General features: G+C 43.2%; 1 protein-coding gene across 2 annotated transcripts; it reads left to right on the forward strand.

Moving 5' to 3' along the window:
- The first annotated feature begins 14,835 nt into the window (after positions 1 to 14,835).
- On the forward strand, positions 14,836 to 47,138 carry LOC147459795 (ATP-dependent helicase/nuclease subunit). 2 transcript variants are annotated; one of them, XR_015187733.1, is made up of 3 exons: positions 14,836 to 15,030; positions 15,100 to 15,275; positions 46,727 to 47,138. XR_015187733.1 is itself a non-coding variant. In XM_086509903.1 (2 exons), exons 1-2 carry the CDS (start codon positions 14,932 to 14,934, stop codon positions 15,193 to 15,195), a joined length of 195 nt encoding a protein of 64 aa, XP_086366029.1. In that variant the 5' UTR covers positions 14,841 to 14,931; the 3' UTR covers positions 15,196 to 15,418. The 2 variants fall into 2 exon arrangements, 1 of the variants encoding a protein (XP_086366029.1); XM_086509903.1 differs by lacking the exon at positions 46,727 to 47,138 and having other exon boundaries at positions 14,841 to 15,030; positions 15,100 to 15,418.
- Positions 47,139 to 72,089: the final 24,951 nt, after the last annotated feature.

Below are 72,089 nucleotides of genomic sequence, written 5' to 3' on the forward strand. Positions count from 1 at the left end.
GACATGGCAAGCCAAGTGTAAGGACAAACTTTTGACTGTGGTGATATGGAAGGTAACATGGGGTGATGACATGGACTTCTGGTTGTTGGGGTATAAAGCCCAATGTGGTCACCCAGGTAAGTGGGCGGGCCGCCAGATATGTACACATATTCTTTTGTTAAAACCTAATAAGAACTCACTATGCTCTACACATTACAGTAGAGCGAGTTCACCATATCGTCGTGCTCTTCCTCTCGCACTCTCTCTCTCGCGTCGCACTTTCGCTCGTACTCCTTCAACTGGTATCAGAGCTCAGATCGAGGCTCGGGGCAGCACTGTAGGAGGCTAGAGTCACCAGCTCAGATTGGAGTGAAATTCGACAGGCGAAGACACGGCCCCAAATCTCGTGGGTGAGCCCGAAGGGCTCGGTGTTGTCAGAATTTCATTTTGAGGTCATCTCGGCCACCGTTCGACTTCGACAAAGTTCTGCACATGCCATTTTCGACTACGTGATCTCAGCGGGTGCAGATCCGACTCTACAAATTTGGGGTTTTCAGCCTACGACTGCAGGTGCTGAGGATATCGACACTCCCAGAGTGTTGATTTGTGGTTGTCTACACATCGAAGGACGGCTCACAGTTCTTGGAGGCGTGTCACATACGACACGGGCGCATCTACACACAGACTATAGGCGACATCCACTAGTTCATCAGGTAGCTTGTGTTTGCTGCTTGATATTCCAGATTTCATCCTGACATTGCAGGTACTTCCACATGGGAAGTATTGTCAGAGATGATGTATGTTTGTTGAGGGTTTGCTGGCTGTGAGTCACGCAGCAAACAACCGCCGCAGCGGTTACAGCATACAGTGGGAAATTTGTGGATGTATGACTTTGTGGGAAGTCTATGTACTGTCAAATTTACTGCAGCCTTTGTTGAGGGTCGAGTGAGGTTTTATTGAGCTGGGGGATTCTCGAATGTTGAGATCCTTTCGGTGATACAGGTCTTGGAGCGATCCCTCGAGCACCCTTAGATAGGCAGCTAGGATGTATTGACTGTGAGTTAGACAATTGGGATTGCATCTTTGCTTTACTGCGGTTGAGGCATTGTTGCAGTCTATGCTTACAGGACAGTGACAGGACAGTCAGAGACAGTACAGGTGCAGGACAGGTTTACCCGCAGCTTAGAGTGTCAGAGAGACAGTGTTTTTGAGCTGTTTTTGAGTACACCAGAGCCATTTTACAAAGGAGACTCTGCCAAAATTTCTGCAGAATCTGAAGCTTTCTTGGTTCATTTGACAGGTTGATATTGGTTCAGAGGTCAGTTTACAGGGGAAACTGTGGCGAATTTTTCCCAGGAAAGTAAACTACTGTGAAGCGTAGCTATGGCTGGATCACAGGACACTGCTCTTTACAATATCAAGAAGCTGGATGGAACCAATTTCCCATTGTGGAAGAAGCAGATTTGGCACGTGTTGGTACAAAAGAAGCAGATAAAACCTATAAAGCTCAAGGGGATAAAACCAGAAGATATGGACGAAGATGAATGGAGCGAAATGGATGAATTGGCAGTTTCTACCATTATGCTGACTTTGGCAGAAAGCGTTTACTTCAATGTAGCAGACGAGATGTCGGCTTATCAAGCATGGTTAAAGCTGAGTGATCTTTATGAGAAGCAGAGTGCATCTTCACAGGTATACTGGCTTAAGAAGCTTGTTGACTTGAAGATGAAAGAAGGGACACCTATGTCCAATCATCTGAATGAATTCAACACAATCTACAGTCACTTGTCAGCTCAAGGTGTCAAGTTTGATGAACCTGTTAGAGCTATGTTCCTGTTGATCACATTGCCGGAAAGGTGGGACACTTTTCGCACAGCTTTGAGTAATTATGCACCTCCAGATGGTTTGAACATAGCAGGTGTAGAAGGAAGTCTGCTTACTGAAGAAACCAATAGAAAGACAATGGACAAAGGCAAAGGAACAGCCTTAGTTGTTAGGGGAAGGACCAAAGAAAAGTACAAAGGTGGAAAGAGGAATCAGTCTCGTAGCAAGTCCCGCAGTGCTAAAGGCAAGAGTGACATAGAATGCTACCATTGTGGCAAGAAGGGTCACATGAAAAGAGACTGCAGAGAATGGAAAGCAGAAAAAGGCAAAGAGAAAGCTGAAGACCATGGTGAGAAGAACAAGTCCTCAGTGAAGATTCAAGAAATAAATGTGACAAACACTGTTGCAGAGGATGACAGTCTAGTGTCAGGAGACATCTACTTCTTGAAGAATGCAATGGACTCAGCTCTTCTTACAGCATCTGATGGAAATGCACTGAGTGACTGGATTATAGACTCAGGGGCATCACTTCATGTGTCTCCAAACAAGGAGTGGTTTACCTCTTATGTGACCACTAAAGATCATGTTCGGCTAGGCAATGGGAAGACATGTGAGATCTTAGGTGTTGGAGATGTACAATTGAAGTTTCAGAATGGCTCTTCTTTCACGTTGAATAATGCGAGACATGTTCCCGCAATTACAAAGAGCTTGATCAGCACAGGTTTACTTGATGATGCTGGCTACGTCACCACTTTTGGACAGAACATGTGGAAGATATCCAAGGGTTCTATGACAGTAGCACATGGAGTAAAGTCTGGAGGACTTTACATGATTTATGTATCAAATGTCTCTAAAAATGTAATCAATGTAACCGAGCAGCCGAACGTTTCTTTGTGGCATAGCCGGTTAGGACATATGTCCAAGAAGGGAATGGAAATCTTGTCTCGTTCTGGTTATTTGCTTGGCTTTTCATTTAATGATTTTGAATTCTGTGAACATTGTCTGTATGGTAAGCAAACACAACAGCCACATAAGCATAGAAGCAATAGAAGAGATACACAGTTGGCACTTGTTCATAGTGATTTGTGTGGACCTATGCCTAACCTATCTCTAGGGGGAGCTTCTTACTTTATGACATTTATAGATGATTACTCGAGGAAAGTATGGGTTTACTTTCTCAATCACAAGGATGAAGCGTTTAGTGTTTTCAAAACGTTTGTGACACTTGTGGAGAATCAGAGTGGCAAGAAGCTTAAATGCTTACGCACTGACAATGGTGGAGAGTATGTTTCAAAGGCCTTTCAGAACTTTTGTGAGTCAAAAGGTATAAAACGTGAACTTACTGCTCCTTACAATCCTCCTCAAAATGGTGTTGCTAAGAGGATGAATAGGACCATACAAGAGAAGGTCAGAAGTATGTTGTCTAATGTACAGCTTCCAAATGGGTTTTGGGCTGAAGCTGTATCAACAGATGTTCATCTTGTAAATAGATCTCCTAGCAAGGTTTTGTAGAAGGATTCAGTGCCAGAGATGGTATGGTCAGGCAAAATGCCCTCATACAAGCATCTCAGAGTCTTTGGCTGTGAGGCATATACTCACGTTCCAAAGGAATTTAGGAACAAACTTGAGCCAAAGAGTAGAAAGTGCATCTTTCTAGGCTATGGTAATTCTGGTGAGATGGGGTACATACTTTGGGATCCCGAATCCAGAAAGGTTGTCCGCAGCAATGATGTTCACTTTAATGAATCCAAATATCATTCTAAACCAGAGAGGGTTGAGGAGATTAGAAGAGTTGTCTTCCAAGAAGATGGACCTGCGCGTGCAAGACAAAATGTCAGGGCTCAAGAGGAGCAAGGACAAGATAGAGTGGAACCACAGGTTGTGGTTGAGCCTGAGCCACCTATTGTGCGTAGATTTGGACGTGTCACGCGACCTCCTGATAGGTTTGTTCCATGAACAAGAGCGAATTGATCTCTGGAATTCTACTTAGAGCGTCTGCCACTACATTGTATCGGCCTTTGCGATACCTTAGCTTGGCATCATATTCTTGAAGGATCTCGGCCACCTGGCTTTTCGACCCTTTAAATCTGTTTGTTGTGTAAACCATTTGATGCTTTCATGGTCAAACACAATCTCAAATTGAGCACCATATAGATAATGCCGCCATGTTTTTAAGGCCGACACAATTGCATAGAGTTTGCGTTCGTAAGTAGAATAGTTCTGCTGAGCTGCATCAAGCTTCTTACTTTCAAATGCAATCGGCCGTCCATCTTGTAATAGGAATGCTCCAATAGCACGATCACTGGCATCCGTTTCCAAAACGAATGGTTTCAAAGGATCTACAATAGCCAGTATAGGAGCTGTAGCTAATGCATCCTTGAGTGTATCAAAACTGTGCTGTTAAGCGAATCCCCACTGAAAAGCTTTCCCTTTGCCTTTAAGTTGATCCATCATAGGAACAACAAGCTGAGCATAGTTTTTAACGAACCTTTGGTAAAAACCTGCAAATCCTAAAAATATCTGTAATTCTTTTAGATTTTTAGGAGGAGGCCATTTTCTGATGGTATCCACTTTGGATTGATCCATGTATAGGCCGTGAAATGAAATAACATGCCCTAAATAATGAATTTCATCTTTTAGAATATCGCATTTAGATTCGTTGGCATATAACTTATTTGTACGTAACAACTCAAACACCTGCTTGAGATGTTGTAAGTGCTCTTCTTCAGAAGCACTATAGACTAGGATGTCATCGAGAAAAACAATGAAAAATTTGCCCAAATATGGCTTCAAGACACTATCCATAAGTGTCATGAATGTTGCGGGTGCATTGGTTAACCCAAAGGACATCATCAAAAACTCATAGTGTCCAAACCGTGTTCGGAATGCAGTCTTAGGTATATCGGCAAGCCGAATACGGACTTGGTGATATCCTGACTGCAAGTCGATTTTCGTAAAAATGCGAGCATGAGTTAGCTTATCAAATAACTCATCTACTCTTGGCAATGGGTATTTGTTCTTAACTGTAAGTGCATTAAAGCCTCGGTAGTCTACGCACATGCGCATACTGCCGTCATTTTTCTTCACTAAAAGGATAGGCGAAGCCCATGGTGAAGAACTAGGTTGTATAAACCCTCTGCTAAGGTAGTCAGCAAGCTGATGTTCCACCTCAGCAGCCTCTGAGCAACTCATACGGTAAGGTGGTTTACTAACAGGTTTACAGCCTGCAGCCACGTCAATGCTATGTTGTATTGATTGTGTCGGCGGTAATCCTGATGGAAAATCATTAGGAAATACATCTTGAAATTCCTTTAATAATTTTTGTAATTGACTAGCAACGTTTGCTTGTTTAGAATTAGCAATTGGTGGAACAGAGGAGAGAGAAGCATGCGGCGTTGAGGAATGTTCAACAGAATCAATGTTAGAAAGAAAATGAGACAGTGAGTAAGACAAGAAAAACTGATCTATTTCATTATCAGAAACGAGCTGCATAAACTCAGCGGTACAAATTAGTAATGATGAAGGTATATCCTTTTCTCCTAACAATAACACATGTGTGCCATGGGATTCAAACATCAAGCTGTTGTGCTCATAGCTACGCTTCAGTGATGGTCCTAGGCTATGCAACCACTCCCTACCAAGAACCACATCAGCCCTTTCCATTTAAAAATGTGAATTGCCCTGAGTAACTTGATTCATAGTCCCTTTGGAAGGCTTCTTCAATGATTCAAAGCTCTTCCGCTATTTGGCGGAAGAAGCTGCGGTTTCCAGAGAAGGAGTCACATTTTAGTGGGAAACCCTTGTAAAATTCTTTTGTAAGAGAGCATCTCTAAGCCGAGAACTTGTAAAAGAATTTATGATTATTTTTCTGGGAGCAATTGTTTAGTGGAGATCCAGTTAGAAGTTTAGGACTTTTTGGCCGAACAAGCCATTTGTAAAGACCTAAACTATAAAGGTCAAGTTTTGTAAGTTTGAACATTATCTTCTTTTATCAAAAACTGAGAAGACAACGTATGTTTGAGAGCTCTATCTTGCTCCAATTTGTAATCTTCGCTACTGTAGCTACGGTAATCCAAATTCAGATTCGTTTATTGCATTGTGTTTGAAGGACTCCAGGAATTGGCAATTGGCCATGCAGTCAGAGATGCCAGCTCTGCATAAAAACAAGACATGGAAGCTAGTTAAATTACCACAGGGCAAAACGGCTCTACCTTGTAAATGGGTTTACAGGTATAAGATCACCGCTCGTGATAGTCAGCCAAAGTACAAATCAAGGCTTGTTGCCAAGGGCTTTAAGCAAGAACAAGGCATTGACTTTGATGAAGTCTTCTCTCCGGTGGTCAAGATGACTACATTGAGATGCTTTCTTGCATTGGTTGCCATATAGATTTGGTGTTGCACCAAATGGATGTCAAGACAGCGTTCTTGCATGGTGATTTAGATGTGGAAATTTACATGCAGCAGCCATAAAGGGTTTGTTGAGAAAGGCAAGGAAGATTGGGTATGCCAGTTGTTAAAGAGTCTTTATGGCTTAAAACAATCACCGAGGGCATGGTACCATAAATTCCACAAGTTTATGCTTTCTCAAGGCTACAAACGTAGTGAGTTCGATCACTGTCTATATACAAAGAAGGCTAAGGATGGTAGTTGGCTGATCCTTATTTTGTATGTGGATGACATGTTGATTGCTAGCAAGCACTTGGAAGAAATTTCAGCTTTGAAGTCAAAGATGGCAAAATCGTTTGACATGAAAGACATGGGTGAGGCAAGTCATATCCTTGGTATGCGCATTGAGAGAGACACATCAAAGAAGTTGATTTGGTTATCTCAAACAGATTATATTGACAAGGTTTTGCAACGTTTCAATATGGAGAAGGGAAAGGCATTGAGTGTTCCATTGCCACCATATGTGAAACTTAGCAAACAAGATTGTCCTATGTCTGAGGAAGAACAAGCTGAAATGGATAAGATTCCATATGCGTCTGCAGTGGGTAGTTTGATGTATGCAATGATTGCTACTCGCCGAGACATTGCATTTGCAGTGGGAGTAGTAAGTCGATACATGTCAAACCCAGGCAAGAAACATTGGGAGGTAGTGAAAGGAATATTGAGATACATGAAAGCTACAAAGAGTATGCGTATATGCTATGGGAGTCAGGAGCTAAGTGTAAAGGGTTTTACAGACTCAGATTATGCAGGTGACTTAGACAACCGAAGGTCTACGTCAGGGTATGTCTTTACATTAGCTGGTGGAGCAGTATCATGGCGTTCTAGATTACAAGATTGTGTTACTCAGTCTACTACAGAGGCTGAATATGTTGCAGCATCAGAGGCATGCAAAGAATCAATTTGGCTTAATCGACTAGTAACACATTTGGGAATCAAAGAAGAGATGCCTGTGTTATATTGTGATAGTCAAAGTGCTATACAATTGGCTCGCAATCCAGTTTATCACTCAAAGACAAAGCATGTGGATGTGAAGTATCATTTCATCAGGGAAATGCTCGAGGATAAGCAACTTCAGCTTGTCAAAGTTCGCACCACAGAAAATCCTGTTGATCTACTTACAAAAGGACTTCCCTCAGAGAGCTTTGCGCATTTTCGCAAGCAGTTAGGTGTAGGGTAGTACATCACTTCTCTACATCTTTTGTATATTAGCTTGTATAGTAGCTTCTCTCACACTTAAAGTACCACATTGGACTTTAAGTGGGAGGTTGTTGGGGTATAAAGCCCAATGTGGTCGCCCAGGTAAGTGGGCGGGCCGCCAGGTATGTACACATATTCTTTTGTTAAAACCTAATAAGAACTCACTATGCTCTACACATTACAGTAGAGCGAGTTCACCATATCGTCGTGCTCTTCTTCTCGCACTCTCTCTCGCGTCGCACTTCGGCTCGTACTCCTTCACTGGTGATGTGCCAACCTCCTTGTATGAGGTGGAATAGACAAGTAGGATTGGGAGAGAGAGACCAAACCATAGTATATGGACAAATGTCAAAATTTATAGACTTGACACTTTACCAAGTGAATTATGCAAGTGAAAAAAATTAAAACGGTGGAAAAGTGCCTTTCCCTAACTCAAATTGAATCAATTTTCCCCCCATGAGGACCTTATGGTAAAAGTCATAAGATACATAAAAATCAAATTGAGTGACAATGTACATTATTTATTAGAATTATTAAAAAAACTCTCTCAAGATCCTCTAAGTAGTCTTTGTTAATTTTTGAGCTAGATTTAAAAAAAAACATTAAAGATTCCACTCGGTCATAATCTATCAAATGAATGTTGGATCTTGCAAAATAATCTATACATCATAAGATATCTGGTGTAAAAAATTAAGGCTTTTCTAAACAACGATTCTAACAAAGAAAAAGAAATAATAAATACATAGAGACCAAAACAATCGTTAAAAAATCAAGTTAAATTGCTTATCAAGTGAATAATTGTTATGCAAAAGGACAAGTTAAGCAAAAAAAAGTCCATATAAAGATATAGACAATTGTTCATCAAGGTCACAATGTTGTGACAGGGCATGACAAGTTGAACCAGAGTAGTCCTTACACACTAAGATTTACATTTTGGTTTGGAAACTCAAAGATCGGAACTTTCTAAAGTGTTTAACACCATGTGCTTTGTATGGCCACCAAATTTTGCCTCTTCAAAGTATTTGCAAGCAAGTCAAATATACAAAGTACTGTCAAAAAACAGACTGTTTTTTCGTAATTCTGTTGGGGGAGACTACTGAAACTGGGTATACCTTATCATGCATACACCCAATGGATTTCCTCCTTTTCTTGTTTAGCTTCAGCTTTTAATTCATTTGCAAAAATTATAAAGGTCTCACACCTCTGTCTAAGTTACCTTATCAACCTTATGGCCGAAATCAAAATATACTTGAAATCCCTTTCTTCCCCATAAATAATGTGGTTATCCCCATCAAAAGATTTAAAAGACATTTTACTTTCTTCTCAATCAATCAAAACGTGATTTTTAATCATCCAATCCATGCCAATAATTACATTATGCACACCCATGTCTGTGACATAAAACTTACCTTTATGGTTCTAACCATTCAAAGAAAAAAATAGATTTTCAATTAGCCCTTTTATAAAACTTTTATTTTGTAACATTTAATGGCCTAAAACTTGCGTGTAGCAGAAATTAGCATGAACATAGTGGGTATTTCATTTGTATAGTTTCCCAATGAGAATTACAAGAGTGCTTGGGTGGAGAGAGCAACAAAAAGCATAACACCTAGTTAGATAGCATGAACAATACTTTCAAAAGAGAGAGAAATTAAGCTATTGACAACAGTTGAGGACCGGATTTACATGGAGCCGGTCCCCCCTCCAAAAGGCTTTGTATTATGATTTCTCCCATCAAGAGAGACATTGTACAATACAATTCTTTGTGTTCCTTCAAGACTAGCTAGTGCAATGAAGATGAAAGCTTCATGCCAAGCAAAACACTTATCAACCACAACATCAATTGTCTCTGGTCTCAGACCCAAGACCTCACACACCTTTGAAGATGGTGAGAGCTAGCCGGGTATGAGAGTAGATTGAGAGGAAGAAGGAGTATTCTTACAAGAAAGATGTACATCTCCTCACATAATCACTCATATTAGCATAGCTTAGCTTAGTAATTAGCATGGTAGAGGAGATGAGCATGCATTGAAGCTTGGCTCTTGGTTGGATTTGCATCACAAAGCCAAGAGTTGTTGGTGTAGGCCTCCCTTCTCACAAGCTTGGAGTAGGTTGTAAGCTTTCCATTAAAGCTTGAGAAGGAGAGAGAGTCTTCTTTTCTTCACACATGATATTGTGTGTGTGTGATAATGCCTTGCAAAAATCAGCCCCCTCTCTCTCTTGGTCGACCCCTCTTGCTATTTGCTCATGCTATCCTCTCATTGGACCTCCCTAGGGCTAGCCAATGACAATTAAGCAGCATAAGTGATAGCCTTCGGACATGTGTCCCCCTTTCCCCTTTTGTGAGAGCTTTAGGTAATTTAATAATTCAACTAAACTCTAATTGGACCCCTTTGCCTCCTGGCCAATAGGAATCAGGCAAGCCATTGGGCTGCTGAATGCTCATTGGACCCCTTGGGAGACTGTTCAATAGTCTTCTAGAGGGCTTAATTCTCATTGGTTCTTTTATTAAGTGTTTTTAAATTAATTAAACTAGATTTACTCTAGCCTAATTCTCATTGGTCCACTTCCAAGGCCATCCAATAGGAATTGGGTACACCTTGTGGGCATCTGGGCTAGGGAGCTGACATGTGTCCCTCATTCCCTTTGTGTAAAGGGAGCTTGTGTGTGTGTGTGTGTGTGTGTGTGTGTGTGTGTGACTTTCTCTCTCATCCCCTATCCCAAGGCTCGCCCCCTCCTATGTAGGGATTGTAAAGACTTTTAGGACACACACAAAACATCCAATTCCCCCCATGGTTGACCTTTGGACACAACCTTTGAATTTTGGAACCTTAGCATTTTGGAAGTCTTAATGGGCTGAACCTTAGGGTCTTTTTAGCCCATTGTTGCACATGGCTCTTTTGCAGATCACCCCCCCTTTGGATCCCTATTTTCCCTCCTTTGGATCCCTACTGTGGCCGATCTGCTAGCTTAACCAATATTCTAGCTTTTTCTCCCCTGGCACTTCCCCATATTAAATGATCAGTTTAACATGAGAAATCATTTAGGAGAATTAGATATTGATTATTATGACATATTTCCACTGACTAATATCTTGGGTTAAATTCAAGTCTAATTTCTCTACCAATTTAGAGGCCAAGAAGCAATGTGTACTGCCCAAATTGATTAAGAAATTTAGTTTTAGATTTTTTATTTTACCCATGGATTTAATCATAGACGCTATTAAATGATGCACCAAAGATGTAAAGCACTACAAAGGAGGTTCAAATGACTTACCTTTATCATCTACATTGCCAATAGTCTCCACTTCAACCATCTTGGCCCATACTACCTTATCGATCAGTTTGTTTGGGCATTCAAAAGTTTGGTGTCCTTGCTCTCCACATCAAAAGAATATTCTGAGTCTCTAAGCTCTTTCAAGAATCTCTAAGTTTTCCTGCCAATGCACTAGAGGTTGCTTCTTCTGGTTTTTGTTTCCAAGTCCCCTATTAGGGAACGCTCATCACCACTGTGCATTATTACCTTGTCGATTAGGAAAAGACTGATTTGGTAGGTTCCAAGGATTTGTTGCAAAGTTATTCAAACAATGGCATGTTGACATCATCCTCCTAGTCTAGTTAAATTTGTCCCACTTCTTGTAGGTTTTGGCCTTTGCCACTCTATCTAGGAAATCAACACAACGTGCACCCTTCACTTGAAACTTCAACATGTCTCATAGGCCCTCAATAAACTTTATCTTTAATGCATCGCCTGCCACCTCTCTGGAACATATTTATGTAAATGCAAAAACTTTCCTTTGTACTGAACTGGTTTGTTAGCTTCATGCTGCTTGACACAATGAAATTCCATCTTCTTCTCCATATTATAGTAAGGATAACAATACCTTTTTTCAGCTTATGCTACACTTTCATCAGTACAAGTCTGCTGTATGATTTTCACCATAGTGTTGCAACGCTACAAAGTTGCAGGATAGTAATCGTCAGCTTCGCTTCTTTGAAAAACTCTCATAAGGCAAAGAAGCCTTCAAGTTATTTAATTCTTGATTCCAAATATTTTCCCACCTTTCCTATGCCATCGAATTCATGAAGCTTAGTTTTCTTAAAGACTTGTACGATTGCTGCTTCTCATGCATTGTCATTGTCATTATTCCTCTTCTGCTCATTTGATCGTTCCTTCTCTAGCATCATCATCATCATCATCATTCCTCTTCCGCTTCTTCTTCTTTGACCCTTTGCCTTGTGGAGGTGGTGATAGTCTTTTTTCACCACTTAGCAACTCCACCCAAATCCCATCTCCACTTTCTCCTCCACTTCCACCTTCTGCATCAGGTATTCCATTTCCTCTGTCAGCTTTCTCATGCATGTTAAGATCTTTACTGAGCCGCTAGATAAACTTAGCTTTCTCCTTCAATCTCTGCTCGTATGCTTCGTTCTGCAAAATCAAATCTACCTTCATACCACAAGGATCAATAGCTATAATTGCCTAATTGCGCTGCAGGTGCCAATGAAAATCTCATGCTCAATAAGTTGACACACATAACCATCTCTTTCATGTTAGACATAGCCAGTGGCGATGTTGGGAAGGCACAAGTCATGATATTGCAACTAACATCTATTGCAGCAAGGCTGCTGTAAATCTCTAAGAGTGCCACCCAAACAAATCATTCATTGTTTGCCAATAACAATCTGTAGAGTTAAGGACCAGGGATCTTTCCATGAATACTTCCTATGAAGGCATTTGCAATAAGGTAAAGTACCTTTAACTTAATTGCTAGGAATACTTTGTGTGAAGGCATTTGCATTAAGGTAAAGTACCTTTAACCTACTTGCTAGGAATACTTCTTGTGAAGGCATTTGAACTAAGGTAAATTACCTTTAACATACTTGCCAAGAATACTTCTTGTGAAGGCATTTGCACTAAGGTAAAGTAACTTGAGTTGGGGAGGGATGTAGGAAGAGGCCCCTTGAACTTGTTGAAGCTCAATACAAGCTTATGCAGACCTGACAATTTGGATAATCTTGTTTCTTCTTATAGTGAAAAGGTCCAGTTCTGTAAGATGGTGTAGAGAATCCCCAAAATTGGGTGGTATTGCACCTATGAGATTGTTTTTGGAGACAAAAAGCACCTCTAAACTCACTAGATGGTTGAGGATGGTGGTAGTATTTCCAATGAAGGAGTTCACTGAGGTGTTGTGCACGCTTTGGTAGGAATTGAGGGAAGTGCGAATCGGGTCTGTTATAAAATCTAACTACTAGATATGGAAGTTTTGAAGTTCAAGGTAGTTAATTAGAAGGCTTCAAAAGGTATTTTGCTAGAAATAAGATTAAAGGAAATGTTAATATGTTTCATTAGCCGATACCCATCGAGAAGAGGGCATTGCAATGGAGGAAGGCATTGGAGGAGAGAGCACCATAGTAGTTGTTGTGCGAAAGGTCAAGCACAGTGAGGGAGCCAATGGCATCGAGTGGGAGTGATGCAAAGGAATTTCAATAAAGGTTAAGGTGGGTGAGGATCTTGCAATTTTGAAAGGAAATAAAGCTAGGAAAGCTACCAAAAAAGTCACTGGAGGAGAGGTCAAGGGTGGAGAGTGGGGTGTATAGGCAAAAGCATTGATATTTAGCTCAACAGTACCAAAAAGGCATTGCCAACAAGGTGCAAATCGTGTAGCTGGTCCAAAGCAGCAAGCTTTGCGAGGGGGAAGTGGTGCTAGCCAACCGAGATGGAACGTAGAGTTATTCCCAAAGATGTGGTGGAAAGACTTAGGTTCAAGTGCTGCCACTAAATAAAAATAATGTTCACTAACTACGATAGGGCTTGATGATCTACAAAGAATGTGAAATTATTGGCTAGTAAAAGTGTCAAAACTTCTTTACTACATTGATCATTCCTAACCCTTCTCTCTCGATGGTTGTATCGTTATTTTCACCACCATTCACTTGTCTACTAGCATAACAAAGCCAATATGCGTCCTATAGCACACACCGAAGCATCAATGTGGACATGAATTGTCTTTGTCCAATATGTAGATTTCAAGATTGAAGCAAACATGGGGTAGTTTTGTAGCCTTTGAAGATTTGCTTCACACTCTTCAGTACATTCAATCTCATGCATTTCACCTAGCAAATGTGATCCGAAAGAGTGCCTCACGTTTTGGCCTTGCTTTTCACCGTACATTAGATTTTACATTTTTCACAAGAATTGGATTCACTTTGCTCCTTTTGTATCTCGAGAAAACACTCCCTACTAGAAAACCTCTCCAACCCGTAAGACCCTTGTTGTGTTTTTTGCACATTCCATCACAAAGAAAATCCCTTCTACAAAGGGTTGCACATTTTAGCAAGATATATATATATATATATATATATATATATATATATATATATATATATATATATATATAGAGAGAGAGAGAGAGAGAGAGAGAGAGAGAGAGAGAGAGAGAGAGCAAGCTTTTAAGATTTTCATGGAAGCTCACAGGTTCTGAAGTGGGAAGCTCCAAATGCATTTCAAAATTAGAAAGGGTCATACTGGATTTGAGAACTCATGTGGCACCAATCTGCAATTCCGATCGTCACACTGAAAAAACTCATGGCAAGTCCCCCCCCCCCCCCCCCCCCCCCCCCCCCAGTCGAGAGAATGCCCGCGTTTGCTTTGTTTATAAACTTAGGCAATGCCGCATGGGCAACACACGCATCACACCCCACTTTCCCACTTTATGTAATGGGACCTAGTTAGTATGGAGGCAAGCATACATTAACACTCTTTTCTATGGGGTGTGTTTGATTTAGTTCAAACTCTCTAAACCAAACAGTGTAAGCGAGTTTCAACGAAAGGGGAGTCACTTTTGTGACTTGTACCCTTCCATCTACTACGCTCTTCTTGGTGGGCTAGCTACCACTCTCATTCTTTTTCTTCACAAGAATTGTGAATGGAACTGAGTACTTTTTGGGGTGTTTGATTTATTTCAAACGCTCTAAATCAAAGAATTTAAGAGCTGCGTCTTGCCTCATGGCTAGAGAGGATATAGTGCATCGTACCGATATGCGTTGCAAGTACTAGAAACCAATCCCCCTGCAGGTGCACGAACTGGAGACACTTAGTCACTTCAGGGCTAATTTTGGGGAGTTTACTGCTAAACCGATGTTGCAGGTTGCGACTTTTGCGACATGAAGCGTTTTTTGGTGAGCGCAGGGGTGCAACCGGTGCAAAGGCATGGCTACATGGTAGGAAAAAGCCTTGCGCTACAACAATGTTGAAGTTCCATTCCTTTTCAATGGCTACAATGAATATGCAAAGTGTGACAACTGCTGCAACCACCCAGCGGGACCTCTCCTCTTGAGTGCAACGAGGACGTTGATCCCCCATAACCATTTGGTGGGACGGGGCTCTAAGTGCGGTCCTTATGAGACATTGGTTCCCACTATGGCCTCCTTTAGCTGTAACTACGAACCCAACGTTTTGAATTCTTAGCTTGTCCCCGTCATGGCTTCGTGGAGAACTCATGCAGTTGTGATAGTTGGCACGCTCGGTGGTGGCATCTATGGGTTCTATGTTGCTCATCACGCTGAGCTTGCGTACAAGGTGCGTCTCTTATCTTCTCTTTGCTCCCCGTCCCCGCCATGGGTTCTTTTACAAGCCCTTTGTCTGCAGGAGAAGGTAAGAGAGGAGCTCACAAAGCGCGAGAGGGAAAGACTTACAGATCAGCCGCTTTCGGATCAACAGGACTGCGCAGAGAAGCTTGTGTGAAAGGTTCTCCAAACCATGTTATTGGTTGGGAACACCCTCGGAAAAAATTACAGCAAACTTATCACTAATGTGTAGAATAGGTATTTACTTTGTTAATCTTTAATCTTCATGCACATTTGCTTCTGCGGGATCAAAACTGTTGCAATAGCTGACTGTACGTCGTTTGAAATCAGTTGACAAGACATCTGCCACGATTACGAAATTGAAAGTCTTTGATGATCAATCTAGTCCATTAGTGGTGTTTTTATGAATCTCAGAAATAGACATTGCTTGGTCTGAATAATTATTCATCATGATTGACATTTTCACTCAATATTTTAGTGCTCGTCTTCACTTAATGTGTTGGAGCTCTTACCATTAATGTCTACTTACATTTTGGCATTGTCTAGTTTCAAATTTTCAACATGTATGTGTAAAAGTATATATATATATCTATATCTATCTATCTATATATATATATATATATATATATATATATATATATATATATATATATATATATATATATATATATATATATATATATATATATATATATATATATATATATATATAGAGAGAGAGAGAGAGAGAGAGAGAGAGAGAGATGAGATGAGATGAGATATTAACGTCTACAAAAGGCCAAAATGAGCTATGAGACCAACAAGTTACAAACTGGTGAATCTAATAAAAAATTTTGTGTGCTGAAAGAAAGACTAATATCTTAAACAAAATGTTGTAGTGAAAGTGAAAGTGGTGGAAAGACTAGAGACTCTCTAGTCAATATAAAGGTACAAAATAAATAGAAATGCAAGAAACTTAAGCTACTAAGAAGGGGATAATCCTCTAGCTCAGAGTAAATCCAGCATCGGTCGGTGTCGGATCTCCTTGATATCCTCCATGGTCAAAAAAACGTGATTGGGTATCATGCGTGGTGCACCAAAATAATTCGGATCCTCCTTTGTAATCTCCGTCTATGTTGGGATGCCCTCCTGTGTAATTGTGGACACCTGGATCTCCCTAGGTCCATCACACGGTCAATCAGTGTGCCTCTAGTGGAGGTGGGATCCGAACTCTGCTGCAAAACCTGTCTGTCTAGCTGTCTCGTGGTAATGGCTTGCCTGAACTAGTCCGTAACCTGCCGTTGAGTCTGTCTCTCTTGTCGCCTCAACAAGCAATCTTTATTTCTCCTCAACTCAAGTAAAGCATCTCTGATCCTGGTATCCCATAACTGTGGAAAGTGGTCCAAAACCCTCCCTATAAGCAATGGAATTGCCTGCGAATCTCATTGGTATGCGGAGCAATGACATATGTAATGCAGCTCTGTCTCTGGTTCCCTATGGCATACACAACATACCTTGGCCTCAGCTGGACAGCTGGTGTGAGGATGTGCATATTTGGCCAATAGCACACCACATCCTATATGATAAATGTGTATCCATATAGCTGGGCCTGACTACAAAGCCATGTGCCGTGAGTTGGAGAAAATGGTCTTTGTAAAAAGCTATCTTTGTGCCCAACTCCTAAGTAGGCTCTATCCAAGTCCTCTTGGTGTCCATCTGAATCAAGATGTGGCGGATAAGTCTGTCTATGTCATAGTGAGAGAGGGGGCCTCCAAAGTGTCACGATTGTGACTATGTTAACAGCATTACATCTACTCCTAGTTGCAGATACGCGAAGTGCCATGCCAAGGAGGACCCCTGCGCTTGGATGGTCACACCCCTTCGCCCAAGAGACGTGCCTCTTCGCCAAAAGCCACACTCCTTCGACGACTGGTCACACCCCTTCGCTCTATGGGTGCGACTCTTCGCCGAATGGTTGTAGCTCTTCGCCGAAAGGATGTGTCTTTACGTCTAAGGTCAATGGTCATGTCTCTTCACTAGGAGACGTGTCTTTTCATTTATGTCTCTTCGTCTCCTATATAAGGAGCCTATTGTACTCAGTTTCAAGCAGTCATCAATCAAACATAGAGTCTTCTGAGTCTTTCTTTTTGAGTTCAGTTTCTTAAGTCTTAATCATCAGTTTAAGTACTTAATAAAGGATTAGTACCTAGAATCCTTACAGTGGTATCAGAGCAAATTTTTTTCCCGGGACCCAAAGGTTGCGCGTCTCTCACCCTCGCCGCTACCCTCTCCCTCCCTTGCCGGAGTTGCATGGAAGCAGAAGAAAGGTGGTGCACACACGCATACACATATGAGGTAATCTAAATTTACTTCTATTCTAATGCTCAAGAATACAATGACAAGGGATAGCAACATGGCTATGTGTAAGCGTACCGGTCATGCTCGTCTACTGCATGGGTCTATTCGAAGAGAGGTGCCTTTTCAAGCTCCAATGCGTACTCTTTCATGTGAGTACCCCTTCGTCTGAGCATCCTTTGACGGAAATTCTGAAACGCTGGCTGAAGTGCATTCTTTCGCTGGAGACTCCTCGCGTCGGACCCTCTCCCAAGGGTCACATGCATCAAATGATGCTTCACCAAGGGGAAGCAAATCCACCAAGCGGCAATTTCAAGCCCACGCTGGCATCTCTTCGTCAACAAAAAAAAAACTCTACGCAATTCTCAGCACCAGCGTAGCGTTTTATTAAAATCAGCCAGCACTTGAGTAGTTTTGTAAGTGGCCACCCATTCAATTTTTTAAAGGGTTTGGCCGGCTGCCCAATAGTTGCAAGTGGGCACCCTCTTGGTACCAAACTGTTAGGTGCAGCGGAATGAATGTTTGCGCTTTGCTCAAGATGAGTGCTCCGAACTGTGCTCAAGGTTCCTTTTGTTCTTATGGAAGGGAGAGCCTTCCGTTCTTAATGAGAGAATGCTATGATCACAAAGAAAGTGAATGGACACTGTGCGTGCAAGTGTATGAGACTGAGAGATAGAGAGAAGAGAGATATGACACCAGAGACGATGTAAAACCCTCCTCCGAAGGCCCCACTCTCGCCGACGAGAGTGGTCTACTATTGATTGCACAAAGTGGTACAATGATGATGCATGGGAACTGGTGCAACTTGTGACTATGTTGGTGGCGACGACGGGGACGACGATGACTACTTAAGGGCTTGAATCTGCGGTCTTCTATCTGCTGACCATAAAAACGCTATGGCTGAAAATCTGGGACTGTGTCGGACTACTGAAAACGCTGGTTTTGGCTGCGTTTTGAGAGGCTGAAAATGACGATCTTCTGCAATGTCTAGGGCTGAAACTGCTGCTGTTCATGAATGCTGAAAACGCTGGGACAATGGCTTCACCGAAGGCTGAAAATGAAAACGCTGGCAGATCTTGGTAGCGTTAGTAAAAACGCTGGGCATCTGGGACTGTTGGCGATGGTTGCAAGGCTGAAAACGCCAGCTTGGGGGTGGTGTGGGCGATGACCAAAAATGCTAGGCTTAGGGGATCGAAAACGCCAAGATTGGGGGTGCTGCGGGGTTCTTGCTGAGAGAGAGGGAGTACCTGCTGCTTGGGGGCATGTTGTGCTCCTTGCTCATTTGCCAAAGAGTGCTAGCTTTGGTTTGCATATATATTTTCTTACCCAAATTGCCCTACCTACTTTTGTTGGAAAGTCACTTAAATTAATAAGTGAAAAATGTCAAACATAGGGAAAATAAGCTAAATGCACTGGAAACTGGGAAGGTCCCACAAGGTATGTATGAAAGAGACTGATCTAGTAAGTGCCTCAATCACCACCATTGGAGCGGCAACTAGCTCCGCTCTAATAATTTCATGAGGTATTGAGGCCTTGGATCTAGTCATCCGAGAAATCATAGATACTAAGGGCCTCTCCATCCCTTTCCATCCATTAGTGCTACCAACTCTGCCATGACAACCAACTGAGGGGCCCCAAATATGCACCCCATACATCATAGCTGAGGTCACAAAAGTATCAAAAAGCCAAAGTTTGGTTCGAGGTTCCTGAAACTAAACCTGCGAACACATTCTTTCAAGTCTGCCCAAGGCTGCATAGACTCTAGTCAATCTAGTCTCTGTTTTTTTCTCAACGAAAAAACTGGCCCACTGAAAACTACCCCGAGATAAGTTTATGCATCTGTATACTCCACAATCTCCTGCTATAGGTAAATGTGGGAGCTGACCTCCTGACCCACTGCGGTGTGGTGCTGAACACTATAACCTTGGTTTTACCAAGGTTGACAAACAATTCACTATCGTCCGCAAACACATGTAAGGCATCCAAATGGCATTGCATTGCCTTTGGGGAGTCAAATCAGCACAATATCATCAACATATAACAAAAGCAGGATCCATGTCCCTGCTAGCTGTGCTCCTAGTCTCGTAAATGTAATGGGCATCATCTACATACATACCAAAGTAGGAGATAGCGAGCATTCCTACTTCACTCCAATAGTGGAGTGAACCGGGGTAGAAATCCCCTCGGGAGTGCGTACCTGCCCCACAAGTGATCTGTATAAAGCCATAATCCCCCAAATGAGCTCTATGGGTACCCCCATGACCTGCAGTCGCCGCATCAATCTAGTTGTGGCTACTGTATCAAAATCTTTGCGGTAAAGTCACAAAGCTACAATATATCCGTTTTCCGTTTGACCTATCCTCCTCAATAATGGCTCGTAGAGGCAGGATGTGATCAAGAGTAGAGAAATCCCTCATGAAACGTGCTTGTCCTGTTGCTCGTATACCCTGTCTCTCTGCCCATTCGGTCAGCTTCTGCTCGAGAATGGATGCGTATAACCGTTCTAATGTGTGACTGATCATAATAGCACGGTAGTTGACAGGCTCCATAGGGTCTCCTGCCTTTAGGATAGGCACGATTGTAGACAAACTCCAAGTGAGGGCATGCTCTCACACTTAGCACGATTGAACATCATAACTAGAAGCTCTGCAAGCATATCTCTAGCATGATGAATAAAATGCTCGGCCACTAATCCCTCATGATCATAAGCTCTCCCATGCTTCATCCTGTTAATGGATTTCCTTACCATCTCCGCTATAAAGAAGACATATGCATGTGGGCATGGCTCTAGTGGATCTGGTAGAGGTGGCTGCCTCGACATTGTATGTCACGTGCACATCTACCCTATGTGCATGTGGACAATCTTCTTCAGGTCCAGGATTCAGGTCAGCTTAGGAAGTGTTCAGGCGCCTGTGCACAGGCCATGCATGTCCAGGCACTTAAGAGTAGTTGCATATCCTCTTGTTGCATCATCAGCATGACAGCCAATACCCATCACGAGCATTTTACAGTGCACAGAACCCATTTTACCTATTTATCCATTTTTCACTTATTATTCAATAAGTGACTTCGTTGGGAAATTGGGTAGGGCAATTCTGCTAAGTTATCATAAATAAAACCTAGCGCTAGCACTTTTTGGCAGAAGAGGTAGCAGAAGTTCCAGCAACTTGCAGTGCACCTTCTCAGCAAGACCGGTAGGAGGCCTAGCGTTTCCAGCCAACAGCAGAGCAGTTATCAAATATTCTAAGATCTGAATGAATGTTGAATGTCATGTGATGTCCTGTGATGTCTAGTGATGTCCGGTGATGTCGTGTGATGTGACTGTCGATTGGTACATGTGCTAGATGTGTGTTCCTAGTGCGTAGGTACTAACAGTCAGTGTCTGCTAAGACGGTTTATGGCTTCTGTCTGTTTTGCAGGCGTAATCGAGGGCGATTACAATGCTTTCAAGAGGGGAGTATGTCACAAAGCGATGACGTGTGCTCGAGAGCATGCGGGAACCTTGACTATTGCTGAAAACCCAGATTCTGGAAACCCTAACCCTAAAACCTGCAAACCCTAAAATCTACCAAAAACCCTAAAAACAACAAAAACCCTAACCCTAACCCTAAAAGGGCAGCAAGCTGAAATCTTGGAAAAAGCACTGACATGATGACGTGGCACCGTATGGAATGTTCCGGAATTTGCGCTGGCTGAATTGCGTGGGTTGCTTTTTGGCTCTACGCAATTCAAGATAGAAAGAGAGAATATTTGCTTTATTTTCCTAAAGCTCAAGAGAGCTTAAGAGAGGAAAGAGATGTTGCTTTTATTTTTAGGCTTTTGATCTGAAGCTTTTAGCTTTTGGCATCCCTTGTAAACAATAAATAAGTAGTGAGGGCTCACACTCTGCAGAGCATTTGGATGCAGAGTCTGAGAGTGAAACCCTAACCACTCTCTTGTACTCTGAATTGATTAATACATAAAGAAATACCGAAAAGGGCGCCAGTCTTTGGGGTCAATATCTCTAGGTATGGAACTCCGCCGGGCTAGTGTAAATCTATTGTGAACTGTGAACTGTTTTCAAGTGGTTATTTGGTGCTGTCGTGATTGATTCTTGACTTGGAGTGTCCAAGTCTGTTACATGTGATGTCCTCTTAAGAATTCCTTGGTACCACAAGAACAACGCCGTGGTCGACTATCGGGCGAGGAAAGCGACATTGACCACAAAGAAGGGCAAAACCATTGTACTCGATATAAAACTTAAGGGCGAGTCTGTCCCTATTGTATCGGCTTCGGTCATTTCTAAATTAATGAAATCCAGTCTGTTTGTTTACTCGATCTTTTTTGAAGAGTTAAGTGTTGAGTTAGGTCTTTGGACGATCAGTTTTCAGCCAGAAGACCTTGGGATTGTAGTAGCATCAAGCGGTGCCGCATGACCCGCAGTTGCCCAGCATTTTCTTAGCAAGAAGGCCATCGTTTTCAGCCCAAAACAGCCAGCGTTTTTCAGCCAGAACAACCAGCGTTTTCAGCTTGGAGTGCTTGCAGATTTCAGCCCTAGCCTCGTCATTGGTTGCAGTTCCTAGCCATCGACATTGCTAGCAGTACCGTCATTCAGCCATAGCGTCGTCGTCATCATGATCATCATCGTCGTCATCGTCGACACAGTACCCCAATACCTAGTATCCCTTGTGCCTTGGCTTGGCATAAGGATCCACAAGACCCATCAGAACCTCATCGTCGTCGTCGTTATCCTCATCGTCATCATCGTCGTCGACACAGAACCCATGAGTACTCTGTCGTTGAGATAGAACCCATCAGTACCTCGTCGTCGACATAGAACCCATCAATACCCTGTCGTCGACATCATCGTCGTCGACATGAAACACAGAAATACCTCGTCGTCGTCATCATCGTCAACATAGAACCCATCAGTACCTCGTTGTTGACATCATCGTTGTCGACATAGACCCAGCAGTACCCCGTCATGGTCGTCATCATCGTTGACATAGAACCTCTCAGTACCTCAATACCTCAGTACCCCGTAGTATCCCTCAGTACCTCAGTACCCATCAGTACCTAGTAGTACCCAACATCAGTAGCATAAGTACTGTCACAAAACGGGAGCGTACACGAGCACTTAGAAAATCTGAAAATTATAACTCTTTGAAAACATGAGAGAAGGGAGAAGATCGACACAGTATTGGGGACCAGAAGATGGGCTGGTCCCCCCCCGCCGTTAAGAGTATTCTTTTATTCAGGGAGAATTCCTATACAAGCACGAGAACCCGAGGAAACCCCTCCGTTCTGTAGTCTTAGACCCGAAGGTTGTGCTTTCCCGTAAAGGGCTTGGGCACAAGGCCGTTCCTTCCCGTGAGGGACTTAGGCGCGAAGCCGTACTTTCCCGTAAGGGACTTAGGCGTGAAGCCGTACTTCCCGTGAAGGGCCTTCCCGTGAGACGGGAGATTCCTGCAAAACAAACCACACAAAGCAGCAATTCTCAATGCGTATCAACACCTTATACCTGTGGCTCCTTGCTCGGAGAATCAACCTCCGTACTCAGTCGTCACGCGAGCACTAATTCCGTCGCCAGTCTCTACTCCAGAATCCCAGCGCTTGCACTTCTTGTTGCTTCCCGCTCCTCCAAACTGAAATGCTGGCTACCCTTTTATAGGGTTTGACACCCGGCAGGAATAGGGGTCCAAAAGCAGAGCTTGGCGCTCCTAGAGAGAGGAGAGAGAAAATTGTGTTTTCTAGAGAGAGGAGAGAGAGAGAGATCGCAATTCAGCCCCCCCTTCGTTGGTTTTAGCGCTGGCTTTTTCTATAAGAGCCTTGCCTGCTTTATTTTATTAATAAAGGGGCCGGTCACTTTATAAAATAAAGTGTGAACCTGTTCAAACTTTAAAAACTCACTCAGTTAGTGAAAACAATGCTACACGGACACATTCCAGGTGTCCCCGGGTGCAGGACACGACACAGATGCAATGCAGACACAGACTCCTCGCGGGAAAACATCTGTCTTCCCGCGAGTGTTCCTGCTTTTCGTAAAAAGCTTCATTGAACCCATCTTTATTCTTGTGCTTGTGTTCTTACGCGTATTTTCTTACTCAGTTCGGATTTTCTCCTTAGCCTACAGGATGCCCCCTTACTGAGGCACTCGTAACCCGGCCCTTTCCACCGAACTTACGGAAACTCCCTCGCGATGTTTACCGTCACCCATCAAATGACACATCAGAGTTGTCCGTTCCTGATGGCAGTTCCTGTAGCTACAATCTTTTTAACAGTTCTTAGTGCACATAATAAAATATCCTAAAAAAGAGATTTAATCATTAAAAATAAGAAAATAGTCCAATTAGCAACATCCCTCTGGCTTCTAAACAGTTGAACTCAACTGTAGTGCTTGGACATATACCTCCAGTATCTCGGGATAAGCTGCTAATTCCTCCTGTGTCATCCACTGAGCATCTAGATTTGAATAGTTCTTAAACTTAACCAAATACTTCCGTGTTATCTTTCCGGATTTGAGAGACCGCTCCTGATGACTTACTATCTGCTCCGGTTGGAGTATTTCTTCTGTTTCCTCAACCTCAAGAGGTTCCTCAGCGCTAGGTTGGCTCGGAGGCGGTCCCACATACGGCCGGAGTAAACTCACATGGAAATCATTATGGATCTTCCAATTAGGCGGTAGCTCTAATCGGAAAGCGACATCATTCACTCGCTCAGTAATCTTAAACAGCCCATAATAACGGGTAGAAAGTTTTACCACTTTTCCCTTATGAGACGCTTGTTTCTTAAGTCTTGCCTTCTCAAACTTGAGTAAGACTAACTGTCTGACTGTTAAGTCTAGATTCCTTCTGTGCTTGTCTGCAGCTTTCTTATGCTTTTCCTGAGAGCGTAGAATAGCTCTCCTAACTTGCCCGTAGGCGGTGTCCAAATCCCGGACAAATTCATTTGCTGCAAAGATCTTAACCTTAGTTAAAAGGATGGGTGGAAGCAAAGGCTTACCATAGAGAATCTCAAAAGGTGCTTTCCCCGTCGATGAGTGTATGGTATTGTTATACGCATACTCGACAAGAGACAAATATTTCTCCCAATCAGATTGCCGGTCTGACACATAAGCTTTTAACATATCCAATACTGTGGAATTGGCTATCTCACTTTGCCCGTCCGTTTGAGGATGGTAGGCAGATGAAAAATTCAGCTTTGTACCAAGATTATCCATCAAGGCACGCCAAAAATTTCCTGTCATGCGAGGATCTCGATCACTCACAATTGACTTAGGCATTCCATGATGCTTAAAGATCTGTGCCAGGAAGACCCTAGCCATATGATCTGCTTTGATCGTTTTCTTGACTGGTATAAAGTGTGCTTGCTTGCTAAACATGTCCACAATGGTCTAGATCGCGTCATTTCCAGTCTGAGTTCTAGGGAGGTCCATGATGAAGTCCATGGCAATACTTTCCCAAGGTTCATTAGGCACAGGCAAAGATTGTAGCAACCCAAGCGTCTTATGCCGATCATACTTCACTTTTTGGCAAACCAAACATTCCCTGACATACTTATCAATGTCTGCTTTAAGGCTAGGCCAAAAGAAATATCTTTTCATTGCTAAGGTCGTAGGGAGAATACCCTGATGACCCGCATAAGGCGAAGCGTGTGCTTCATCCATGATCTTCTTTGTTAATGGTTCCACCACACATATAGCCTGATGGTGGTAGAGATAACCGTCCCGAATGGAATAGGGAAACTCATTCTCTCCACGATGTAGCTTTCCCCAAATGGTGGATGTCACAAGGCAGGCACCACGTGCCAATAGAAAAGAACAGACTGAACAGACTTTTAGCACTTCAATAACAACTGTTCAATAACAACTGAACTGAGAGAGAGAGAGAGAGAGAGAGAGAGAGAGAGAGAGAGAGAGAGAGAGAGAGAGAGAGAGAGAGAGAGAGAGAGAGACGACACGCGACACGGATTGGCGAAATTCCACCCCAGAGAGTATTGGCCCCAAACCTTGGCACCCCTTTCGGTATTTCTTTATATTACTGCTGATTCGCAAAGTACAACAGCCGGGGAGCACCTCCTCTGCAATCTGTGCGCTGAAGAGTGCCAGAGAGGGCCCCCAAGGCTCATATTTAAAGGCCCAAAGCCTAAAAGCATCAAATATGAAAAGCTGACCCCAAAAATTCACTTTCCTAAAATTTCGGGATTTCCCTAAAAATCCGCCGCGAATTCCGGGACGTCCGTACAGGTGCCACATCATCATATTTTGATGTGCAAAGTATTTTGAGTGTGTTCTGCTTTATTTTTAATGCCTTTATGCCACTTGGGACCCCATCGGACGGGATCCCCATAAGTTGGTAGGACTTCTTCTTCTGTTGCTTGTTCTTTTTAGGGTTTCTAGAATTAGGGTTTGCAGGTTTTAGGGTTAGGGTTTCAACAGTTAGGGTTTCTGGCAAAAATTAGGGTTAGGGTTTCTGCTCTCATCTGTAAGTTGGCTCCATTCTTTAGGCTTTGACACGTCAGCAGTTTGTTACAGTGGAGAAGTCTGGATCATTCGGATACAAATCCGGTAGTGCTTCTAATTCTTGGTGATACACCAAAGTGATAGCGTTCACCCTTGGCCGCCTAGACAATGCGTCTGCGACCACATTCTTACTCCCAGCCGTGTGAAGGATCTGGAAGTGAAACATATACAAAAAGTTTGCCCACCTCATCTGCTTCTCAGATAGTTTCCTTTGCGTAAGAAAATACCGCAAACTCTGGTGATCAGTCTTGATCACAAAATCCGCTCCTAGAAGATAGTGCTTCCAGTTGGATAAGTCGTGAATCACAGCCGTGAGTTCCTTTTCGTAGATTGATGCATGCAACTCTGCATCCTTAAGCCGTCTGCTTTCATAAGCCACTGCATGGCCTTCTTGGTTTAACACTGCTCCGATGCAATCACCTGAAGCATCGCAGTGAACCTCAAATGGTTTCCTTAAGTCAGGCACTATCAAAATAGGTCCATGGCTTAGCAAGTACTTGAGCCGATCAAAAGCTCCTTGTTGTCTCAATCCCCATCTGAAAGGAATCTTCTTCTTTGTCAAATCATGAAGTGGTCCTGCTACATGAGCAAATCCTCGGACAAACCTTCTATAATATGAACATAATCCCGGAAAGCTACGTACATCATGTACCGTAGTGGGAATAGGCCAATCTTCTACCACTCGGATCTTGGCTGGATCCATACTCACTTTATTGTGGGAGACTATATGGCCGAGATAGTGTATCTCAGAGAGAAAGAACTCGCTCTTCTTTGCATTCACATGCAACTCATGCTTTCGCAATTCTTGAAACACTAAGTCCAAGTGCTTCTGATGTTCCTCTTCTGACTTAGAGAAGATGAGTATGTCGTCAAAGAATACTCCCGTAAAAGCTCGATATGGGCTGAAAATGCGGTCCATCATGCGATTGAATGTCGCAGGAGCATTGGTCAAGCCAAAAGGCATTACCAAGAATTCATATAGTCCAAAGGTTGTGCGGAAAGCAGTCTTCTGGACATCCTCAGGGGCGATCCGTATCTGATGATACCCACTCTTTAAGTCTATGCGACTAAAGACACTTGCACCTTGCAACTTATCAAGTATATCATCAATCCGAGGGATCGGAAAGCGATTCTTGATTGTGATTTTGTTTAAAGACCGATAGTCTATGCACATTCGAAACGTGCCATCTTTCTTTTGCACCAGTAGAACTGGAGAGCAGTAGGGTGAAGCACTTGGCCGTACTAACCTTTTCTCTAGAAGCTCGTTGACTTGCTTCAAAATTTCCTCTTGCTGAGCAAGACTCACCCGATAAGGGGGTTGATTGGGAGGCGAGCTACCCGGTATGAGATCTATGCGGTGATTTTCCGGGCGTACCGGGGGGAGTTCATCAGGAAGTGTTTCCGTGAAACAATCCTTGTACTTTTCAATAAATCGAAGACGCTTAATTTCCAGACTAGAGAGAGAGTCCCTACTAGTTTTATCCTTTGCAAAAATCAAGTAAGCAGAAACACACTTCTTCATTTCTTTCTTAATGGAGATATGGCTTACAATTGGGAACTGCCAATCTCCTGCATCAGCTTGAATCTTTATTTTCTTACCCCCATTATCAAAAGTGAGGGTCTTTTCCACATAATCGGGAATAGGTGTCATGTGAAAGTGCCATGGCATACCCAAGATGATATCACATCCCTCGATGGGTGCCATCAAAAATGATTCGTGGTCCTTGTACTCGCCAATCCGAAGATTGAGCTGTCCTTGCACGGGAGTTGCATTGGTTGTCAACCCCTCGAATGCCGATCCGGATGTAACCGGTGTGCCAAGCTGAGCCGGTGTAAGGTACAAACGTTCTGCAGTATCCAGGGAGATGAAGTTATCCGTGGATCCTGGATCATAAAGAATCAATACTCGCTGGTTGTTCAAAGACCCCCAGCCCTTCAGAAGTTGACGCTTCCCTTTCTCTGTTTCTGTGTTTCCTTGAACATCCGGAATTGAGTTCGAGCTTGGTGGTGCGGGTTCCTTCCTTGCTTTCTCTTGCCTCGTAGAGGCTTGTTCTTGCCGTTGCTGCTTTAGCGGGCAGTCCGGTTTCATATGTCCTTTCTTGCCACAGTAGAAGCATCTTCCTTCCTCTCTGAAAGTTTGAAGTTGAGTAGGAGAAAGATACTTAGTTCGCTTGCCAGTGCCCTCTGGCTTCTTAGAATGATCATCGTCCCTCGATGGAGGACGTTTTCTTCCTTGGCCCCCTTGGTCATCGTAGACCCCTCTTTGTCTTGCACGGTAAGTGCTATGCTCCATCTTTCTGGGCGTACCAGTTGAGTGCAAATCCTCAGCAATGATTGTTGACTCCATCATCCTCTGAAGAGTATCATGCGGATACACCTTCATACTCTTTCGAAGCTGCGGTTGGAGACCTGCTTCGAACTTTCTTTTCTTTTCCTCGTCGGCAATCTTCATGAAGGGAGTGACCTTCAGAAGAACCGACCAATACTTGTCCACATAAGTCGTTACTCTTTCATGTTCCTTCTGGGCAAGCCAGTCCCATTCCTTCCGTATGTCCTGGCGGAAGAAATTGTTCATAAAATTCAGATTTGAAGCTCTCCCAAGTTCTGGCCTGAGAACCTTTCAGAATCTTGGCTAACCACCAATTACTTGCCGTTTCCTTGAGGTGCATCCCCACATGGCGTAATTTGGATTTTTCTGTGAAGTGCCCATTGGTAAAGGCGACTTCAAACTGTCTGATGAAGGACAGTGCTTTGGAGATGTCTCTCCGTCCGTTGTAGGTTTCGAACTTGATGTCCTTGTCGCCTGATTTGAAGACTCTCATGCGATGTTGAGACTTGCGACCTTGCTTCTTGAATCGAGGCTTATCTTTAGGTGGTTGTATGGTAGTGGCGGTAGTAGTTGCTTCCTTCTTCTGACGAGATGATCGAGAAGTAGAAGTATAATCAGGAGAGTAAGATGGAGATGAGATAGAGATGTCCTTGCTCTCATCTAGCAGAGAGAGCGCTTTTTGCTGGCCTTTCCTTGAAGTAGGCCGTTCATTCCATCTGAAGATCCTTTGTGCACCTCGGCACGTGCTTCTTCTCTTGCCTCCTGTGGTCTCACGCCAACAGTGTTGTCTGGATGCTTGGCTGCATCAGTTGCATTCGTTTTCTTCATTCCGCCCAAAAGCTTTTGGACGTCCGGCAACAGTAAAATTTGTTGCAACTCCGCAAGCTGAGCTTGCACTTGTTGAAGTTCCTCTTCAACGCTTCTCCCTTGGCTCGACATGGTTCTTCCCGTTCTTCCCGGAATCGTCCTTCTTTGCAGAGAAAGAGAGGAGTCCGAGCTCTGATACCACTGTCACAAAACGGGAGCGTACACGAGCACTTAGAAAATCTGAAAATTATAACTCTTTGAAAACATGAGAGAAGGGAGAAGATTGACACAGTATTGGGGACCAGAAGATGGGCTGGTCCCCCCCCCCCCGTTAAGAGTATTCTTTTATTCAGGGAGAATTCTTATACAAGCACGAGAACCCGAGGAAACCCCTCCGTTCTGTAGTCTTAGACCCGAAGGTCGTGCTTTCCCGTAAAGGGCTTGGGCACAAGGCCGTTCCTTCCCGTGAGGGACTTAGGCGCGAAGCCGTCCTTTCCCGTAAGGGCCTTAGGTGTGAAGCCGTACTTCCCGTGAGACGGGAGATTCCTGCAAAACAAACCACACAAAGCAGCAATTCTCAATGCGTATCAACACCTTATACCTGTGGCTCCTTGCACGGAGAATCAACCTCCGTACTCGGTCGTCACGCGAGCACTTGCAAATTCCGTCGCCAGTCTCTGCTCCAGAATCCCAAGGCTTGCACTTCCTGCTGCTTCCCGCTCCTCCAAACTGAAACGCTGGCTACCCTTTTATAGGGTCTGACACCCGGCAGGAATAGGGGTCCAAAAGCAGAGCTTGGCGCTCGTAGAGAGAGGAGAGAGAAAATCGCGTTCTCTAGAGAGAGGAGAGAAAGAGATCGCAATTCAGCCCCCCCTGCGTTGGTTTTAGCGCTGGATTTTTCTATAAGAGCCTTGCTTGCTTTATTTTATTAATAAAGGGGCCGGTCACTTAAAAGTGACCGGTCACTTTATAAAATAAAGTGTGAACCTGTTCAAACTTTAAAAACTCACTCAGTTAGTGAAAACAATGCTACACGGACACATTCCAGTCGTCCCCGGGTGCAGGACACGACACAGATGCAATGCAGACACAAACTCCTTGCCGGAAAACATCTGTCTTCCCGCGACTGTTCCTGCTTTTCGTAAAAAGATTCATTGAACCCATCTTTATTCTTGTGCTTGCGTTCTTACGCGTATTTTCTTACTCAGTTCGGATTTCCTCCTTAGCCTACGGGATGCCCCCTTACTGATGCACCCGTCACCCATCATGTGACGCATCAGAGGCACTTGTAACCCGGCCCTTTCCACCGAACTTACGGAAACTCCTTCGCGATGTTTACCGTCACCCATCAAATGACACATCAGAGTTGTCCGTTCCTGATGGCAGTTCCTGTAGCTACAATCTTTTTAACAGTTCTTAGTGCACATAATAAAATATCCTAAAAAAGAGATTTAATCATTAAAAATAAGAAAATAGTCCAATTAGCAACAAGTACTAGTACCCATCATCGGTAGCATGAGTATCCATTGGCATCAGCATCTCAACATTTAGCATCATTGTATCAACATTGTGCAAGAATAAAGGAAGTTGTAACAGACTTGGACACCCCAAGTCTAAGATATGGCACGACACACGAGAGAGAATCACTTTAAAATACTTCACACTTAATTCACAGTTCAATTGAGTCGACACAGTGCGGCGTAGTTTTGTGTCCAGAGTGATTGGCCCCAAAGACTGGCGCCCCTTTTGGTATTTTTTTTTGAATTAATGCTTGAGCAAAGTACAATTGCCCGCGGGTGCTCTTTGCTCATTGGCTCGTCGGCACATGTGAGCCAAGAGAGGCCCAGGGGTCTTATTTAAAGGCCCTTGGCCATGGGAAAGCAGCACATGAAAAGCTTCTAAGCTCAAAAGCACTAGGCTCCCCAAAAGCTGCCAGCGCGTTTTGCGGAATTCCATATGGCCTGCCACGTCAGCACAGCCAGCGCGTTTTATGGGTTTCCGTACGGCCAGCCACGTCAGCACTCAAGTGACATTTGCGGGATTCCATACAGCCAGCCGCCAGCCCCTTTGTTCATTTCATGTCCCCAGGGCCCCATCGGACGGGACCTTATAAGTTGTTCTAACTTTTATCTCTGACCCTCTTTCCTTTGAGCATGCCACATCGTTAGTTTGTGACATACCCCCCTCTTGACAGAATTGTGATCGCCCTCGATTAGGCCTACAAAACAGACAGAGGCCATAAACTAGTTTAGTTTAGTAGACACTGACTCTTAAGTACCGATGCACTAGACAACACAAATCTAGCACTTGCACAAAGACGACTTAGTCAGTGCACATTTAGATCATATTAATCACATAAAAATCGATTCCAGATCTAAGACCATGATTCCTTGCAATGTATTTAGCAATCGCATCTAGATCCACATTGGACCTCACTGATGTCGGATTAGCTAATTCTTATTGCGATCATGTCTATAGATTCTTAAGACCGAAATGCAGAGTCATTTCGTCTTTCAATCCTGCACTCAAACAAAATCACATGAGAGAGTACACATCAATCAGATTCAAGTTCGGAAATTCCCATTTTTAGTTTCCTTATTCATAAAGTCATACAACAGAATACTGTCAGCATAGCAGCATACTTTATTCCGTCCAGGTAATCTGTGACAAAGAAGCGGAGTGACTCCCTCTCGTGCAGTCTCGTCTGCACGAGATTCAACCGTGCTGTCCTGCGGGATTTTTGGGAATAGACGCAGCTAAGCCGAAACCCTCAAGGTAAAGTTTCAAAATCTAAGGAGTATCTGCTAGGTCCTCCTCCTCCATCCACTTCGTATCCAATTGTAAGGTGCAGCGGAATGAATGTTGTATTTTCTCAAGATTAGTGATCTTTATTGCTCAAGGTTGAAGGAGAGAGCCTTCCGTCTTATGGAGATATGATCACGAACAAAGTGAGTGGATATTGTGTGTGCAAGTGAATGAGACTGAGAGAAGGAGAGAGAAGAGATACGACACCCGAGAGGTTGTAAAACCCTCCTCCGAAGGCCCCACTCTCGTCGGCGAGAGTGGTCTACTTTGATTGCACAAAGGTGTACAATGCGTATGCAATGGGACTATGCCGATGACGACGATGGTGGTGACAACGACGACTTGATGGCTGAAATCTGAGATCTTCTAATCGCTGAATTTCGGGACTGTTTCGGTGGCTGAAAAATGACTGTTTTGGCTGCGTTTTCTTGGGCTAAAGATGGGGGAACTTCTGCAACCAATCTGGGATGTATCTGCTACCTTGCTAAAGGCTGAAAATGCTGTGTATCTGCGACAGGTTGGGGCTGAAAGTCAAAACGTTGCAGCAAGGCAAAAACGCCAGCAAAAACGCTAGCTTGGCTGAAATTTCTGATGTCAAAACGCTGACTCTGCTGATGCTTTGCAATCCCAAAAACGCTGGCTTTGGGGGCTGCCTGAAGGGGGAACAAACGCCAGAAAGGGGGGCTTGATGGCGATGGCTGATGTTGGGAAAAGGCTGAGGATGGGAACTTGCCCGGTGAGGATGGGGATCCAAAACACTGGGGGTGCTGGGGGGTACTGCTGAGAAGTTGCCTGTTGAGTGGGAAGCTCTTGCTGCCTCTTCTGCCAATTACTGCTAACTTGGGTTTGCTTATATATTAACTTATCAAAATTGCTCTACCTACTTTTGTTGGAAAGTCACTTAAAATTAATAAGTGAAAATAACCAAAAATAGAAAAATATGCTAAATGCATTGGAAAATTCTCCTAACTGCTGCTAATGGATTCTGATGGGAATTCCGATGATCATGCTGTGTGCAACCAGAGGATATGCATCTATTGCTAAGTGACTCGGCATGCATGGTCTACGAATAGACTCACAAAAGTGCCAGATCATTGCTAATCTAAACTGATTGGACTGACTGAACCTTGCTGTGGTGTAGCTTGTCCATGGACACATAGGGTTGGGATGTGTCACGTGACACCAATGGCGGATAGTTCTTGAATTTCACTAAGGACTGCCGAATCACTTTACCTTTCACTTCCTTTCTTAATGGGCCAATATCTGTTACTCGTTCCGGAACGAGTATCTCCTCGCTCTCTTCCACTTCAGGTTGCTCATCAGGCTCCTTGTCAACTGGCACCTCACCCTTAAAAGGTTTCAAGAGACTCTCATGAAAAGCATTGTGAATCTTCCAAGTGTCTGGCAACTTGAGTGTGAAGGATATATCATTTATCTTTACTTGAATCTGGAAAGGGCCATAATACCTCAAGCTGAGCTTTGGAAAAGCCGCTCCTTTCCCTTCGTTTCCTTAGGCGTGCCTTCTAAACGTAAGAGCACCCAATCATCTTCCTTCAACTTCAAGTCGTGTCTATGTCTATCTGCTGCCTTCTTGTGCCGTGCTTGAGACTTCTCTAGAGCCTCGCGAACCTTGGCAAAAGCAATGTCAAAATTCCTTGTGTACTGATCTATTTCAAAAATCTTGTCCTTGGTGCTTAGAAATGGAGGGACCTTAGCACCTTCGATTACCTCAAATGGTGCCTTCCTCGTCGAAGAGTGAACCGTGTTATTGTAGGCAAATTCCACCAAAGGCAAATACTTTTCATATTGAGTCTTCTGATTGGAGATGTAAGACGTCAATAAATCCAAAACCACTGAATTGGCTATCTCAGATTGCCCATTTGTCTGCGGGTGGAATGATGATGAGAAGTGCAACCGCGTGCCAATGTTCTCCCAAATTGCCCTCCAAAACAAACTTGTGAATTGAAAATCTTTGTCTGAAATTATTGTCTTAGGCATGCCATGTAACCGAAAAATATGAGCAATGAACAGTCTGGCCAAATGATCAGGCTTGACCGTCTTCTTTACTGGAATAAAGTGAGCTTGCTTGCTAAATCTGCGACTGTCCAAATGCCATTGTGCCCACTTTGAGTCTTGGGGAGATCAAAGATGAAATCCATAGCAATGCTTTCCCAGGGGCGGGTGGGAATGGGTAAAGGCTGTAGAAGTCCAGGTGCCTTATGCCTGTCAAACTTGACCTTTTGGCATACTAAACAACTACGAACAAAGGCATCCACCCCCTTTTTGAACCTCGGGCAATAGAAGTAACGCTCTACACCTATCAAGGTGGTATCTATGCCGCGGTGACCCGTAAAAGGTGGACAATGGCACTCTGTCAAGACCTTTTCCCTCAAAGGCTGTGTAATACACAATATTGTTTTCCGCATCAAATAGCCGTGCGTATGGAATAGCTTGAAACTGTCTCCCCTTTGTGTATCGGGTAAAAATGTCAGCAAAGTCAGGATCTGTGGCGTACTGGTCAACCATATCCTCCAAGCTTTGGTGATGAATCGCGGAAATAGCCAGGGCTTCCGTGACAATGCATCTGCCACTAAATTCTTGTGTCACTGAATTGGAAGCGAAACTGTGACAAGATGTTAGCCCATCGTATCCGCTTTTTCGAAAAGCTGCTTCTGTGACAAGAAGCAACGTAAACTCTAATGATCCGTAAAAATTGTGAAATCGCTCCGAGTAAATAGTGTCGCCACTATGTAAGAGCATGGATCACTGCCAATACAAAACTACTCCTAGACTACGACCACAAGCATCACAATAAACTTTGAATGGCTTTTGCAAGTCTGGCAAAGCCAACACTGGTCTGGTAGTTAATTTTTCTTTGAGCGTCTAAAAAGCGGTCACCATTGTCGATCCTTACGTGAAAGGGACTCCTTCTTGAGTCAGTAAATGCAAAGGTGAAGCTATCTGTGCAAACTTTTGAATGAACCGCCGATAGTAAGAGCACCAGCCCTACAAGCTTCGAACTTCATGAACATTCCTTAGGTCAGGCCAAACACGGATAATCTCAATTTTGGCTGGGGCCATTTGCACTCTTTCTGTTGAGACGATGTGCCCCAAGAAATGTATCTCGGGTAAGAAAAACTTACTCTTTTTGGCATTGATAGCTGTCACAAGACGGGCACCACGTGCCAATAGAAAAAAAAAAGAACAGATGGAACAAACGTTTAGCACTTCAATAACAACTGAACTGAAAGAGAGAGCACACGTGACACGGAGTGGCGGAATTCCACCCCAGAGTGTATTGGCCCCAAACCTTGGTGCCCCTTTCGGTATTTCTTTATATTGCATCAACACAATTCAAGCCAGTACTCTAGACTTTGCACCTTCTCCAGAAGCATGCCAGAGAATGAGCCCATGGGCCTCATATTTAAAGGCCCTAGGCCCAAAAGCAGTTTACATGAAAAGCCTTCAAACTCAAAAGCATCCGGTCCAAAAGCGATGCCCAAAAGCTGCCAGCGTAAATCACAGAAATCCGTACAATTGCTACGTCAGCAGTTAGCGCAAAACACGGAAATCCGTACAGTCTGCCATGTCATCATGTCAGCGCAAAATCCGGGTTTTTCGTACAATTGCCACGTCATCAGCTCCTTGCAAATCCTTCTCTGTGTGTGTGTGGGTCCTGCTTTATTTATATGCCTTTATGTCACTTGGGCCCCATCGGAAGGGGTCCCATAAGTCGGTAGGACTTCTTCTTCTACTGCTGCTTGTTCTTCTTAGGGTTTAGGCCCTTTAGCCGGAACTTGCAAGTTGGCTCCATTCTTCAGTGGTTTGACACGTCAGCAATTTGTGACACTAACCAATCTATGCTTGCGCAATGCCTGAAAGACCTGTAGCAGATGATGTATGTGCTCTGCTTCATTCTTGGAGAAAACTATAATGTCGGTGAAGAAAGTGCCCACAAAAGATCGATACTCTTGGAAAATCCTATCCGTCATCTGATTAAATGTTGCTGGAGCATTTGTAAGTCCAAAAGGCATAACGAAATATTCGTATAAACCAAAGGTTGTCCGAAAAGCTGTCTTGTAGACATCCCGTGGAGCATTTCGGATATGATGATATTCACTCTTTAGATCAATTTTGCTAAAACAAGAGGATCCTTGTAGTTTGTCGAGAATGTTATCGATCCTTGAGATAGGGAATCAGTTCTTGATGGTAATTTTATTGAGGGCTCTATAGTCAATGCACATTCTCCAAGATCCGTCTTTGTTTAGTACTAGCAATACCGGAGAATAGTAAGGTGACGTGCGAGGTTGGATGAGACCCTTTTTTAGAAGTTCTTTTACTTGATTTATTATTTTTTGGGCTCGTCTAACTCGATAGGGTGGCCAGTTCAGTGGTGTACTTCTAGGAATTAAATCAACTGTATGGTCCTCAGAACGAGGTGGAGGTAACTCGCTTGGTAGGCCTTTAGAGAAACAACTAGCTTGTGTGTGTAGAAATTCTTGTTGTTCCTTATCCAATTCAGACATATTGGTTCGTTGTTCATCATTCAATTCTTTCAAGTAGATCGAGTAAACGAAAAGACTGGATTTCATTAATTTGGAAATGGCCGAAGCTGATACAATAGGGACGGACTCGCCCTTCAATTTTACATCACGCACAATTTTCCGGCCCTTCTCATTCGTCAAAGTAGCTTTCTTGGCCCGATAATCAACCACGGCGTTGTTCTTGTGGTGCCAAGGGATTTCAAGGAGGACGCCACACCCTTCCAAAGGCATGATGTAAAAGTCCTCGTGCCCTAAATACCCCTGACAATGTAAACGGAGTTTGCCAATGACAAGTGTAATGGCAACATCCCATCCGGGTGCCATTAGAACTGCCTCCGCCTGTGGCCCCATTCTGTCGAGCGTAATTCCAAGTCAAGTCGCCAATTCAGGTGAAATGAAGTTGGCCTTGGCTCCTCTGTCAAAGAAGATGAGGGCTTCTTGATCTCGTACTTTGCCCCATGTGATTTGGGTCAGTCCCCATACAATCTAGTACGAGTCCTGCTTTCCTTTTCTGCCACGTTCTTAAGCTGTTCTAGAACTCTCTTGCCTATCCTCTGATTGTCCTTGTTGTGCCTTTTTGGGGCACCTTGTAGAGATGTGTCCTTGTTCTCCTCAATCAAAACACTTCCCCTCCTTGAGGTAGTCTGATTTCTGCTCCTTGGTCAATCGGGGTCGTGCATACTTCTTTTTCTGAAACTTCCTTCTTCTTCTGAAACTTCCTTTTCTTGTTGTTATCATTTGTCGAATTTTGTCCAGTCCTTGGTGTCGAAACTTGATCAGTGGGGTAAGTCAAGTTACCCGAATGTGTAGCAAATCCTTGCTTAGCATGTCCCATCAATTGTTGTATGGACTCGGACTTCTGCTCAAGGCAGTAATCGGATCTCTTTGGGAAGTCCACAACAAAATCGCTCGATTTGCTGCTTGAAAGTGACGACCTTAAAAGAAGAGGCTGGTAGAAAAGCTGTAAGGTGCAACGGAAGTGAATGTTGAACTTTGCTCAAGATGAGTGCTCCGAACTGTGCTCAATGGTTCCTTTTACTTACGGAAGGGAGAGCCTTCCGTTCCTTTAGTGAGAGAGTGCAATGGACACAAACAAAGTGGATGAACACTGTGAATGAAGGTGCATGAGACTGAGAGATAGAGAGAGAAGAATACGACACCAGAAGGTTGTCAAACCCTCCTCCGAAGGCCCCACTCTCTATGGTGGGAGTGGTCTACTATTGATGGCACAAATCTCTACAATGCTTTGATTTGCCGACGATGTCGATGCAATGAGGGCGACGGCGAGACGGGCTGAAAACGCTGCTAACTGCTAATGGCTGAAAGCTGCAAATCTTCTATCTGCTGAATTCTGACTCTATATCGGTGACGATGTCGATGACGATGATGCGACGACGACGCGCTGAAAATGCAGATGCTGAAATCTGCGTTTTCCGGGCTGAAACTGCAAACTACGCTGATCGTGCCGCGAGGATCTGCTACGGGAAGGTGAGATCTGCGAGGTTTGGGACTTCTTCTACGGTAACTGACTGCTGAAAACTGAAAACACTGGTTCTAGTGCTGAATCTGTTGCGATGGAATTGCAAAACGTTGAATGTCCTGCTGCTCCAAAAACGCTAGGGCTGAATTCTGTTGTCGCTGTGGATTCTGATAACGCTAGGGCTGATCTGCTATCTGTGGGGGAAACTGCTAACGCTAGGGCTGATCTGAGTGCTGGAAATCGCTGATGCTTAATGTGAAAACGCCAGCTTTACCTTGAGGGGAAAAACGCCAGCCTAAGGGGGATCTTGCTTGAGAAGCTGCCTGTTGAGCAATGCTCCTGTTGCCTCTTTTGCCAGAAGGTGCTAGCGCTAGGTTTCTTATATACAAACTTAGTAAATTTGCCCTACCTAGTTCCAACAAAAGTCAATTAAAAAATAATACGTGAAAAATGTCACAAAAATGGAAAATAGGTCTATGCACTGTAAAAATGCTCCTGATGGGTTCTGATGGAAATTTGATGATCATGCTGTGTGCAACCAGAGGATATGCATCTAATCTAAGTGTCTGGACATGCACGGTCTGCGAATAAACTCACAAAAGTGCCAGATCACTTTCTATTCTAAACTGACTTGACTGAACTGAACCCTGGTTATGCTGTAGCTTGTCTACGGACACATAGGGTTGGATGTGTCACGTGACAAAAGCATCCCAAAATCTCTCACAATAAGCATCCAAAGTGTCAGCCTTGGTCATCCGAAGATGGTTCCAAGTGGTAATCACATCTGGTTCGTACTTACTACTTCTGAGTCAGCTAAGAGGATATAAAGAGCCGTTTGAACTTTAACCAGTTAATCGGGCTTCTTTCCTTAAGAGAAGAGTGGACCACCATGTTCGTGCATTTCCTTTTAAGAATGATGTTGCCCTCTTGATTTGGAGTGCTCTGAGTAGCGCTCTCCAGAGAATGCTATGTCCGAACTCTTAGAGGAGGATGCCATGTCAGAACTGTCAGAAACATGTCGAGGATCTCTGGTATGGTCTGCTCTTCTTTGCCTTCTTCTTGTTCTTGCCAAATCTCTGGTTCTTTCTTCGTTTCTTGCCCTATCTGTCCTCATCACTCGAATCGGAAGAGGTACACGCATTTTAACATATGTTATTACACTACGGTGGGCATCTGGCATGATGTGCATGTAGTTTTAGGTTAGAGGAATCCAGCGAGTCATTCCCCACGTCAATCGATTCTCAGGTGGGCAGATGTGCGACAGTTTCAACCAAAAACCTAGCCGAAGTCAAGTTAATCATTTAAATGATTTATTTTATAACTGTCTTTCAGTTTTGCCCTACTTGAGCCTTAATGAGTTTATAACCAACAGATTTGGCCTATAAAGGGAGCAGAGCCCTAGCAGTTGAGACAGATTAAGCTACTGCTACCTCAGCCTTGGCGCTTTTGCAGCAGTGCAGCTAGAGTTTTTGCATCAGCCCTGGCGTTTTTGCTCCCAGCTTGCAAATCAGCCAAGCGTTTTCAGATTTCAGCCCTTCCGCTTGCGAGAACCGGCCGAGATCTGCCACCGCTAGCATCTCGTTGCAGTCGGGTACTTTGGCAGCCCATTGAGCCTCTTCTCGGCCATTCCCTCGCCGCATCGAGTGCTCCCATTGCTGTCCATCATCGGCGTCGTTGAGATCTTCGTTTTCAGCCCTTCATTCCTCTCACATCGGGAATGCAAATCAGCCCCAGATCTATCCCTTGGTGGCCATCCGCAATCCCACATTGAGATGGGTCCAAAGGTGCATCAAATCAGCCCCGGAGGTGCTTCATTTTGAAGAGTTACTGCGGCGACATTCCCATTCGAGTCAGTAGAGTCTGCACTTGAGGTATTGTAGGTGTGTACTTTCCATTTATGCAACTGAAAGCAAACAACCACATTGGCAACGGTGTGGGGGGCATAGTTACCGGGGAACGCCCCCTAGCCCCCGTTTCGGCGTTCCGGGGGGCAGTTCCCTTCCCGAACGTTCCGGAACGTCCCGGAATGTCTGACGTTCCGGGTGGCCAATGCAAACCGGAACGGCCGTTCCGGAACGTTCCGAAACGCCCCCGGACCGTTCCGGAATGCCCCTGGAACGGCCAACGGCTACAAACAAATTTGGCAAAAATTGAAAAAATTGAAGTAAATGTTTGGGCTTCTTTTGAAAGTGTGCAAGGCCTCAAGGACTCATAAAATGCACCCCCCTCCCCCTTTCTCTTCACAAGCTAATCCTCAAGGCTCAAGCTCTCTCCCTCACTCTCAAGATCTCTCCCTCTCAAGACTCACTCTCTCAAGGCTCAAGGCTTCAAGCCTTCAAGCTCTCTTCCTCTCCCTCCCACTCTCTCAAATCTCTCCCTCTCCATCCCACTCTCTCTCTCTCTCTCTCTCTCTCTCTCTCTCTCATCATCTAGTCATAGCAAGGTCGAATGGTCTTCAAAACGAGTTTTTTGTGAGTATTAGAGTCAAAGCACTCTAATACTCCTTGTATTTAAACACAAGGAGCTAAAAATTGCACTATTTGGGTGTTTTTTATACCTCCCGTTCCGCGACGTTCCCGTTCCGGACCCCTAGCCGTTCCCCCGTTCCGCGAGGATCCCGTTGCCGTTCCCGTTCCGCGTTCCGGGTAACTATGGTGGGGGGCCCTTGAGAGGGTTGGTTGGGATCCCATTGGGTGTCTCTCTCTCTCTCTCTCTCTCTCTCTCTCTCTCTCTCTCAAGGTTGGACCAATACGTACGTACGGATCTGTATTGTACGTATGTATCGTACATAACGTATATTGTACGTACGGAACGATCCGTATGTTTTTGTATTTAAAAAAAATAAAAAATTATTAGGGGCCTTTTTGGCTACCGAAGGTAGCAAATTGACCAAGCGATCCCTATTTTCTCCCAAATTTGCCCACGAATCCCACAAAACCCACTTTTCGAAACAGAGGCAAATTTTCTCCTTGTTCCACCCACAGACTGACGGGCAATCTGAGATAGCCAATTCGGTGGTTTTGGATTTGTTGAAGTCTTATATTTTGAATCAAAAGACTCAATGGGAAAAGAATTTGCCCTTGGTGGAGTTTGCCTACAACAATACATTCATTTATCGACGGGGACGGCACCATTTGAGGTAATCGAGGGTGCTAAGAAGATACCACCATTTCTAAGCACCAAGGATAAGATTTTTGAAGCAGATAAGTATACTCGAGATCTGAACACTACTTTTGCCAAGGTGCGTGAGGCTCTTGAGAAGTTCCAAGCTCAGTGTAAGGTGCAGCGGAAGTGAATGTTGAACTTTGCTCAAGATGAGTGCTCCGAACTGTGCTCAAGGATCCCTTCTACTTACGGAAGGGAGAGCCTTTCATTCCTTTAGTGAGAGAGTGCAATGGACACAAACAAAGTGGATAAACACTGTGAATGAAGATGCTGAGACTGAGAGATAGAGAGAGAAGAATACGACACCAGAATGTTGTCAAACCCTCCTTTGAGGGCCCCACTCTCTATGGCGAGAGCGGTCTACTATTGATTGCACAAATCTCTATAATGCAATGGACTTGCCGACAATGTCGACGACGAGACGGGCTGAAATCTGAAAACGCTAATGGCTGAAATCTGCAAATCTTGTATCTGCTAAATTCTGACTCTATGTCGGTGATGATGGCGATGATGACGATGCGAACTGAAATTTGGAAATGCTAATGGCTGAAATTTGCAAATCTTTATCTGCTGAATTCTGACTCTATGTCAGTGACGATGTCGATGGCGACGATGCGACGGCGATGCGCTGAAAACGTAGGTGCTGAAATCTGCGTTTTCCGGGCTGAAACTGCAAACTTCGATGGATTTGACTGTGTGGCAAGGATCAACTGCAGGAAGGTGAGATCTACGAGGTTTGGGGGCTGCGGTACGGTGTTTGAATGCTGAAAACTGAAAACACTGAGGCTATCTATGGTCTTGTCGCGGAGAATCTGCAAAACGCTAGGCTGTCATGCTGATGCAAAAACGCTAGGGCTGAATATTGTCCTGCTGCAAAAACGATATGGATCGGCTGTGTCTGCTAATGCCGGGGCTGATCTTGCTGAAAAACGCTAGCTGTGTTGATGCAGAAAACGCTAGGGGTCATCTGTTGCAAAAACGCTAGGTGTCTTGTTGGGGTCTTGCTGAGAAGGTGCCTGTTTGAACAAAGTGTTCCTGCTGCCTCTTCTGCTTGAAAGTGCTAGCACTAGGTCTTCTTATATACATGCTTAGTAAATTTGCCCTACCCAGTTTCCAACAAAAGTCACTTAAAAATAATAAGTGAAAAATGTCAAAAATAGAAAAAATAGGTCTATGCATTGTAAAAATGCTCCTGATGGGTTCTGATGGAAATCTGATGATCATGCTATGTGCATCGAGAGGATATGCATCTACTCTAAGTGCCTGGGCATGCACAGTCTGCGAACAGATTCACAAAAATGCTAGAACACTTCCTAAGCTAACTGAATTGAATAGTTGTAATGAAGTAGCTTGTCCACGTACACATAGGGTTAGATGTGCACGTGACACTCGGCATAATAAGGTAGCAGACAAGCATCTGCGCGACTTGCAGCTGAAGGAAGATGATTGGGTGCTCTTACGGTTTGAGAAGGCACTCCTAAGGAAACGGAAGGGGAAGGAGTGGCTTTTTCCAAAGCTGAGTATGCAATACTATTGCCCTTTCTAGATTCAAGAGAAGATCAATGATGTATCCTTTAGATTGAAGTTGCTAGATACTTGGAAGATTCACAATGCATTTCATGTGAGTTTGTTGAAACCTTTCAACTGTGAGGTGCCGGTCGATAGGGAGCTTGAGGAGCAACTTGAAGCGGAAGATAGGGAGGAGATTCTCGTTCTATAACAGATACTGGCTCACAAGGAAAGGAAAGTGAAAGGTAAAGTGATACGACGGTTCTTGGTTAAATTCAAGAACTATCCGGCATTGGATGTGAAGTGGATGGAGGACGACGTAGCAGATATCCCTCGGATACTGGAACTTTATCTTAAGGCTTTTGGTCTAGCTTCGACTATTCCGAGAGATCCTGAAGATCAGCAGGGTTGAATCTTGTGCAGACAAGACTGCACAAGAGGGGGAGTTACTCCGCTCCTTTGTCACAGATTACCTAGATGGAATAAAGTTACTGATTTTCCTTTGGATTTAAGGGATACTGATAGCCTGATAGTATTCTATTGTATGACTTTATGATAGAAGTGCTTAGAACTGGGAATTCCCGAAATGAATTTGCTATATGTACTCTTTCATTTGAGTACTTTTGAGCGCATGTTTGAAAGATGAAATGATTGCAACATTTTGGTTTCTGGAGAGATGAGATGAACATGTTACTAACAAGATTTAGTCAATCGAGACAGATTAGTGATTAGTGACAAATCTAGATTAGTGATAGATCTAGATGGGATTGCTAAATATGTTGCCGATTGATCATGATCCAAGATCTCGATGGAAGTAGTGATGTGAATGTTATTTGAATGTTCAGTGACTGTCATCTTTATGCAAGTGCTGAATATGTGTTGTCTAGTGCGTCAGTGCTTAGAGTCAGTGTCTACTCAACTGGTTTCTGGCTTATGTCAGTTTTTGCAAGTGTAATCGAGGGCGATTACAATTCTTTCAAGAGGGGGGTATGTCACAAATTGATGACGTGGCATGTCCGTCTGGATTGAATATCATAAGTTATTCCAACTTATGGGGTCCCGTCCGATGGGGCCGAGGGGACACTAGGCCTTAAAAAACGTTGCAACAGCGTATGGAAACCGCGAAGGCATGTTGACGTGGCACAACATACGGAAATCCGCGATTTACGGAGGGCAGCACTGGCAGCTTTTGGTGCTAGCTTTGACACCAAATGCTTTTAGGAATTGAAACTTTTCATGTAAGTGCTTTTGGAAGGCCCAGAGCCTTTATAAGAATTGCCAGGGCGTCTCTCCCTCAGATTGCATTGAGCAGAGAGAGGACCCTCGGACATTGTACTTTGCCAAGAATTAATGTAGAAAAAGAAATACCGAAAGGGGCGCTAGACTTTGGGGCCAATACCTCTGGGCATGGAACTATGTCGGGCCGTGTCGTATCTCTAAGTTGTGATTAAATTTATTATATGGTTTTTCAGTTTCTCTCACCTGTGTCGTGCCAGATTCTTGACTTGGGGTGTCCAAGTCTGTTACACAGTCTAAGAAGCCAAAGGGTACCGAAAAACGGCTCAAGTATCTTACGCCTATCCAAGTACAAACCTTCAAAGAGCAAGGAAGATGTTTCTATTGTGGTGAGAAAGGACACAGGAAGCCCGACTGCCTTGTTTGGCAGCAACGAGCATCTTCGAAGAACAAGCAAAGAAGAAACCCGCTCCACGGAGCTAGAATTCTATTCTTGATGTTCTCGCAATGCTCCCAAGCTAATTTGCCGAGAAGAGGGACCCTAGCACACTTTTATAATATAAAGGCCTGTGGCGGAAAGCAGTTATATGAAAAGCTTTGTTCCAAAAGCATCTAGTCCAAAAGCTCCTGCCCCAAAAGCTTGTGCCCTGAGGGTTGCTCCGTAAAATGCGAAAATCTGTATACTGGGCCATGTCATCAGTCAGCGCAAAAGAGGGAAGTCCATATAGTGTTGCCAAGTCATCATGATTTACACGAGTTGGGGTTCTGCTTTATTTTTAAGGGTTTTAGACATAGAAACAGGGGAACCGGGAACGGGTCCCCAGGGACGAGGACGGGGACGGGGAACAGGATGGAAGGGGATGGTAGGGGACGGATGGGGATGGGCCTTTACTGACCAGTCACGAGGTTGGCCATTCGGAACGACGTTCCAGAACGGGAGCCTGTTAGGAGCCGGTTGGGGGGGGGAGGAATGCCAACGGCCAGTTTTTTTAAAATTCAACAACAGAAATGGCGAGTTTTTTGGGGGCTTTAGGGCCCTTTTACACCTTGTTTAGGGGCTCTTTTAGGAGGTGTTTTGGAGTCCTTAAAAAGGAGGCCTCCTCGATGCATTGCTCAAAGCCTCAAGCTCTTGAGTCTTACTTATCATTATGCTTTAGCTCAAGCCTCACTTGCAAGCTCGCTTGGGCCTTGGCAGAAAGCTCTCAAGCTCACAAGCCTCAAGGTTGAAGGCTCAGAGTAAAGCCCCCTCTACTCTCTCTCAAGCTCCCTCTAGAGTCTAGAGTCTATTTACTCTAGTCTCTCGAGTCTGGACTCTCTATTAATAATCAAGCCTCTCTCTCTCTCTCTCTCTCTCTCTCTCTCTCTCTCTCTCAAGCTCCCTCTATCTACTCTCAATCAAGCGTTAAGCCTCTCTCTCTCTCTCTCTCTCTCTCTCTCTCTCTCTCTCTCTCAAGCCTCTATCTACTCTCACGTGGCAAGCACTTCTGGGGTTGCCATTGTTGGCTCACCCCCTTTCTAGTTAGGCTTTAGCCTTTTTTAACCTCTTTATCACTTTCCATTTTGAGCCCTTGAGGCATGTACTTATCTACTTGTATTCGTTGCCACGCCATCAATGTTTATTGGCGTATTTTGCTATTATGAGTCATGTTTCTTGTCTTTTTTGGTGCAATTCAATGAAAATGTTTTTAGCACTATGGTACATACTTGTAGCCGCAAAAAAATCTTTTTTTTTTTTTTTTGGCTGCTCCAGGCCCTGACCCCGTGCCCTAAATTTTGCCATCCCAACCCCGACCCCAAACCCGTTCCCCGTACCATGTTTCTATGATTTTAGGCTCCTTGGCCGGGTTATGTCAATTTGGGTAAGGGTAGGTTTTTAACTCTAACCCCCCCTTTGGGCCACTCAGCCATAATCTGCAGGTTAGGTTTCTAACCCCCAAGTGTCCTCTCGGCCAACATCTGCAAGTTTGGGTGTGCCATGTCATCAGTATGTAATAGTGTGCGTGCTTGCAGATGTGTATGCAGGTGTCTGTTTGAGTGCATAGGAATGAGCAGGCACGTGCATGCAAGTGTGAGAGTGTAAAAGCATGACCAAGCCAAGCGTGTGTGAGTGTATGGGTGTGTGCGTCAGCAGGATTGTGGGTGAGTGTGTTCATGGGGGAGGGGCCAGTGGTTGCACTATGCAGGCAGTGGGTGAGAGAGGTACCACTTGCGAGCAGGTAAGATAAGCTAGGGAGAAGAGCAGGCTTTTTTTTTTGGGGGGGGGGGGGGGGGGGGGCGCTGAAGGAAAGAAGCAAGAGTAGGGAGCAATGTCAGGGTTATAGTGCAGCAATGGCGAGCCCCAAAACAATTTTTTTTGTGAGGTGCAATTCCAATGACATCTAAGGATTGAATACGAAAAATTGCAATATAATGCTTCTCAAAGGAGAAAGTTTGGTGCATGTAGCCGTACATTTGTTAGAAAAAATCCTTATGTGAACACAGCATGAGGGACCGAGTTTATTACATGGAGAGAGCTAGTTTAAGTGTGTGTGTATATGAGAGAGAATCAGGTTCCACTATGTGAGAGAGCTAACCTCTTTTAAGACTGCACAAAATGAGTCGCTTGGATCTTGATAGAGCAAGGGTAGGGTTGTGAATGCCAGATTGATGGGAATAGGGAGGAAGCAATGGTTTCTCATGCATGCAGCCAATTAAAGGTTCTGATTAATTTTAATGAGCTCAGTGCAGGCAAAGGCTTGAGGTGCTGGGTTTGAATACTCACGGTGCCATCCACATCCAGCATTGTGTTGACATGTTTAATAGATGGGAAATTGACCTTCCATTTGATGGTAATTTCTAAAGTAGTTTTTCAAGAAAGATGGTGGCTGATTGCTATTGGCAATTGCTAGTAACTTGTGATGTGATTACATTAAAAAACTTAAAACAACCAGGTCTATGTTCTAAAGGAAATTACTTATTTCATATATATGTGTGTTGCAGTTGAGTGCAAGTGGATATCTAGAACATTTGGAATACGGCGTGTATGGAAGCTATGTAGTCAGTGGATGTGACATGTTTTCATTGAACTGGTTATTAAGGTTTTGGAGGGTCTTCATTATATTAGTTCTGCTTGTCAATTTTACATTTTTACTGCCACACACACACACACACACATACACACGTGTATTCTCTTTTACTTGTATAGATATTGGGACCGCCAAACTTTGGATGATGGGACCACCCATTGTTCTGCTTTGGGACCAAAAGTTGAAGCTATTCATTGTTCACATAAAGAGTCGCTATTCTAACCTTAATTTGTTCTAATGGACACATTGTTTCATGTAAGCCTTTCAAACACATAGCTATGCCTCCCTAGTTCATTTGGCTAAATTTAATCGATGTTTTTTACCTTGATTCTTCGCAAGAGTTGTGGAGGTAAGGCTGAGCAGCGCACTTGAGTTTTTGGCTTATTCTATCTGATGGGAGCCATTTTTATTTGTGGAGAATTGGTTTGATTCCGTTGAAGCTCTTATCTTAACATTGAGCGATAGCTTTTTGATCTCTCTCGTGCTACAAGCGGAAAGACGTGGATACATTTTAATGTTTCGAGGTGGACACTTTGATAATCGGTTGTAAAGTCCTATGACCCACTCCAATTGTGCTTCTTTGGCTTCTTATTACATTAATGCTTCATTGGAACCTCCTCATGAACAAGAACGTACCCTGTGGCCAGCTTAGAAGTGTTCCAAGAAGGTTGCATATATCCAGCTTGGTTGTTGTGCTGTGATCACTTTTCTATTTTCAATTCATTCTCTGTTGTATTTTGCAAATAGTTTATGTATGTGAGTTGATGCCTTGGCTATACAAGTATATAGGCTTTGCTTATGGTCAGTATCTGGCTTGCTCCACGGATATTGTCGAGGTGCACCAAATAATTTTTGCCTATTGAACAAGTTCAATGCTTAGGATACTAAGTACTTGTTTTGGCCAAATGTATCGTTGATATCTAATTTCGTGGTTTCTGGTCTTAGGATGAACTCTGCCAAACCTATTGATTGGATCATAACATTTACTAATGAGCATTAGTTTATCTTATTGATATAGTTTCTCTTTTCAAATTAAAATTTGTGTCTCAATCGATATCCTTTCTGACTTGATACGGCTTCTAGCTTGAAATTGGACCTTGGAGAAATTTGATTTGTATTGGTTTACAAAACAATATAATAGTGAATAACTTTCCATTGACAATCAACAATGCATCACTCTATTTAACGAAGTTTCCACCATAAACCACCAAAACCCATTCATGCAAACATGGTTCAGGTAGTTGAAGGGACTTGTTAATGCCATCCACACTTGTTATAGATGTCACCCTCAATAGGTGTAGCATAGCTAGATCATCCATCAAAAAAGCCTATCCAAAGAAGCTTGCTTTTAAAAGCAAGAAAGTTAACATGCACTTGGAATAAAGAATCTAGCCTAAGGTTGCATTTATATGGCCATATAATGAAAATTATAAGTATTATTAGAATTATACATTATTTATTCGATTAATATCGTATAAGATGTTTAATCAAAGCATTTCTTTGATCGAAATCCGTACAATGTATATGCGTCTTCGATCGAAAGATCGCGTAGTACTCTTTCAGTGGGACAGTGACCAGAGGCAAAAGAGCAAGTAAAATTTAGTTTGCAATAATTTTTTTTGGCTAATTAGTGTTGTGCTAGAGGTTTGCCTCGCACGCAAATTAGTTTGTAGGCGTGTAGAATTATTTGGAGGTTGTGTAGACAAACAAGTCACACTTCTGGAATAGATAGACACTAGCATTTTGTCTTGTAGTTGTGTAGACCTATCGGTCATTCTCCAGAGAGAGTCATAGGAAGTATAGAATCCCACTCTTGATGTGTAAAGGTTATTTCCTTGCACTTCAGAGATGAGGTAAGAGTTTGTCACTTCGTGTTGTGTATGAGAGTTCTCACACTTTAGAAGTTGACAAAAAATTTGTACATATGTGGAGTATTTTTATCAAGTTTAGTTTGCTTTACATGTTAGAGACAAAGCTAAGTTATAGTATAAATAAAGTATACACATTGTCACATTTGAAGAATGAAGAGTCAAGTTTAACTTTCTTTTCATTTGCAATGTATCAACGTCTATATTTTATTTGCACTATATTGTTTATGCTTTTGTTTTACGTATCCAACTCACCTAAACAATTGTAACAGATAGTGAGTGTTAAGTTGAAGCTTCTCTTCTCTTTTCTTCTCTTTACGTATCCAACTCACCTAAACAATTGTAACATATAGTGAGTGTTAAGTTGAAGCTTCTCTTCTCTTTCCAACTCACAAAGGTAAGCAAAGATATACTCTCTACGTGTTAGTTGCTATTATGACAGGTAGCTTTTTTTAAAGATGTGTTGATTAATGGGTTGACTGTTGTGTTGTGTTAGAGATTTTGTTCTCACACTTCAACATGAATCATAATGATTGTTCAATCTTTCAATCATTTAAATAGCAGTGTTCACTCTTGTGTTAGAGCTATTAACTCACACAGTTGGGCTACTTTTACGTAACGTACACTTTTAGTAGTCTAGTGGGTTACTTTAAGTGACGTAAACTTCTAATGTTCTGTGTCTAGTAGCATCCACTCTTGTGTTAGAGTTAATTCACACAATTGGGCTACTTTTATATAACATAAACTTCTAGTGACTTGTTTTTAAATATTTATCTTACGTTGTATTAAAAATAAATTGATCGTACATTTATTGATGATAATTTCTTATTTAAAAATCATATTCGTATAAAATTGTATATATTTCATTTGGTGCAACAAATCGGTCTATCAACTTAATGTGCCTAAATATTCAACATTGGTATTAGAAAACATGTCTGTAAATTTAATTATGTTTGAATTATTTTCTTTTTGTTAATATATCTTTGCTTGTTTTGATAGCCATGTCAGAGACGAAGCTATTACGAGCGTATCAAAAATTTGCTTTTGAAGCTATTGTTCATCATCTATATGGTGTTGAAGAGAAGCAATTGCGTCGATGTTTTGAATTTGTAGAGCCTTCCATTTTCAATGATTTGGTCAATACTTTGACAAAACATTGCTTTGCGCAAACAATCATTCCCCACAGTATCATTTGACATTGCAATTTTTCCTGCGGTCAGATACGAGGACTTGTCAATCAAACTTTGGGATAAATCTTGGTTGCTTTTGATGCTTTAAAAAACCTTGATGTTCACTCTCTCTCTCTCTCTCTCTCTCTCTAGTATGCGAAATGATGCAATTAATGCATCAATTTTATGCATAAATAAAAGGGAAAAGCAAGGTAGAAGGCTGATCCTACCCAGTCAGTGATTGAGGCAAAAACGACAACTATGACTTAGCTTGCCATCCAATGGATTATAAGTGAGGAGCAAGTTCGATGTGGCCAAACATACTTATTAGTTATTTCTAACATCCAAGAGGTTGAATCAATGTTGGAGGGTGAGCCCTTGAGTCGTGAACAATACAAAGAATTGTGTATAAACTATTTTGTTCGAAATACTCTCTTCAGAACAAGTGACTACGCAAAGAAAAATGCACCAATGAAGCTCTCTGATTTGCAATATGTGGGCTTGGCGAGAGTTATTTTCCAACAATTTATCCGTCGTCAATGAGTTGGCTCCAACAAGAACCAAATTGCTATGTACTTCATTCAACAATGGTACGTACATTACATATTGTGCAAAAGGGTTAATTGGGATGATAAGCCTCCTAACATGGGTGTTGGCTTGGCCTCAGTGTCAACAAGGTTTCAACACAAAATGATCAAAGACCCTTGCCATCACGAAAGCATCGTGTCATCCTTTTGCTAGATGAGCATGAAGTCATTGTGGAGATGGTAAACTAGGGAGTTGACCTAGCAAACCAAGATGAAACTCCTGCAAGCTTGCGGTTGAAAGTGTGAGAGCTTGAGACACAGCTCAATACCACCAGTAGAGAGCTTGCACTAGCTCAAAGTAAGCTCGCAAAGTACAATGAAAAGTTTGATCCTCTTGTAGAAGAAGACGTTGTAGCTCCCACAGCCAACCTCAACGCCGTTTTGACTGCGTCTTCCAAATTTGCGTCCCTTAGCTTTGATGAATTTCGTTTGAATGAGATTTTGATAGATCTCACTCAACATGTTGAGTTGTAAAAGCATTTACTTCTATTGTTGTAATCATTCAAGCAATCATTTTGTAATTATTTTCGGTAAGCAACTCAAATATTTATCGTTTTGTGTCTTTTTCACCCATATATGAGAATTATATACAATATGTGTGACATAAAAGTGACAGGCAACACGACATAGAGTGTAGACGGCTGGATAGTCACCATGTGGGAACGTGTTCTTAGAAGATGGGCAACGAATCACTTAGTAATTACTAGAGTAATTATACAGTAAACCCGAAGTATATAAATAGGGTCCATTACATTGATATCGGGTTGGCAATTGTAATCACTTGTATTAGCGCTTTGGGTTATAATTGCACTTGAGTATCAGTGGCAATATTATTGGCTATACTTTTTCTCTGTAATCATATTCGTTGTAATCTCAATCATGGTATATATCATAGTGATACTTACTTCTCAACAGTCTTCTGAATCTGAATTTGAATCTGAACTTTATTCCAGTCTACAAGTCTGACTCTTATTTCAGTATCCACAATTCAGTCTAGTCTGTGATTTCTGTCTAGTCTACTGTCTGAAATCTTTCCACACTAGTAGCTGAAATCCTTGAACACTGAAATTAGCTGTCTCAAGAGATCAGCTCCAATTCCATTTTGGCGATCACGGTGGCTCGAGCTGAAGCTCATTGACTGAAAGACTCTTCTTCCAGTTGAAGTTTTCAGCAATGGCACCAAAATCCAATCGTGGTCGGAAATCTACCAATTGTGTGGACCCCATTCCTAAGGAGTCAGGAAGAGAGTTTGACCCCAAGCAAGAGAAAATGACTGACACTGAGGCTCAGGAGGAGCATAGTTAGGCTGATGAGGCGCAGGACTCACAACACTCCAGTCATTCTCGACGCAGATGGGTAGAACGGGAGGCACGAAAGGCAAAAAGTTCCAAGAGTTCTCAGTCTCGCCAGAAAGGTGAGCATATGGCAGAAAGGGAAGTCACCGTACTTCTAACAGACAAAACAGAGAAGATACTGAGACTGAGACTGAGACTGAGACTGAGATTGATTGGGATGCTGACACTAACAATTGCAAGAAGGCTCCCAAGCGTCATTCTCCAGCCAAGAAGAGAACTGGCGGGAACAACAATAATCGAAATGATTACACCGCTTCCCTGAAGATTTTCTTTCCCATATTCAAAGGAGGGAAAAATGATGATCCTGATGTTCACATACAAGCTTTCGAGGAGTATGCTGAACTAAAAAACATTGATGAAAATGATTGGGGGGAATACTTTCCACAAACCTTGAAGGAAGCAGCAAGGAAATGGTATTACCATTACCCTGCATGCCAACTGAGATCATATAATAAATTACTTAAGGCCTTCAGGTTGGAATATTTCGACAATCGAGGAGATGAGGATATTCTCTGCGAATTGGATCAGATCAAACAGAGGAATTTGTCAGTCCGTAGCTATGTCGAAAAGATCAAAGAACTGACCAGGCAGTTGCAAGAACCACCGTGTGAGAAGAGATTGAGGGCATGGTTTCTGAATGGATTCAGAAGAAAAAAGCCGAGAGAACAAGAAGTACTAGCCCCTACAAAGAAATTCAATGATCTGGTCCAACGAGCATTAAAACTAGAACAGCAGGCTAAGAAAGAAAAGAGCCACAAGAAGCGAAGGACCAGTCGCAATAGTTCGGCTACTAAAACTTCTGATTCCAGTGCAACGTCCAGCAGCTCCGAGAGCAGCTCCAATGAATGGACAAAGGAAAAATGAAAGAAAGGATCATGGACCAAGAAAATTGAAGAAATGGCTAAGCAGATTGCAGAGATTAGCCACACAAGACAGCCGGTCAGGAAGATGAAGACTTGGTGTTCAAGATGTAAATCCAAGGACCACATCTCCACGGAATGCCCACAATGTACCTACTGCAAGGCCTTTGGTCACCTATGGAATAATTGTGGCATCAGAATTCACTATTTTAAGAAAGGAAAAGATCTATCAGTGGTTGCCTACACTGAACCAGTAAAGACAGAGCCAATCAAAGTAGCCCAAGACGAGGGACCAGGTACCAGTGGTACTGGTCAAGGACGTGGCAGATACCAATAAGGAATGGGTAGAGAAAGAGGAAGAGGCAACTTCCAGACCAGGAGCATGAATTGCTACACCTGTGGGAAGTATGGTCATTTTGCAGCCCAATGTCCAGATGCACCAGTAACGACTACTACTGAGGATAAGGCACCAGAGCTAGTCCTAGTCAGAGTAGTTACTAAGAGCAAGGGAGTGATCATTGAAGAAATTCCAGACATTTCAGAAGTACCGGCTAATCCTAACAGCAGCAAGTGGGCCCAGCAAAGGGAAGTTTGGAAGGCCAAAGGAAAATAAAAGGTGGTAGATGAGTGGCAAGAGCAGCGGGAACTAGCAGCTGAAATCACAGAGGATTTAGCTAAGAAGCTGTCAGAGCAGCCAGAAAGTTCCGAGGCTAGGGTCATTCAGAAGATACCAGCCCAATCGATTGATAAAGATCAGTCAGTACCGGCCATGACAGAGACCATGCTGGCTGTAGTACATGGACTAGTTGATGAAATGGGAGTGGAAGGAAAGAGTAGTACTGATAAAGAAGAATGGCAGTGTGAAGACACTAGTTCTTCGAGCTTTGACAATCAGTCTGACCAAGAGCGAGAGGAAATTCAGGTGAAAATTTGTGATAGAATCCAGAAGCTGACTGTAGAGCTAGAGGATATAAGAAAGACCTTACATGAGGTGGCCAACTTTATCAGACAACACAGGAAGACTGAGGCAGAGGCCAGAACAGTGGACCTGACGGCTGTCCGGGATGATGAAGTTCCACTTATTCAGGTAGATTACAAGGTCAGGAAGCAGTGGGAACCTCTCTCAAGCGTCATACTGGATGGAGGAGCAGGAGTCAACATAATGGGAGCCCATCTTCAGCAAAGAATGGGTATAACTAACATGAAACCAGCACCATTCAAAGTAAGAATGGCAGATCATCGAGTCGTACAAGCAACGGGCATGATTGAAAACATGCAGATAAGAGTTGGGAGGGAGAAATTCAAAACTAGTTTCCTAGTCTTGGATGTACAGGGAGCATATGGAATGCTATGTTGGGTTAAAAGGCCCGTGTGCCCGGCTGCCCGTTGTTCAGCCGCCCATGTACAGCCATTCATTTACTCATTCATAATAACTATACTCATAACTATACTCATAACTACACATTGTAGTGTGAGTACCGCCCCGCCACACACTGTGTCTATCTCCTTCTTCGTGTTGGCTCTCTGTGTGTGTGCTCTCCGATCCCAACAAGTGGTATCAGAGCTTGGTAGTGAGAGCTTTGAGAGCTTCATCATCATTGTTGAGTGTGTTGAAACTTGCTGCTGTTTCATTGCCATTTTTCGGTTTCGCGCACGCGCGCATTTCCAAAGAGCAGAAGGTTTTTCTGAGCTTGGCATTGGAAGGTTCAGCACTCTGCGAGTATTTTCAGCAGGCGTCCTGGGGTTTAACCCCCCTTTCGGAGCCATTCGTGCCATTAGAAATCCCATCCGAGCTACAGACTAGGAGCTACGTTTTTCATCTCTCTTTGGTAGTTTTCTGCTGCCAAATCTTCCATAGCCATTACAGGTGCCATTGTTGTAGTGTCTTCCACTTACGTGAGCCCACAGCTCATTTGAGAGTGTGTAGCCTCTTCTTGGAGTGGCCTCATACACACAGATAGAGTGGGAGTTTGGCGACATTTTCTTCTTCGACTACAGGTACAGGTACAGGTGCAGGTACAGGTACAGGTACGGGTACGGGTACAGGTTACAGGTTACAGGGAGCTTTGGATACAGGTTTCTTCTGTGGTTACAAAACATGTATTTTGACTGTGGGACAGCCATGCATATGGTTGTGGTTTGAGTGGGAGCTTCTACTCTTCTGGGCAGTCTGTTTATGCGTGTTCTTGAGCTACAGGTTTACATCATCTATGTATGTTGATGGATGTGGATATGGCAGTTTGACAGACACTCTTTATGCATGATATTGTGGAGATTTGTTTCACTTATACATAGAGCGGGTTTGCTCTTGCTTGCAGTGTTGCGGTTTGAGTACGGACAGGTACTTGGTTGACAGTAGAGATTGGACTTCGCTGAGCTTGTGCATTGGTTATATGCTCACTTGGATCCATTTATGCTCACGGATTTGTGTAAGCTTGGTCAGCTTATGTCTCTATTGTGGTTATTCAGACATGGAGTATGTTTATGCCTCTATGACAGCTCATTGTTGATGCATTTTGTGGCACAGTTTGCCTAGGCCGGTTGAGTTACAGGTGTCACGGGTTTATGCATTTGTTTGTGGATTTCTACGTACGTTTTTTGACCATATTATGGGCTGATTTATACTCTATGCGTTTGCTCTTTGATTGAGCAGCAGGTGTTGTCAGATTTGCAACACTACTTTGTTGTGGCAGTTTGTTGGTTGGTTACAGGTTTCTGATTGTTGCATTCTTCTTGTAATGGGCACTAAAGAGGACACAGTTTTCAATATTGAGAAGTTGGATGGTGCTAACTTCTCATATTGGAAAGATCAGATTTGGGATGTCTTGGTGCAGAAGAAACAGATTCGACCTCTAAAGTTGCAGGGAGTTAAGCCAGAGAACATGGAGAGGGATGATTGGGAGGAGTTGGATGAGATGTGCAGGTCTACCATTAGGCTTTCCCTTTCAAAGTCTGTTTATTACAATGTGAAAGATGCACAGGGTGGAGCTTATGAGCTATGGCAGCGGATTTGCGATATGTATGATAAGCATTCGGCTGCTTCTATGGTGTATTGGATTAAAAAGCTTATTGATTTGCGAATGGAGGAAGGTGCTTCCATGAATGCGCATTTGAATGAGTTCAATACAATTTTCAGCCAACTTGCTACGCAGGAAATTACATTTGAGGAAAATGTAAAAGCTATGTTTTTACTTGTCACGTTGCCTGAGTCATGGGACACATTTAGGACAGCCATAAGTAACTCGGTTCCTGCGAATGAGTTGACAAGTACTAATGTGGAGTCTAGTCTTCTCACGGAAGAGATTAATCGAAAGAATAATGCAGGTAATAAGTCTTCTAGTGCAATGGTTGTCAGAGGCAGGACTATGGACAAGTATAAGTCCAACAGGGGTAAATCTAGAAGCAGGTCCCGGGCAGGCACAAGTAAAAAGGATGTGGAATGTTTCCATTGTGGTAGAAAAGGCCATTTCAAAAAGGATTGCTACAAGTGGAAAAGGGAAAATGGAGATGGTAAGAAGAAAGACCATGATGCTAAGGACAAGCCTAAATCCAATGTCAAGATTGAGGAGTTAAATGCAACACAGGGAGAGTGTAGCTCTCAAGATGACCATGTATGTGCTCCGACTAGTGCTACTAGTGAAGAGCTTGGTGATGTGTTGCTTGCATCCTATTTTGATGACGCTTTTCTTCTCACTCATGAGCGTAGTATGCCTATGGATTGGGTCATTGACAGTGGTGCTTCTTTTCACGTTACGCCTCATAGGTCGTGGTTTCATGACTATGATGCTTCGAGCACAGGTACTGTCAGGATTGCCGATGGGCGTTCTATGCAGATTCATGGCATTGGGGATATTCATTTGGCTATGCCAAACTCTACTACGTTTGTCTTGCAGCGTGTGCGTCATGTGCCGGCTCTTGCAAAAAGCTTGATTAGTGTGGGTTAGTTGGATTCACTTGGTTTCAATGTATCTTTTGGTGATGGAGGTTGGAAGATCACTAAGGGCAGCCTTGTTTTGGTTAAAGGTGCTAAGAGGAATACGTTGTATTCCCTTTGTGTAGCTAGTGTGGCTGATCACATTGTGGGGATCACTGAGCAACCTCCTGCTTCTTTATGGCATCAGCGTTTGGGGCATATGTCACTAAAAGGTATGAAGTTGTTGGCACGTGCGGATTACATTCCCGTTTCAGATTTTGGTGGTTTTGAGTTTTGTGAGCATTGCCTTTATGGTCGACATGCTCGGTCTTCTCATAAGAAAAGTGTTCCACACAGATCTTTGGAAAAGCTAGCTTTGGTGCATAGTGATGTATGTGGGCCGATGCCCAATGCTTCTCTTGGAGGTGCTATGTACTTTGTTACGTTCATTGATGATGCTAGCAGGAAGGTATGGGCATACCCCATTCGTAAGAAGGATATGGTGTTTGATATATTTAAGCAATGGTTGGCTCTTGTTGAGAACCAATCAGGTTGTAAGTTGAAGTGCTTACGTACGGACAATGGGGGTGAATTTATGTCTCATGCTTTCACAACATTATGTGTTGAGAAGGGTATACGGCGCGAGCTTAGTGCTCCCTATACACCTCCTCAAAATGGTGTGGCAGAGCGCATGAACATGACTATACAGGAAAAAGTCCGTAGTATGCTTTCTATGGCTGGTTTGTCAAATGGATTTTGGGCTGAAGCTGTTGCCACTTCTGTGCATTTGATAAATCGTTCACCTAGTGTTCCTTTGGGCTTCAAAGTGCCTGAAGAGGTATGGACAGGTTTGCCACCTTCGTATGGTCACCTTCGTGTTTTTGGCTGTGAAGCTTATGTACATGTACCTAAGGCAAAACGCAGCAAATTGGATCCAAAGAGCAAGAGATGTATCTTCTTGGGTTATGGTAGCTCTGGGGAGATGGGTTATCGATTGTGGGATCCTATTGACAGGAAAATTGTGCGCAGCCATGATGTTGTTTTTCATGAGGACTCTATGTATAGAGCATCACCGCGAACGGTTGAGGTTCGGCGTGTGATATTTGAGGAGGATGGACATCGGTATGATGGTCCCATGGCTGCTCGTGGGCAGCCCATTGACCCTCAAGTGGGAGATCAGCCCTTGTTGGGAGATCATGTAGATGTGGGACAGCCAGATGCACCTCCTGCACAGTCTTTGAGGCGTTCAGAGCGGCGTGCAAGACAGCCTCAGCGTTTTGTGCCTTCTATGGATTATGTATTGTTGACTGATTACGGGGAGACATCATGTTATGATGAGGCCATGTCTAGTGTTGACAAGCTGAAGTGGGAGCAGGCTATGCAGTCAGAGATGGATTCGTTGATCCAAAATGAAACGTGGGAGCTTACTCCTTTGCCAAAGGGTAAGAAGGCACTACCATGCAAGTGGGTTTACAAGATAAAACTGTGTTCAATGGATGCAAAGCCTAGGTACAAAGCAAGGCTTGTGGCTAAAGGATTCAAGCAACAGAAGGGCATTGATTTTGACGAGATCTTCTCCCCAGTGGTGAAGATGTCTACTTTGCGTATGTTGTTTGCTTTGGTAGCTACAGAAGACATGGAATTGAAGCAAATGGATGTAAAGACAGCTTTCTTACATCCGGACTTGCACGAGGATTTGTACATGGAGCAACCAAGTGGGTTTGTTATTCATGGTTCAAAGAAGATGGTATGCCGGCTTCTTAAGACCTTGTATGGGCTGAAGCAATCATCTCGTGAATGGTATCGTAAGTTTGATGCATTCATGAGTTCATTGGGCTATGTACGCAGTTATGAGGACCCATGCCTCTATACTCGCAAGGCTGCAGATGGTAGTCTTATTGTTTTGGTTTTGTATGTGGATGACATGCTGATCGCAGGGAAGTGTATTTCTGATGTGGATGCCTTGAAACATAGGCTACATGAGACCTTTTCCATGAAGGATCTTGGGGATGCCAGTCATATTTTGGGTATGCGGATCACTCGTGATCATTCTCGCAAGATGCTCTTTCTTAGTCAGAAAGAGTACATTGACAGGGTGCTTGAGCGTTTTCATATGGAAGGGGGGAAGGCCATTAGTACCCTGTTGCCTCCATATGTAAAACTCAGCCATGATGACTGCCCTCAGACAGATTTGGAGACTACAGAGATGTCTCAGATTCCCTATGCGTCAGCTGTTGGTTCCTTGATGTATGCCATGGTGGCTACGCGTCCAGATCTTGCTCATGCAGTTGGTGTGGTTAGCAGGTACATGTCTAACCCGGGCAAGAGTCATTGGGATGCAGTGAGAGGTATTCTCAGATACTTGAGAGGGACTTCAGAGTTGTCTCTATGTTATGGTGAGAAGGATATGTCTGTTTGCGGATATACAGATTCAGACTATGCAGGGTCAGTGGACTCGAGGAAGTCTACTAGCGGCTATGTGTTCACAGTTGCAGGTGGACCGGTTTCGTGGGCATCACGTTTACAACCATGCGTTGCTTTGAGCACTACAGAGGCTGAATATATGGCTGCCACTGAGGCTGCCAAGGAGGCCGTATGGCTCTCACGACTAGTGGGAGATCTTGGTATGGCTGGTGATGCTCCGATTCTACATTGTGATAGCCAGAGTGCCATAGCGTTGGCACGGAATCCTGTCTTCCATGCGAAGACAAAGCACATTGAGGTGAGGTATCACTTCATACGAGAGGTGCTAGAGGACAAGCGCATAGAGCTTGTCAAGGTACACACTGACGATAACCCTGCTGATCTACTCACGAAGTCGTTACCCTCACAGCGGTTTGCACACTGTAGATCGCTGATGGGTATGGCTTGACTTCTTTTGCTGTACTTTGGCCACTTTAAAGGCACACTGCCTTTAAGTGGGAGATTGTTGGGTTAAAAGGCCCGTGTGCCCGGCTGCCCGTTGTTCAGCCGCCCATGTACAGCCATTCATTTACTCATTCATAATAACTATACTCATAACTATACTCATAACTACACATTGTAGTGTGAGTACCGCCCCGCCACACACTGTGTCTATCTCCTTCTTCGTGTTGGCTCTCTGTGTGTGTGCTCTCCGATCCCAACATGCTATTAGGCCGCCCATGGTTAAGAACAACACATGCTGTTCATGACTACGCAAACCAGACTTTAACCATAGAAGGGGCCAGTGGCAGAATCAAAATCCAGACCAACAACACCAGGAGCTGGAAAAAGGAACTGAGGCCGAAGGAGTTGTGTCAGAAATACCGAGCTAAGAAAATTGAGCGAATGCTAGCAGCTATGAACATCTTTCCTTTGGCAGAAATTGATTTGAATGCAGTCCTACTAAACAAAGAACAAGCTGACAAGCAGAAGAGACAATTCCCTGATCAGTTTACTGAAGTCAATACAGGGGAAAGAACCGTTTAGCTAACTAGAAGAATAGAGGAACCAGCTGATACTGGTAAAATAGAAGAATCAGTATGTTCTGAAGAGTATCCATTGAATCAGAATAATGATTCAGAGATGAATGGACCTTCTTGGGACTACGCTGAATACTTGACCAAACGAAAAGGAGGAGGACCAAATTGGTTGCTTCTAGATGATTAGGAAGTAGAGGAGTGGAACCTGGGATCGGAGGAAAATCCCAGAATGATCAAAGTCAACAAGCACCTGAAACCGGCAATGAAGGAAAAGGCAAGGAAAATGTTCCAGAACTATAAAGATGTATTTGCCTGGGAACATACAGATTTGAAGGGAGTAGATCCTGAAGTCTGTCAGCACCGAATACCACTGAAACGGAAGCTAGGCCAGTCAGATTGCAAAGATACTGGATGAACCCCAACTATGCAAAGAAGATCAAGGAGGAGATTGATAATCTTCTCAAGGCTGGGTTCATTACGGAAGTAGCAAGTAGTGATTGGTTATTTCCAATAGTCGTCGTTCCTAAGAAGAATGGGAAATTAAGGGTTTGTGTCGACTATAGGAAACTAAATGCCCAGACCATTAAGGATCCGTTTCCCTTACCTTTTACTGATATGTTGCTTGATGAGATCGCAGGATATGAGATGTATAGCTTCATGGATGGTTATAGCGGCTATAACCAGTTACAAATTGCTCGTGAAGATAGGGCCAAGACCACTTTCATCACTGAGTGGGGAGCATTCATGTATCTGGTGATGCCTTTTGGCCTGTGCAATGCACCAGCTACTTTTCAGTGGTGTATGATGGAGATGTTTAATGAATTTCTTCATCGATTCCTTGCCATTTTCATGGATGACTTCACTGTCTATTCAGCTGAGGAACAACACCTTCTATTCCTAGAGACGGTTTTTAAACGCTGTCAGGAGAAAAGGAATTTCTTGAATCCATTTAAATCAGTATTTCTGGCTTGGAAGGGATAGCTACTGGGGCATGTGGTTTCCCGCAATGGAATAGAAATGGCCAATGAAAAAATACAATGTATCCAGTAAGCTAAAGCACCTATAACTGCTTCTGAGTTGAGTTCTTTCTTGGGGTATGTGAATTTCTATAGAAGATTTGTACACAAGTTTGCTTCTCAAGCAGTACCACTATATGAGCTTACAAAGAAGACCAGTAAGCTCAATTGGAGAGCTGAGTGTGAGGAGAGTTTCCAGAATTTGAAAAAAGCCATTACCAGTAAACCAGTCCTCAGGCAGCCGAATTGGGATATTATTTTTCATGTCACGTAGATGCTTCAGGATTGGCAATGGGGGCAATATTAGCTCAGCCAGATGGCAGAACATACTATCCGGTCTATTTTGCTAGTCGGAGATTCAGTCAGGCTAAACAAGGCTATATGACTACTGAAAGAGAAGCCCTCGGAATGGTTTTTAGCGCTACGAAGTTCAGGCATTACCTATTGGGGAAGTTATTCCATTTTTATGTGGATCATCAAGCTCTTCTGTTTCTGATTAACAAAGTTATTATTCAAGGCAGGCTGATAAGATGGATGATGTTCCTTATGGAATTTGAATTCAGAATTTTTCATAAGCCTGGCCGAAACCACTGTGGAGCTGACTTTCTTTCCACAAGTACAGAAGGATATTCAAAATCACCTCTGAGAGATGAACCAGTGGATGAGATTTATTTCAGTTAGAAGAAGAAGAATCAGTGGATCGCGAATGGTATGATATTTATCAATTCCTTTCCCAAGGTGCCTTTCCAGAGGATTGGAAACAAAATCAAAAGAAGGCTCTGATCATAAAAAGCCTGAAATTTACCATCATTGGGGGAGTACTTTATTGATTGGGTGTGGATGGTATACTTCGGAGATGTGTCCCTATGGAGGGAAGAATGCAAGTTATCTCGGAAGCGCATAATGGAGAGTCCGGTGGACACTTTTCCAACGAAGTGACCTACAAGAAGATTCTGCAAGCAGGTCTGTGGTGGCAAACAATGATTGTTGATGTCAGAAGCTTTTGTAAAACTTGTGACATATGCCAAAGAATGGGCTGACCAATAGCTGCAGACATGACTCCCTTAATGCCAATACAACCATTGGGAGTATTCATGAAATGGGGACTGGATTTTATGGGACCTTTTAAAAAGGTGACCCTCAGGAAGAATAAGTACATTGTGATGGCTACTTGTTATGTTACCAAGTGGGTTGAAGCTAAAGCTCTTCCTGACAACACAGCCAAGTCAACTACAAGGTTTCTGTTTGAGAATATTGTCTGCCGATATGGATGTCCAGTGGAAATTGTGACCGATCAAGGGACACATTTCATCAATGATACTATGGAAATCCTATTGGATATGCTTTCAGTCAAGCATCGGAAATCTACTCCTTACTATCCCAGATGCAATGGATAGGCTGAAAGTAGCAATAAGACAATTAAGACTATTCTCACTAAGGTGGTGCAAAAGAAACCAGACCAGTGGGATTTGAAGCTTCAGACTGCTCTATGGGATTATAGGACAGCTTATAAGGTAACTGCTAGAATGACACCATTCAGAATGGTGTATGGTATTGAAGCTGTGGTTCCTATGGAGTTTGTAATTCCCAGTCTGAGAATGGCTGTAAAGTATGGACTGGACTTCAACCATAATCTTAAGAAACGACTGGATGAACTGATGCAGTTAGATGAACTCAGGCAAAGAGCTATATTGGAACAGGAAATTGTTCAACAAAGAAGGAAGCACTGGCATGATCGCTGAATTAAAGTCCGAGAATTCCAGAAAGGAGACTTAGTGCTTCTATATCAGTCTAAATTGGGTCCAAAGAAGCCGAATTTGAAGATTACTTGGGCAAGACCTTTTGAGGTTGATTGGGTCTTCTCCAATGGCACAGTCAGATTAAACGACTTATGTGGACTGATGTTGCCGGGAGTATATAATGGAGCAAAATCAAACTTTATTATTCAGAGACCAGAGAAACTGGGTTAAAAGAAGTCACTAAGGAACTGGAAGTTGTTGATCAAGAGATACCAGAATCAGATATTTTTGGTCTTTTCCATGTGCAACGAGTTCCAGCTTCAGAACCAGTTTTGGAAGAATCAGATCAGGCTGATTTAAGAACCAGTACCAGTATGGTCCAGCCAGAGTGGGAATCAGTTTAGAACCAGTATGAACACACTTTCCAAATTTTAAGTGGCCAACGGTCAAGTGGTATGCCAGTGATATTTATTACAAGGATGGGTTGCAGTCTTGTCCAATGCATGTTTGCCACGACAACAACGGCGCACACAAGTCTAGGAGTGGCGAGTGGTGGAGCTTTTATGGCGCAAACACGTATAACAGTCAGGAGAGTTAGCATTTTTCCTCATAAATCTCCTACGTGACGCTTTCCTCCTGTCAACCATTCGCCATCGCCGAGCTCCGAGGTTTCTTCACTACAACCGCAAACTTCGACCTCTGACGAGACAGTTCACTGTCAGATAGCCTTACCAGCGACACCAGGAAACGGCTTTAACACAAGTAAGTCCTCTTCGCCTTCGCCTGTTTCATCGTCATCGACCTCACAGTGTATGGGTAGAAGGAAACGCTCAGAGAAGATGCAGGAAACTCTTGAAGAAACCCAGGCTATAGTTGCTGAGGCAAAGGCAAGTCTTCCTATTCTTTCATACAGTAAAATCCAAAGATGTGTCTTTACTGATCACGCAATGACTCTGCTACAACTCTGGGATTTGCGAGTTGTGTTGCAAGCCACAAGGATTGCTTTTCAGGCAGATATTATTAAGCAAGTTCTTGATTCCTTTGATGCTGAAACTAGCAGTGCTGTGATAAATAATAGGAAGGTGTCAGTGACACCAGAAGCCATTGCATTTGCATTTCGGATGCCTAATGAGCCCAAACCGTCTGTGGCAACTTCACAGCAAATAAGTACTACTCTAAAGGAGGACGAAACAACTAGAAAGAAGTGCAAGGCAAGTGCTCAAGGAGTTCCACTAGCAGGACTGGAAGCCTCCGTTGCTTACAGGTTTGTCGCCGAAGCAGTCAGTCTTAAGAATAACCCAACGTATGTGTCCGAGAAATTATTTGCTATGATGTTAGCCAAGATACTAGATCCACAAGTCCATATCAACCTGTGTCAAGTACTCTCGCATAATGTACTCCAACAGACTACCAAGCTGAAATCTCAAACTGTTTTCAAGGCATGGTATGTTTGGCAATTTCTGTATTGGGCTACTGCTGCAAATGTTAATAAGCAGGTAAAGCAGGCATGGAGTGAGCAGCCCATTTCTAAACCAAAGAAGATTGAACTGTCCTCAGACGACGAGGAAACGAACAGTCAAATGATTTCCAATGATCTGAAAAGGAAAGCCACTCTAGAGGAAGCTGGCAGTTCAAAGAAACCAAGAATCACACTGACAAAAAGGAGTGAATTCTTGAAGCAAATTGAAAGCCAGGTTAAGGCAGCAAGCACTGAGAAAACTGTACCTGATCAGTCAGCTGTCAAACATACATTTGCTACTGGATCTGGGAAAGATCAGGTAAAGCCAGTCACTGAGGCGGAGGTACCAGACCAGTCAGGAGACAAAGGCAAGAATCAACTAAATAAGGGGAAAGGTCCAGCGACCTCAACGTTGTCTGAGACAATTCCTACCACTTCTGGAAACCCTCTGCAACTGGTTAAAAAGGATAAGTTGCAACAAATGCAAACTCAGCAATTGAGAGGGCATCTCTTGCTCACCAAAACGGATTATGCAACTCTACCTTATGTGGCTCCTGTGGCAATATATAAACCTGTCAATTCTGATCCCCAACCACGGTCAAAGATAGATGTTCAGTACTGATAAAGTCTTCTTGGAATACCATTGTCAGCTGTATGGGACAATTGGTGGAGGCTGTTGGATTGAAAGACGAGATCAATAAGCTCAAGGCTGACTTGACAGAAGCACAACATCAGATTGCAACACTCCAGAAAGCCCAGGAAATGCAGAACATACAACACAGGGTATTGGAAGCTCAATCAGAAAGAGCTCAGCAGTTGTTGAACAAAAAGCTAGCCAAAGCTGAGTCTGAAATTATGATCATGAAGAGTCAAAGGAATGAGGCACTGAGAGCTGTCGAGCGATCTGAAACAGGGCTCAGAATGAAGCGGGCAGAATTCAGGAAGCTGCATATACACCATACAACTCTGAAGCGTTTGCTGACTGACAGATACATCTACAATAGCTTGTCTAAAATTTTAAACCCCGCAGGCAATGCTGTTTTTGACTTAGAAAATTTAAAGTCCTTAATGGAAAGTTTGCAGAGTGATTTGCAGGACAAGATGGGTGAGTTCAATAATGCTCTGATGAACCAAGCCATAATGGATTATATTGAGCAACAGACTTCCCCGGATGAGGAAGGAGAAGATGAAGAAGATGAAGCTGATCAGGAGGAGGATGATGAAGAGACTGGGCATACAAAGGATGATGATGATGCCCCACCACCATCTCCACCCCCAGGACCTGGTACTGGTGGGACAGGGCCAGATGAAGGCGGCCAGTCACACAGTCAGACCAACCAAACCAGACTGAGGGACAGCAGGAAGGACATGGAACAGAGCACTAGTCGGGTCATCAGCAGACTGAAGAGTAGCAGCCCAATAACACTAAGAATCAGTCCACGGATCAGTCCCATCACAATAGAGAGGCTAAAGGGAAAATGAAGGTTCAGGATAAAGGACCAGAATGATCATCAGCATTCACTGCAGCTCATTACTTTGAATAAGCAACTGAGACATCAACAAGCCTCCATCACCAGATAGTATCTGGAGGATGATGCTCTCTAGACTGATTTAGAAAGGTTCCAAAGACTATATGTGGGAGCCAGGGAAATGGTAGAACATTGGAAATCTGCTGCTTTCCATGATAAAGAAGCTTGTAGACTACCTGCGCATCCCAGTACAGTTCAGCTGTTGGAACGAGTTCCGGAATGGATGCTCAATGCTGATGAGAAAGTGGTAAACCTGCACTGGCAAAGACAGTCTACTGCAGATTGTCAGTCTTTATCTCTAGAACTGGAACTTCTGCTGGGTAACAAACCAACTTACCGCGATATGAAGGATGTTAGGGTCCAACTTAAGGATGTTCTGGTACAACTACAAACTGCCATAGGAGTTTTGGACCAGAGAGTGAAAGCCATCCTGGAGGACCAAACAGCCACTAGCAGAGGACCTCAAATGCGAATGTCAGTGGGAGCACAGGCAACTGCTCTCCGAACTCTATTCCAGCTAGTAAGAATTACTAGGAAGATGATGTAACAAGAAAACCAGGCAGTCCTAAATTTCTTGGAATTTGTGTCTGATTCTCCAATTCTCTTGTATGCTGTTCCAACAAGAGAAACTGAGTTGCCAAGATTCTTTCCAGTGCTGTATCCTCAACATCAAGAACCAGTTGATCGATTCACATATTTCAAAATAACTGATGAGCTTCGGGATTGGTATGAGCGATCAACAGTGGAATGGAAGACTTGACAGACATTGCTCAATGATGCTCTTCAAATCAATGACGTCCAGGCAATGAAGGAAGAGCTACACAGGATTCAGCTGTGTATGGGCCAGTGGAAGATTCAGGTCAGAGGATTGACTAGGATTACTAATCAGTTACTACAGCTCACGGTCGAATCTTCCAAACTGCCTGAGACATACATTGCAGCAAAGCCGGGTCTGCCACCGCAGTACAGGGAGATGGCTGAGATTCTTTTCGAAGCTCGCGTCAAAACAAATCAGCCTCTTCCAGAAGGATGGATCCATACTGCTTCGCATTGTCATAAACTGGCCAGAACCAGACTGAGTAAGGGCAGGCGTACACTCTATGATCCTGACACCAAAACCTATCATTCTCTCACACTTTATGAGGTAGAGATGACCATAGACCGGCGGGATCAGCTTGAGCAGGAGGCCATTTACCGACTGATTCAGAAGGAGAATGCTGATGCTGGAACTTCTCAGGCACCAACCCGGTCAAAGAGCAAAGGCAAAAGGAAGACGGTCCAATGGAAGGATGCTGGGTAGTTCTATCTCAGAATTCAGAAGCGACTCTTCTTCTCAGCAGGCAGGGAGAGGTGACAGCTCCACCTTGGCCTTTTCAGCTGCCTCTCGCAATCTGTGATCTTTCTAGAGCTCTGCATCCTTCACCATCTTCTCAATGTCAGACTCTGACAATACATCAGAATCAGACAATGGATTTTTCAGTCTAACATCAAAATCAGGCAGGAGAATTTTTCAGAAATTTTGGATTCTTGCCAAAATTCAAGAAAGAAGGGAAGGATGTAGACAGCTGGATAGTCACCATGTGGGAACATGTTCTTAGAAGATGGGCAGTGAATCACTTAGTAATTACTAGAGTAATTACTACAGTAAACCCGAAGTATATAAATAGGGTCCATTACATTGATATCGGGTTGGCAATTGTAATCACTTGTATTAGCGCTTTGGGCTATAATTGCACTTGAGCATCAGTGACAATATTATTGGCTATACTTTTTCTCTGTAATCATATTCGCTGTAATCTCAATCATGGTATATATCTCAGTGATACTTACTTCTCAACAGTCTTTTGAATCTGAATCTGAATCTGAACTTTATTCCAGTATACAAGTCTGACTCTTATTTCAGTATCCACAATTCAGTCTAGTCTCTGATTTCTGTCTAGTCTGCTGTCTGAAATCTTTCCACACTAGTAGCTGAAATCCTTCAACACTGGAATTAGCTGTCTCAAGAGATCAGCTCCAATTCCATAGAGTGACATAGTAAAAAGAGAGAGATCATAACTTGGGGCCAACAAACCAAAGCGAATTACAAGTATATTGTAGTAAAAGTGATTTAAACAATGTCGTCACAATTAAACACCAAAACCATATCATCAACCTCTTCCATTTCTGAACATTCTGAAGCCACCTCCCACTCTGACGCGTTGTCACGTTGCGCCACAACGATAGCTGCTTCATGTTTTTCTTTATACCAAAGCAATATTTTGTTGCTCTCATTGTAATTTTGGTTGCAGCATGCAACAACCTCATACTACAAAACACATATATCAAACTTCGGCTCGTTTTGATTGCAATCTATTTCTCTTTTAGTGCGTAGGAAGTCAAATGCATATTAATTTCTCTCGCACCTGCCACTTGAAGCAACACAACAGATAATACTTGATAGATACATGTTGCAATTTTATCTTTTCTCCAGCATATTATTTTCACCACATAAGCGTGTTGACTTTTTTAATGGTGTCAATGTGTCAAGGATCACCAAAGATACCAACCGCATAATCAACACGTTGGTGAAATGCATCTTTTCTCCCTTCAGATCCTAAGAGTTGCATGTACACAGTTTTGAAACCACGCATCACTTCAGAATTGGAGGATTGTTTATGGAGCTGAAATTTTGGATCCAAAGCAAATGATGCACCATGTAACAGTGTGTGCATTTGCATCCATTGAGATTCTAGACATGAAACCATAACTATTTTCTTTGTCAATGTAGTCTTGAAATTTCCTAAGCTTTTCAATGGCTTCTGACATATACCAATACACCTTTCCAAACACAAATGTATCCTTATCTACCAAGCGCAACAAAGCAACATTCAGTTAAGTAACATTGGCAACCTTTTTCGCAATTTTTCGTAACACTGAAGAATTGACAAGTTGATGAACCCTTAATATTGTAGCTTAGTAGCTGGGATATTTACTAAGCCATGCATCCCATTACCTGTCGGCAACTGGCTCCACTAGCGCATGTGAACTTCTTTCAGTGTTGACAACGCATAATATGCATTAGCAAACCTAGTCGCACAAAAGATTTGTAATGCCTTGTTAGACGGCTTTGTTCTGAATAAGGCACATGAAAATTGATTCTCTCTAATGAATTTTACTATCGTGTTTGCTTCAAGAAAAGTGATCTTAATTTTTTCAACTTTGTCAATGTCTTTCAAAAGCAAATTGATAGTATGTGTGCACCACATGGTACTCATGTTAATTCTGGGTACTTTTCTTGAATTGCAAGACTTGTACCTTTATAATTCGCAGCATTATCAGTGACGATGACTGTCACATTCCTTGGCCCTTCAACTTTTGATATGACACGCTCATAGATCTTTGAAAGAAAGAGAATTGTTTTTCTTTGAAAGACGTGTCAATGGCTTCTAAAAATATTGAACGTCGAGAACAAATCAACATCACATTGATTAGAGTCTTCTTTTGACAATTGGTCCATCCATCCAAAGCTATAGTACACATAAAGGTAAGAACGTATTCCAACACTGCACGTTTGAGCGTACTTTCTACCTCATCTTTGACTTTGTCAAGATACTCTGTGTGCATTTTTTTATAATCTAGCATCACAAAGCCTTTTTTGGCGGTGCTCATTAATACATCTTTGAAGATAGGGAAGTGAACTACATCGAATAGAATACCACATGCAAGAAATGCTTGCGGTCACTTCAAATGCAACATTGTAGACATGTAGTAGTGTTAGTGTGTATACGCGCTTCACCAGGGGCACTTTTCTCCCACTGGGTTTTTCCCCCTGGACATCTGGTGTGAAAGGACACCTTATCTCTTAGGGTTTCATATAAGCTTTGTAGCTCTGAGTTTGTACACAATTATTATTCCAATACAGAGAGAGAGAGACTACAGAGATCTCGTACACAAGCTCTGTGTCTTCTCCTTCTCCATCTTCTTCCTACTCTGAGTTGCTGTCTTCCTTCTGTTTCCTATTTCATCATCTTCAACAATTGGTATCAGAGCAAGGTGATTTCCAGAGCCTCTACTTGCGTTTTCGCGTCCGCGCGCGCAATCGCAGTTTTCAGGCAGTTTTCAGAAAATTTGTTCGTGGGAGCATCCTCGACGTTCCGGGAGTATTCTGATTAGGTGACCTGGGGTTTTACCCCCCTTTCGAAGCCGTTCGAGCCCTCAGAATTTCGTTCTGAGCAGCGTAGCAGAAGTTACTTTTCCGAGGCGTTTAGATCAAGAGGGTGTGCTTTTTGACAGATTTTCTTCAGGTAAACAGTTCTTTTGGGAAGCAGCTTGTCTTAGCTTTGTGCTGAGATTTTGTGTAGAGTTTTGCTTGGATTGGAGAGGAGATTTGTGAATCTCTTGGAGGTTCTTTTGCTCTCTTGTGTGCATCTACAGTATGGCTCAATCTACGGAGAAAGAGATTTTTGGTGCGTTTACATCCGAAGACAAATTGGATGGTACCAACTATTCTCTTTGGTCTTTTATGGCCAAAAATGTTTTGGTTGGTAAAGGATTGTGGGATTATGTATCTGGAGATGAAGTTCGTCCAGGTAGCATTGCACCTGCCACGCCTGGTCGTGGTGCAGCTGTTGGTGCAGGACCCTCACAAGTCACTCCAGAGCAAAAGAGATGGGATACTAAAGATGCACAGGCTATGGCTGTGATTGCCTTAACCATAAAGAGGACAATCACACCACATATCAGATCTTGCAGAACTTCTGAGGATGCTTGGAACACTCTGCAAGCTATGTTTGGAGGAAAAAACGCTGCCAGAATAGAGTTTTTGAAGAAACAACTTGACAAAATACAGATGGACGAAGGTGACGATATTGTCGAGCATCTTACAAAAATCAGGGATCTTAAAGAGCAATTGCTTAGCATTGATGAAGTGATTCCAGAGAAGGACTTGGTTTCCAAAACACTCAATTCACTACCACCATCTTATTTGACTTTTCAGACTTCTTTGACTCTGTCTTTGCGAGCTAATCTTGACCCTCTTCATTTTGAAGAGTTAGTGGCTTTGCTATTGCAGGAGGATCAATCACGTAAGAACAAGTCTTTACAGGTGGATGGTATGGATCATGCTCTTGTTGTACAAAACAAAAAGAGGGGTAAAGAGAGTGCTCATCACTCCAAGTCTAGTGCAGGACAGTCTTCAGAGAAGTCTAAAGGTGATTCCGACAAGTCCAAGAAGAAAGGTAAATGTCACTACTGCAAGAAACCTGGTCACTACATTAGTGAGTGTAAAAAGCGAATTGCTAAAGAAAAGAAGAAAGAGTCAAGTTTGGTTGTTTCAGCTTCTGGTGATTCTTCTACAGCTAAAGAAGAGTCTGCAAACTTTGTGCAGGATTCTTATGCTTTTGTAGTATGTTCAAATTTTTCTGCTTACAGTGTTGACAAGACACAAATGATTTGGTACTTTGATAGTGGTGCATCCAGGCATATTACTTCAAGGAAGGATTTGTTTTGTTCATTGGATGCAGCTCCAGCAGGAAAGAAGGTGACATGTGCAAATAATGCTTCTTATCCAATCAAAGGCGTTGGTAAGATTTTGATTACCATTTCAGATGGTTCAGATTTATGCTTGCCAGATGTCTTATATGTTCCAGGGATCAAGAAGAATTTGTTGTCTGTATCCTCTCTTGCAAAAAATGGTCTTCGGGTCATTTTTGAGGATGACAGATGTGTTGTACGAGATCAAGAGAATGGTTATTCTCTTATCACTACAGGTACGCTGGACAATGGACTATTTGTGCTAGATCGTTATGAAAAGCAGATTCAGGTATGTATTGCAGAAACAAAGACTCAGGCCATGCAGGATGCTGAGTTGTGGCATTCTAGATTTGGGCATGTTAGTTATGGCAGTTTGATGACTTTACAACGTCATAATATGGTGCATGATTTGTCTTTATTGGAGATGCCACCAAGACATGTATGTGAAGGTTGCGTTCTTGGAAAGATGCACAGATTTGCATTTTCGCAGGATGGTTCAGTTAGAGCGACAAGAAAGTTGCAGCTTGTACACAGTGATGTATGTGGTCCTATGAGAACGCCATCTATAGGAAACAGCCTTTATTTTGTGACCTTCATTGATGACTTTTCCAGGTTTTGTTGGGTGTATCCACTCAAAGCAAAGTCAGATGTGTTTGCAGTTTTTCAACATTATGTCGCCATGGTTGAAAATGAAACAGGTTGCAAAGTACAGACTCTTCGTACCGATCGAGGAGGTGAATACATGTCAGGTGCATTTAAGGATTTTTTGGGAAAGAAAGGCATTAAACACCAATGCACTATGCCATACACACCACAACAGAATGG

Source organism: Adiantum capillus-veneris, chromosome 4, assembly GCF_014529385.1.
Source record: "Adiantum capillus-veneris isolate H3 chromosome 4, ASM1452938v2, whole genome shotgun sequence".
Lineage (NCBI taxonomy): Eukaryota > Viridiplantae > Streptophyta > Polypodiopsida > Polypodiales > Pteridaceae > Adiantum > Adiantum capillus-veneris.

Excerpts from the sequence above, each read along its gene's own strand:
- LOC147459795 (XM_086509903.1), top strand. The coding sequence starts at position 14,932 with ATGGCTTCGTGGAGAACTCATGCAGTTGTGATAGTTGGCACGCTCGGT. Across the intron at positions 15,031-15,099 it reads ACGCTGAGCTTGCGTACAAG|GAGAAGGTAAGAGAGGAGCT; the intron begins GTGCGTCTCTTA and ends CTTTGTCTGCAG.